This window comes from Anabrus simplex, chromosome 1 (genome assembly GCF_040414725.1).
Source record: "Anabrus simplex isolate iqAnaSimp1 chromosome 1, ASM4041472v1, whole genome shotgun sequence".
Lineage (NCBI taxonomy): Eukaryota > Metazoa > Arthropoda > Insecta > Orthoptera > Tettigoniidae > Anabrus > Anabrus simplex.
This window is the reverse complement of record NC_090265.1, coordinates 173798087-173870175: the sequence shown is the minus strand read 5'-3', so window position 1 is coordinate 173870175 and position 72089 is coordinate 173798087. Positions and strand designations below refer to the sequence as shown.

General features: G+C 40.9%; 1 protein-coding gene across 1 annotated transcript; it reads right to left on the bottom strand.

Annotated features, from left to right (window-relative positions):
- Positions 1–15639: 15639 nt before the first annotated feature.
- Positions 15640–50259, bottom strand: LOC136863520 (hemolymph lipopolysaccharide-binding protein-like). The gene is made up of 4 exons (XM_067139910.2): positions 50065–50259; positions 36733–36925; positions 27791–28051; positions 15640–16166 (listed from the first exon to the last, which is right to left on the bottom strand). The coding sequence occupies exons 1-4, from the start codon at positions 50257–50259 to the stop codon at positions 16009–16011; spliced, it is 807 nt and encodes a 268-aa protein (XP_066996011.2). The 3' UTR covers positions 15640–16008.
- Positions 50260–72089: the final 21830 nt, after the last annotated feature.

Here is a 72089-nt window from a genome sequence, read left to right as displayed (position 1 = left end):
ATCATGTCCTTTATTTCTTGTACCTTATCCCATTGACAACTTGCTTGTATTACTTCGCTCACTACCACCTTAAGTGCTGCCAAGTCCTCCATGCTGATTTTTCCGCGGGTATTTGGACCTGGGTTTAATTCCATTCCCCCAATAACCAGTAGCACAGCTATCACTGTCGCTACCAGCACCGCTTCACCCATTTTTACTTCTTTTCTTATCACCAGCTCATTCTTGGCCTCGTTCCTCTTCTTCACCTGCCATTTACCAATCGCGGCCCGGTATTTCTCAATACCGACCATGTTCACGGCACGCACTGCACCACGCGACTTCACTCCTCGGTTGCTCAAGCTAGACTGACATTGCTAATGCTGTGCGCCAACAGGTGACCCGATTCACACATGGTGCGTCAAATGCTGAGGCAGATGGTATTCAGCGCCTCCCACATCGTTGTCAGCGTGTGATGTCAGTAGCAAAGGACTACTTTGAGGGTCTTCAGGCCCAGGTTTGTCATGTCAACTTTATGTGTACTGTGTTGTCATTCTTTTACACCGGGAAGGCCATATTGCCCTGCATACTACCGTAATATATTAGTGTGTTACGATATTTCAGTGCTATTCATTGTCCACACATGTAGTTAACACCTTGTACTTTCGTCTGTATATGTCTCATTTTTAAACTGGACTGGTATCTTCAAGGAAAAAAAATACTTGCCATGACTTTTGCCCCAACCCTCGTATTTTGTAAGACAGGTTGTCGTTATTTCTTCTGATTGTGATGTCTACAAAGATAATTATTATTGTTAGTTTCTGGTTTCAATATGGATTTAATTGAACTGTGTAGGGAATTAAATGTGTTTAATAGGTTCTGTGCACTTGTAAGGTCATAGTCATATATGCATATTGCGTCATTTAGTATGCGCCCTAATGTAAAATCCCGTTAGATAGTTGGTTGGATAAGAAATTGTTTTCAGTATTTTTTAGGAATATGTTTGCTTTTATTCTTGATAATGATGATACCATGATTTATCATTCCTTTAGATTTAGTCGTTGAATGTGAAACTGTTTCGGTTTAAGGTTGTTCTCAGAAGTCTAATTACTTCGTGTGTTTCCTGAACTGAATTGTTAACTTACAGAAGTTTTTCTGCAATTTTAATTAATTCACCTGTTGGTGCGTAGGTGTACATGTTTGTGATATCAAAGGGTATAATTCTTGTGTTCTTTGTTAGTTTTAGTTAATTACGTTTTTTAATTAGTTCTAGCGTGTTTTATTGACCCGTATTCTGTGATATAGATTCTTTCACAATTTCGTTGAGTAGTTTTTAACGAATTCCTTCGTGAGCACGAATTGGTTCAAATAAATGTAACATCTTCTTAGCGGCCATCCCCCTGTAGTGCAGGTCTGTTTTCCTGCACTTTGCTCTCCAATTCGCACGATCGGCTGTATAATTTGAGGTAATATTTGCCGTCTTTGGGCTGAATTCATAGACATTACTTATACATAAGTGGAACTCTTAAGTAATAAGGGATCATTTCTAGTAAGTATTCACTCATAAGAGTCTACATTTCATTGACAACACACATTGATACAATAAGTATTCCCTTTAGATGTGACAATGCTGTATGTTATGTCCAAGCTTCCTGGATTGAATAGTTCTGGCTACCGAATAGAGGAATTATCTATTGTGTTTTATCTTTTGGGCTTATGCCGTGTCAAGAAAATAAGGTGAAATTCTTGACTTTTTTTTTACGTTTCGCAGTGAACTGTGCTTCTTATGAAACCTTTCTCGTGAACAGTCGAGATTTCGCTCTGATGAATCAGAGCACAGTTCTCTGTGAAACGTAAAAGAGACGTAAAGAAATTCACATTATTTTCTTGACACGGCATAAGCCCAAAAGCCTATACATTTTCATGTCCATAAGTACGGGCCGTGAAAGCATCAATGGCAAAACTACATGCATATAATTTAGAACAAGCAGACCGACGCATTTTTATAGCAAAAAATTGTTGTGGTAATACAAACTACGAAAATGTCCAGAGTCTAATTTTCTTCTTAATATAATATGTTTATAGTTATTCAAGTACCGGAACCTATACAAACACTCCTCCAAATGCCTTACAACGTGATGATTGGGAAAATATATCCACAACTGTAACATTGTAGTAATTACTTCCCCAATAAAATGGAAACAGTATGTTTTGATGTGTGATGCTATGGTTTTAGAAACGTCCGATATAATCCGACAAATTGTTGGTTGACTAATTTGATATAATCAGCACAAACTAACCGTTAAAAGTGGTGGTACTACAACACGCTCATCTTTCTGAGAAGTCAGTATTGTTCTTTACCATTCTATATCCCTACAGTCTTGAATCTTATCAACTTGTAACATGTTCCGATTACTTAAGCGAAATAATAATAATAATAATAATAATAATAATAATAATAATAATAATAATAATAATAATAATAATAATAATAATAATAATAATAATAATAATAATAATTAGAAATTCGAGAACCGCTGTGTGAACTTCCATACCGTTGGAAAATCTTTTTTCCACAGTTATATTTTCAGCTTGCCAATAAGATCAAGTCGCCAGGTACAAGGACTGGACTGTTTGGCGAATGCTTCCAAACCTTCCATCGAAAACGTTGAAGCAAAGCTTGTGTTGTTCGTGCCGTGTACGATGATGCATTTTCCTACTGGATAACAATGAAGTCGCTTAATATTCCACTCCTCTTGTTCTTTATGGCATTGCGCAGCGGCTTCAGTGTTGCACAGTAAGAATCGGCATTAATGGTTGTGCCCTTTGCCATAAACTCTGCGTGCACCACTCAGCAGTCGAAGAGGTGTGTCTCCATACCATAGACGCTCTCTTTGATTGAGTCGTGAAATCATTCACCCATGTGGCTTAGAAAATCATTACCTTCCACGGAGTATCACTGAAGGAAATAAAGAGACGCCATGAACCTTGCGTCTAGGTTTTCAGGAGTCAGTGATCGTAGAACCCAGCGTGAGCACAGTTTACGATACTGCAGACGATCTCGGACGATGGAATGAGCACTGCCTATTGAGGTGCGCGTCTGCTGAGCAATGCCCGGGATAGTCACTCTGCGATTGCTGCGAATCATTTTCTCGATTGTCTGGACATAGTCGTTTGTGGTCAATGTTGACGACCTTCATTTCCGATCAGCATCACCCACGTTTGTGTGGCCTTGATCTATTGATGGCACCATATTACTATGGCTGGACACGACATTGCATTTGGTTCATATACCGCCAGAATTTCATGGTGAATCTCTGTGCAATTTAGAAGTTTTCCCCACAAGAATCGTACTGTCCGGCTTACTTCAACTTTGGAGTACGTTTCCAGTGACGAGCCAATTCACTCCCACACTATGATGTACCTGTTAAGGGCACCGCAGCAGAACTGTGCCTGAAGAAAGCCCGGACCATATCTCTCTTCTGACAATGCGTCACGTTTGTTGCGCAATTGTCTTAGCGTGACGCATGTGTAACTTACCATTTGAAGTCCGTCCGTAATAGCGTTGTCCACTACGTACCTTCATTATTTTGTTTCCCTTTTCCCATAGCAAAATTTATTATACTTACCCGAACTGAAAAAAAGCACCAGAGACTTCACATCTCTCGTAGATTTTCACTCACGCCACAAATAAGTTACGTAGAGGTGTTGGATTCAAAATATCGTCCACACGTTATGGGTAACAAGTTCATGAACTCCTATTCTGTCATCATTTTGATTTAAGAAATTAATACAAGTTCGGCTTCAGGAAGGGGGAATCCAAGTCAGTATTGCGCTGTCTAGCCCAGTGGTCAAGATGGCAAGTAATACGGGAACGAACAAGAAGCTAGAAAATGAAAATAAGCAGCAGGGAGCCGAGAAAGAACCAGGAGCTCTCGCTGCGGTATATGATCCAACGAGGTATGAAACTCCGCCACCAGGGGCTTCATCAGACTTCATGAATACCAAGACGAAGTTGAACCAGCCAGCCAAAGAGGTCGCTTCAAGCGCAACGGATTCAGAAGGAACCATGAATAAATACAGACCAACTACTCCAGAGGTCGCCAAACGCACTCCAACCGGAGCGAGGAAGAAATACGGAAGAAGAACACCAGATGCCGCCACCCGTCACCGTGAAAGTTTCGATTCCACGACAAGAGATCGCTCTGTATCTCCAGCCTCATCCATGGAAGACGAAACTATTCGAATGCCGAGGAGGAAAATCGACAGGGACTCGCCAAGCCCAGAGGAAAGAAAACGCAGAGCTATTCAACGAGAGCCAAGTGTATCAACGGGGAGTACATACACCCTGTTCTCAAATGCTGAAAACCCATCACCAAGTGGCATGTCGCCGCTTCACATCAATACAACAGACATTACGGCTCCATTCCACCCACCAGCTGAAAACCGCTCACCAGGCTTTATGCCTCTATCTACTCTGAGCTACGCAAGATGTCTCAGGACACGACTTGATCACATACACAAAAGTGGACATACTCTCCGCCGTCGCAACTTCGAATTTTTGCTCGGCCGGGCGGCTTTCATCTCTACCTGCCACCTAGCCGACTCTAATCAGCATATAGGTTGACGCCTCGTTGGCTGCTGATCTCCTCACGACCATGGACTATTATATCATCCCCGGAGTGGATCCAAACATCTCCGAAGAAGATATCATCGATGACCTACACGCCGCTGGCTTCCCGGTACATAACGCCTACAGACTGACGGTTGGCCACACCTCTATACCCTCTACGCAGATTCTAGTGCATCTCAGCGGAGAGGACGCCCTCCGCCGCCTCTTCGCTTCCGGCGCGACGATCCATTGTAAGAACTATGCAGTGGTGCCAACCCCTCTGGACTTTCAAGCCCAACTCTTCGAATCACCAACACTTGTCCCAGTTGTTCACGAGCCCTCATCCTGGACGACGCTTCAGCCATCAACACCCTCCTTCCCAACAACCACCACCATTACCACCACCACCACCACCACGACGTCCGCTAGTATCCTTTGTTCTCTTCCTGTCACAACAGTTACCACTTGTCACCCATCACCTGTTATGTCGTCATCTCTCCCAATTTCTTCGTCCACTGCCCTTCAGCAACTCCCTGCTAGCACGCCGGACTCAACTATCGCCGCTTCTCCATCGATATCTTCGCCAGCCAACACCGCAGCAGCCGCCGTCCAGACATCATCAACCCAGTCATCTTCAAAGTCCCCTCCAACTATGTATAGCTGTGTACTACTTGGAATTCCACCTGAAATTTCCGACAGGGACGTTCTGCAAGAACTTCGTGCAGCGTGCATTCCGGTCCGACGTGCTATCCGGATTCGGAACGCCCATGGCCCAAAATTTCTGGTTCAGCTCAAACTGTCTACATCTGAGGCCGTCCTCCAGCTCATCACCACCGGTGCCAGTGTCCACGGCCAACATTATCGAGTGGAACCCTCTCATTCCCCACACTCACCCGGTCGCCAACCCCCTGATCAAACGTCTCGTCGCCTCCGGCCAGTTCCTCCTCCTGTTTACCTATCCCAACCAGTGTGTTCACCCCTTCCTCCAATTGGTTTCATCCCTCCACCCCTCCCATCATTTGAACTCCTTCGTCTTCTCATCGCTTCCCTCAATCATATGACAGCCACCCTCCATCTCCTCACCTTGCACCTTTACCCCGGCACTTCCTTCCAAACTCCATCTCTCTCCCTTGCACAACACCTTTTCCCTCACATCCTTCTGTAAATCATCTATGTGCTTATGAATTAAATGTACTTAAGAATTAAATAAAGCATTTATTCAATCCCAAGGCATAGACATAATTGCTATCCCATCTCCTACTTCTTCACATTCTTTACCCACCTCCTTCTTCCATCACATCTCCCCAACCTGTCCGCATCTCTTGGCCAGAGAGAGGGCGTTAACCTCTAGGTGGCCCGCCCCACCCCTTCAGGGTGGGGAATGAAAGCATTGTTAGTAGTAGAGCTACGCAGAAGCCGCCAGGAACCCGGCACTACCAAACCAAGTAAGGCTTCGAAGCGGAACTGCTACGGGTACAGGAGTACCAACTCAATTCTATATAATTAAATTAAAGCACTTGGACCCCGACAAAAACCAGCCAAAGGCCATCCACTCCATAATAACAAGATTTCTACCGAACGTGCAGAAGGAATATAATCTGGAAATACAAAGAAGTAAGGAATACTACTACATCAAGACTTCCAGGCCATTCTACTCCTTTCTGGTCAACTCTATTGGACTAGCACAATTCGGCAAGCACACCATAGCCCAAAATATGGCCGTGCAACCTAGGCGCAATGCATCATCTACGCGCCCAGCGCCCACATTATCAGTTGTGGCATACGGTGTTGAACGTAGCTACTCAGAGGACGAGGTTGCAGACCAACTACAACAACAAGGGCTGCAAATTTTTAAAATTATACGCATCAGGAACGACAGAGGACCAACCTCACTAATTCGAATCCTGTCACGTGACACCTCAACCCTGGACCAGCTGCTACGGAATGGCGCCCTCATCTACGCCAAACGCCACCGTGTGGAGCCGTCAAGGTCGTCCCCGCCACAACGTAGGCGCTGTGAACGCTGCCAAGGATACGACCATCCACCCAACCAGCCGTGTTTCCGAGACCAAGTGTGCGCCATCTGCAGTGGTAATCACTCATCAGCTAGCTGCACAAATAAGGCTTCACCGAAGTGTAGTACATGCCAGGAAAACCACCCAACTTTTTCCGCTAATTGTACGGGCAAACCTCAACCCATCCCATCCCAACCTGAAACCATCTTACCCATAACACCCATTGACCTACCCATCCCAACCTTTACCTCCACTCTCCCTCCCCCCTCCACGAAGAACATCCTCAGATTCATCACCCTAGTCCTACAGAATGTTCTACCTTTCCAACGTGCCCATGTACTCGATCAGGTTCAATTAGCGGCTCGGTTGGTATTCCAGACTCATCTGGATGCCACGTATTCAGGATCTAAAATGCTCTGCACATTCTTCCCACTAAACCCAACTCCACTACTTTAAAAAGTGAAAATCTACTATGGTAATATATGCTCATTAAGAACCAACCGACCGCTCATTGAACTACAGATCGACCAACACAACCCGGATGTCATAATCTTTAATGAAACGTTTCTAACTAAAAAACAAAAACCACAAATCAAAAATCACACACTCTACCGCTCCGATCGCTCTAACAGGGGCCGTGGAGGGGTAGCAGTCAGTGTACACAAATCAATTCTGTCAAAAATACACTACAATCAATTACAAGAATACCAAACAGAAAACCTAATAATTGAAGTAACTATCGGCAATCAGAATATCGCAATAGCTACCATATACACTCCTCCAGGGTCTCCCCCACCTAAAGAATTTGTAGAATATATTAACCAAAATTTTACAACCTATTTAATTATGGCAGACTTTAACGTCACATCATATGATAGCGCTCAAAAGAGAACTTATAAACACATTCTACATGACATCCGGGGAGTGGACATCCCTTTTCCTTCCCCCACACGACCTGTATCCAGTAACACCCCTGACGTCATAATCCTTTCACCAACACTAGCAAACAATAGTGATATACTCATGCTACCATCTATCGGAAGTGATCATATACCATGCATACTAACACTACCTAATCTACGAATCAACCCATTCCAACACAACCAACGACCCCCCCACCAGTACGACAATATAACAGCACTGATTGGTCAGCCTACAGACAAACTATCACAGACATGTTCCAAAATATTACTACACCGACAAACCAAGAAGAATTACACAATACAATAAAACAACTGGAAATAGCCTTAACCACTGCGGACGAACTACACATACCTCGCCATACTTCACACCCCTCAAAACCACCACTCCTACCTAGAGCCCTTCAACTACTACAATACTCACATGACCTATATAAAGCCTACCTTCGAACACAAGACCCCAACACTCTTCTGGAACACAGAACAACATTACGACACGCACGCTCATTTATTAAAGCCATAAAACGAAAAGCCTGGAATAACACTTGCACTGAACTATCCAATACAACCGACGCACGAAAATACTGGACTAAATTGAAACAACTCACACAAACTAAAAAATAATTTCCTCACTATCCAATAATACACAACAACTCCGCACCCAACAATCCAAAAACAAAAGCTGATTTCTTCGCAGATCACTACAGACAAGACTTTTCACCCTCTACCGACCGTAATTTCTACCATCCAGATCAAGAAACAATAACTGAATACACAGACATTACTAAAGCACCACTACACACCACGTTCGACCCCACTCCGCCTATAGAACAACACCCTCCAAACACACCAATCACAGTACAAAACATACACAAGCTTTTAAAATACAAAAAGAACACTGCTCCTGGCCTCGACCAAATTACGTATAGACATATTAAAGAAGCACCGCTCCGTTTTCTTCAAATAGTATGCAATATATACAACATTATAATACAAACAGGTTCCTTTCCACCCCACTGGGGACATGCGAAAATCCTACTATTCTTAAAGCCTAACAAACTACCTTCCCAGATAACTTCATACTGTCCAATAAGCTTGCTACCAGTACTAAGTAAAATATTAGAAATCATCCTAGCCCGTAGAATCTATTCCTTCTTAAATTCCCTCCAACTTATTCCACAATCACAAGCAGGTTTCCGCCCACAACATTCTACACAAGATCACCTCTTTCATATCTCAGCATCCCTTACAGCATATATTCCATCTAAGAAACGAGCCGCATTAATCAGTTTAGACGTAGAAAAAGGATTCGACAAAGTATAAATCTCAGGACTCATTTTTAAATTGCGACATCTACCACTACCTATCACAATCATACGTTTCCTAGCCATCTTCCTCAACCGACATAGTGCTCAAATAACCATCCTCAACACCCTATCATATAAATTTCCCTTATTAGCTGGAGTACCACAAGGCAGCCCAGTGAGCCCCCTATTATACGTCCTATATTGTATAGACATTCCCCAACCCTTACCCCCACTTAAACTGTATCAATTTGCAGATGACACGGCAATCCTCGCCCTTGGATCTAACAACCGCTCCCTTCAATCACGCTTACAACCTTACCTCCACCAACTCGAACAATGGCTAAATCTTTGGCAAATCAAAATTAACGTCAACAAAATTCAATTTATAGTTTTTCGAAACGGCAACCGTAGATACCGACCAACTAACAAAATTCACCTCACACTTAATAATCAACCGCTTACAGAAACCTCAACCCTGAAATACCTAGGTATCACGTTTCAAAACAATCTAAAATGGAATGTACACTTTAATAATATCTATAAAAAGGCATACAACAGGTTTAACCCCCTACGCTGGTTGAAAGGTCAAACCTGGGGACTAAAAGCCAACCAAATTATAAACACTTATAAAGTTTTTGTCCGACCTATCTTAACGTATGCCTCCCTAACCTGGATCGCAGCCCATCCCATACACTACCTAGACATACTAAAACTAGACCGACACGCCATTCGACTTGCGCACAGACTCGGACCTAAAACTCGAATAGAAGCAATAAACGATTTATACACATTCGCTACTATTCGCTCCTACCTCCATTCTCTCAGATTACAATACCTTAAAAATGCTAATTCCCGCAACCTCCCACAACCCACCGAAGCCATCAACCTATCCCCGCTAGCCCAATCCATCCTAAACCAACAGCCAACACCCGCTACTACCTACCTATTCCCAACCCCAGCCATCGCCCGAAATTAAACACCGATTAAAAACTACAACAAACCATTGTAGATGACGCAAATAAGGGCGAAGGCCTCACAAAAACCCTTCCATTGGTAACACATAGTACTGACTGGAAGGCGACACCATCGCCATCACTTAAATAACAAACACACCAATTAAAATAAACACCCAGCCACTCAATACACACAAATGAATAAATTATCTCCCTACACACAAACAACACACTATACCAATATAAAATGTAACATCAACACATACACAACCATAATAATTGTTAAATATCAAATGCAGCAAGAAAAAGAACTCAAAAAACTAAAAATGGAAATATATTATTACAGTGAATCTGATATATGTCACAAAAATACACAAACAACACACTACATGACTGCCAAATGTAACAACAACACATTACACAACTAGAAAATGTTAAATAGTAAAACATCAAATATCAAAACTCAAAAATGGAAAGTAAAGACAATATTACGATGAATTGATTGGAATATATGACACTACGATACAACACATTACACTCCTCAAAATGTCACAAATACACAAAATATAAATTGAAAAATGTAAATCAGCATCAAGCAAGAACTCACAGTGGAAGTGTAATAATATAAATAATGTGAAATTGAAATTAATATACTATTAATGATCAATTCACCAAGAGCAAAAACTCTAAAAGAAGATAACATAATACAACATATATGTAAATATTGTAAATATGTATCTCAAAAAGCTACAATAAACGGGGGATAGCAGGGAAAGAGCCGGCCGGGCGCGGTGCGGGACTCACACTGGGTGACGCCTTGTTGAGAAATCCACATGCCAGTAAACACCTCAACTAACAACATAAAGCACGTGTGCCATAGCACACTTTCAATAACAAATAAAACTCCCAAAACCAACCTACTCACCGGCCAAAGAGTCCCTAGTAGGACTGGTGGCCCGCTCCCAAACTGGGAGAGTGAAATAACGATCAGCAGCAGCAGTTCAGGAAGGGAGGGCGATATCTAGTTAATATATTGTATTTGTCTTTAGAATAATAATGGGTCAACACTTAAAGTCATTGCAAATTACAGCCGTAGGTCCACAGAAAGCTTTCGTTTTTGTAAGCAGACGGATGGTTGTCGCGAAACTGGGTGGAATAGAAGTGCTAGACAAAATGACTGATGCTAGAGAACAATTATATTCAGAGGTTAAATGTACGACTACCGAGCTCGATAGCTGCAGTCGCTTAAGTGCGGCCAGTATCCAGTATTCGGGAGATAGTAGGTTCGAACCCCACTGCCCGCAGCCCTGAAAATGGTTTTCCGTATTTTCCCATTTTTACACCAGGAAAATGCTGGGGCTGTACGTTAATTAAGGCCACAGCCGCTTCCTTCCCACTCCTAGGCCTTTCCTGTCCCATCGTCGCCGTAAGACCTATCTGTGTCGGTGCGACGTAAAACAACTAGAAAAAATGTACGACTGAAGTTAAGGAAGACGTAATCTTATCTATATATATAAAATAACTTGTCTGGCTGACTGACTGACTGACTGACTGACTGACTGACTGACGGATTCACCATCGCTGAGCTAAAACTACTGGACATAAAGAAATGAAATTTTGGGGATACATTCATACTAACATGTAGGTGATCGCTGGAGGATTTTTGGATATTTTGTCGCTAAGGGGGTGCAGAGGGGGAGGAGGGGGGTGAATTTTTAAAATGAGGATGTCTATATCTCAAAAACTTAAAAGTTTACAGACGTTACAGTTGGTATTTGGAATCTCCTTTAAAAATAAAGAAACACGCATGTTTTGGGTGGGTAGAAACCAACTTAACGGGTAGGGGTGGAGTGTAAAAGGAGTTGAATTCTTTTCATGAGGATACATATGTCTCAAAACTGAAGATGTTACAGATAATTGGCATTATACTGTAAATAAACATTTTTTTTTGGTTTTCGGAAAATTCACTTAAGGGGGAGGGAGAAAGGAAGTGAAAAATTGTAATTCTTTTTGTGGAGAAACTTATATCTCAAGAACGTAAGGTTACACACGTGAACATTTGTATTTGGGATCTCTTAGATAATAAACACGCACTTTTTGGAGGGGGAAATCAACTTAACGGGCTGGGGTGAAAAAGGAGTTGAATTCTTTTTGAGTATACTTATATCTCAAAAACTGAAGATGTTAGAGGCATGAACATTTGTATTTGGAATCGTCTTTCAAAGTAAAGGAACACGTGTTCTTTTGTCTTCGGAAAATCCACTTAAGGGGGGGGTGAATGAATTGAAAAATTAGTTGTATTCTTTGTGTTAGGATACTTATATATAAAAAATTAAAAATGTTTAAGATGCGAAAACTGGTATTTGGAATCTCCTTCAAAAATAAAGAAGCCCGTACGTTTGGGGAGGGGGGAATCAACCCAACGGGTAGGAAGGGGGGATGGTGAAAAAGGAGTTGAATTATTTTATGACTAAACTTATATCTCAAAAACTGAAGATGTTGCAGACGTGAAAAGTTAGTATTTGGAATCCCCTTTAAAAATGAAGAAACATTTTTTTTTCCGGAAAATCGACGTGAGGGGTGTGGGTTTGAAAGTAAGTAAATAAGGAGTTGAAATATGTTTATGAGGATACCTTAAGAACTGCAGCTGTTACAGACGAGAAAGTTGGTATTTTGAATTTCCTTTCAAAATAAAGAAACAGTTATTTTTTTGTTTTCGGAAAGTCCACTTAAGCCGGGAGATGGGTGGAAAGAAGTGAAGAAGTTGAATTATTCTTATGAGTATACATTTATCTCAAAGACTGACGGTGTTAGACGTACAGGCATGCAAATTGGCATTTGGAATCTCCTTTAAAAGTGATGAAGCACGTATTTTTTTGTTTTCGGAAAACCCAGTTAAGGGGTTGAAAAGAATTGGAAAAGCGGGTGAATTTTTAAAATGAGTACCGGTGTATCTACATTATACGTCAAAAACTTAACATGTTAGAGACAAGAAACTTGGTATTTGGAAAGTCTTTTAAAAATACAGGAACCTGTACCTGTTTGTTTTCGGAGAAGGCACTTAGATGGAGGTGAATTTGGGGGAAGGACTGATTAAGGGGTTGAATGCTTTTTATGGGGATATATATATCTCAAAAACTGAAGATGTTACAGTTATTTGGTATTTGGAATCTCCTTTAAAAATAAAGAAACCTGTATTTACTTTTTCGACTTGAGAGAAGACTTTGTCTCACATGTACAGTTCTATGTCGCATGGTCGTCTTAGCCCCAAGAGGTAATACGACAAACATGGTTTACAAAGAATTTCTGGGGAAATGAAACTCAATTTGTGGGTGAGGTTTTTTTTTTGCTAGGGGCTTTACGTCGCACAGACGCAGATAGGTCTTATGGCGACGAGGGTGAGTTTTTATACTTTAGGAATTTTCAGATAATGTCGTAGCACAATGCCGAGGAACGATTACTTTGATCAAATTACGAAATCCACGCGAGCGAAGCCGCGGGTAATTGCTATTAAGAGATATATTCACATATTGGGCTAAAGAAGGTGTGCAAACTATCACCCGTATTGACCAGAAATATGGCTTCGGATTGAGATAGCCAAATAAAATTCAGGAAACTCAATCTTCAAAAAATACCAGTGTTTCCCCCCAGTGCGTCATTGGCTCAGTTGGATACCGCACCTTCCCATGACACTGGCCGGCCAGCACAGTAGTAAACTCTGCACAAAAATTATGGAGAGCTAACAGAGAGAGAGAGAGAGAGAGAGAGAGAGAGAGAGAGCCTATTAGTGAAAAATTCTAAACATGCATAACCATGTCCATGTGCTCACTGCGTGTCAAAACAGCGTGGCCTCAGTTTGACACCTGCTCAGCCCCACTATCTTTTTCCACGCGTTGGACATAGTTGTCCTTGTAAGTTCAAGTTTCTAGTGTGTTCTGAACACAAGGGTTTGTTCTCTGACTGATGCAAAGAATACTGTAGGCCGCTATAAGCCTCTAGAGTTCAAATCTATAAGCTCTGAATTTAAAATCTAAAATTTAGTGTTCCAAACGCTGGCGTATTTAACTCCACAGTCGCTCGGATCCGAGACACTAAAGTACCTCCTATATATTCGCCATCTTGTCTAGTTAAGTTAAGCTTGGATAAAGTCTGTAAGGTTAACGCCCTTATACAGTTAAGCATGGGAAAGAGATCGAAACCAGGGCCAGTAAGGTTACACCTCACACGTTGGTTTATAACGTCATGCACCCTTAGACAGCAGTCCGCATTTCAAATCGCCGGCTCTGTGACGTCACAGCTCGATCAGGAGAAGGCCTGGGCCTTAGATTAGGACGCTATGTGAAGATAAGCATGCACTCTTAGCTAACAGTCTGCATTTTAAATCGCCCGCTCTTTGACGTCGCAGCTCCGTCACTCCTCCAGGAAGAGACGGCAAAGAGCCTGTGTGAGGTTAGGTTACCGTTCGAGGCCAAGGTTTTGGTTAAACACGTGTTAACCACAATTGCAAGTCACCTCACCAGTTCGGCTCCTCCAAGGAGAGCCCGTAAAGAACCTGCCTGAAGTTAGGTTAGCGTTCCTCGTAGCTAGGTTAGGTTAACACGTCATCATGGCGTCATAACTTCAACTGCAAGTCACCTAACCGATTGGACTCCTCCGAGGGGAGCCGAAAAGGAGCTTGTGTGAGGTTAGGATAGCGTTCGTGCACAAGGTTAGGTTAACACGTCATAATGACGTCTTAAATTCATATGCAGGCACCCAAACCGATTCGGCTCCTCCAAAGGGTTCCGTGATCTGTCTAACTCGGCTAATCCAAGGGGCCCATCCAATTTGGCTCCTATATAGTGGCCGTGAGGTTGGCATTGGCCCCATACCTAAAGGCATGACGTCATAACCTCACCTGTGGGTCAAAACACCCAAGGTGGACTGGTAGTATTGACCTCGTACGAATGGATATGTTTTCATAACCTCACCTAGGGGTCCAAAGCACCCCATATCATTCGCTGACCAACTGGGCCCCTCCAATGGAGGATTGGTCCCGTACCCAAGGTTATGATGTTACTCCGGGTCTTAACCTCATCGAGAGGTCATTGAACTCCGGTAAAAACCACGTGGGTACACTACTAAGTCATTATGTCAGAATCGATATTGCTGCACTACTCAAAAAGCGTGGGAAAATGGTGGCGCAGCACCTATTGTTTTAGAACATTCATTGCCCTTCTACTTAGGCTATATATAGTAATCTTCTCCGTCGTTTGAAGAGTAAGCGAAATTATATACATATCAGAAGTTGTTTAAAGCCAGGGACGTTTCAAACATAGTCCACGGATTTTAGAGAAAATTAACAGTACAAGAGAAAATAGAAGAAAAATCTTATTTTCCTATAAAACCCCAGTCTATTCAGTGATTTTTAAATCATATGCATATCTAAACCTTTTCCTGCATGAGTATACTCTACATACGAAGTTTGGTCGAGATCTATCCAGCCCTTTTGTCGTGATGTTGGAACGAACCGACAAAAAGGCAAACATTTATTTGCTTTACGTCGCACCGACACAGATAGCTTTTATGGCGTCGATAGGATAGGAAAGGGCTAGGACTGGGAAGGAAGTGGCCTTAGCCTTAATTAAGGTACAGCCCCAGCATTTTCCTGGTGTGGAAATGGGAAACCACGGAAACCATCTTCAGGGCTGCCGACAGTGGGGTTCGAACCCACTATCTACCGGATGCAAGCTCACAGCTGCGCGCTCCCAACCGAACAGGCAAACAGAGACGAAAACTAAAAACCACTGATATGGTATTGAGTTGACCTAAAACGGATGAATATCTGAAGAATTGGCAAAATAAAACGAAATTACAGACAGCGGACCCCCTGTAACTTTATTTATATAGATAAAATGTATCAAAACTCATAACAATATTCATTTCTTAAAGAATAAATACAAATTTGAAAATAATGCGTACATAGAATCCCTTCCTACATATTAAATCAGTTTTGAATAGATTTACAGACACTTTGGAATTCTTTTCTTATAATTGCTCACATTCAATCACATTACAAGGTGTCTACACAGCGTTGCACGTTGTAACCCACTGGTGTATGTAAATAAAGGCTCTAATTAACACCCTCGAAACACTATATTATTACTTCGTAGAGATGTTTGAAACATTCACAGCACAGATATAGGGGTCTTGAGTGACTGAATCCCCGATTCTTTATTATCTGGTTTAATTAACTCCACGTTCACATATAAAACCCAATTTCCACGAACATCCTAAATTCAACAATGTTCCGTCGGGGAACGCTGAGCCACACTCCCATCCTTGTGTAGTTGTAGGGTAACCGTAGTGCCAAATTAAGAATCCAGTGTTGTTAAGGGGTTCATCTGAAACAGAAAACAGAAAGTCATGTTGATTGTAAGGCTTTCACACTTTATGTTCATCATCGATAACTAAGAACCGTACACTAACGTATATTTTCCATACCAATATCGCAAGAGTCCTCAACGCACGGCCTAAGGAGCACAGGTAGAGCTCGTTCGCGTGACCCGTCGGCCATTTTCAGAAAATTAAAAACACAATATCAATGTCACCTACGGGTCAGATACATATATACTACTACCGTGTTTAGAATTGTAAGATGCTCTCCGAATTCACGCGGAAATTTATTCACTCAGTACGTTACATAAAATCATTTTAAAAGGAACTAACTGAGCATTAAGAGCATAAGTCCAGGAGTATTGCCGCCCCATGTGATAACTGTAATTACCGCCCTCCCATTTACACTTTCACATATAATCTGTTTTTGTTTGTTTTGTTTTTGGCAATGAAAATTCTCCATGACAACCAAATGAGTAGGCTACTTACTTACTCTCACAGTGTTTAATCAAGACGTAATTTTCTTATTTCGATTCAAATGCTTATGAATGAACTACCGTTAAGAGTTTTCTGCTACGACAAGAACAATGACAAGAAGAACATCAGCAGCAACAGGAGCAACAACAGTGACAACAACGATCATAAGTACGCTGAGGACGATTATTTTAATTTATTTCTGTTAATATACGTCGACCGAGCGAATTGGCTACCCGTATTGTGTCACATAGCAGTGTACTTGCTATCGAGAGATATTGGGTTAGAACTCCAATGTCGGCAGCCCAGAAAATGGTTTTGAGAGTTTTCCCATTTTTACACTCGACTGCTACTGTACTTTAATTATAGGTTGTGTCGTATTGATGGTCGTTATGAGACCTATCTGTGTCTGTGTGGGAAAAATAGAAAGAAAAATAACAGAACTCTGATACATGTACTTACTGTCGGACTTTTTATTATGGACACTCGAGTTTAGGCTTTAATTACAAACGAATCAATAGGCCTATGGAAATTCGAGTTATACCAATATATTCCTTGTTTAATTCTACATTAGCGTATATAAGACGCATTGTTTTCGACGTTCATTAAATATTTTTTATTTGTGGTTGTAATAAATATTGCCCGGGTTTTTGGCTTCTTCTCTACGAAGCGCTCACTTAGGAATATGTACAAGGAAAACGACTTGTCTGATTCTAATGAAATTTTTATATGTTATAACCACGTGTATTTTTAGTGTAATAAACAAGTTACAACTTTATTCAACCACTCCGAGAAAAGTTCTTATCATTTTTCTAAAGCAACTCTTTCTCAGCCCAGGATAAAGGTACAGCAGCAAACTTGGGCTTATTTTGAAGCACGCAGTCATGGTTATCAGAAACTACGACAACTGCAACCGTACAGTGTGGTACCGAATTTATGAAGAGTAATATTGAAGGGAGGTTTTGTCCACGCCGGACCGTGCGATTAACAGCAGGCCGGGTGGTGAAATTGGGCGCAGTGTTGCCGCGTTCAGTAGTAATCACGCGCGCAACGAACACAGTACACTCGTCCCGGGCAGTTGTGAAACGGAATGCCCGTGACCTTGGTTTGTCCGGAAGTTATTTTCAGTTTTCCTATGTTCTGCATGTTGACCACGTCACTTCAAGATGCCTCCGAGACCGCCGTTATCAGAGGGTGAACTTATAATGATTTTTTTAAATTGATATTTGCTTTACGTCGCACCGACATAGATAGGTCTTATGGCGACGATGGGAGAAGAAAAGCCGATGAATGGGAAGGAAGCGGCCGTGGCCTTAATTAAGGTACAGCCTCAGCATTTGCCTGGTGTGAAATGATAAAGTGACAAGTATCAGTGGGGTTCGAACCCACTATCTCCCGGATGCGAGCTCACAGCTGCGCGTTCGTAACCGCATGGCCAACTCACCCGGTTCGCAATGATTTTGAGTGCTATTTTTTCTTTCAATGTGAGGGGGAAAAAGTAGGGGACAAGAGGTTCCCTGTGTACCAGAAGGTGGCAGATTGTCTTGGATTATCGCTGTCGTCAGTGAAGAGAGTAGGATCCGCTTCAAAGGAGAATGATGGAAATACGTCATCCAGGTCATAATTTTTACACATCGGAAGTGAAGAACGCTTTCTTGACGGTGCAGAACTTTGTTTTATTGGCAAGAAAAGTAGTGGTGATTACCAGAATGAGATGAACTCGACTCATTATGAAGAATGGTTCATGAAAGTCCTGAGTTTATTGCCTCAAAGTTCGGCTGTCGTTATAGATCAAGCTCCATATCATACGAGGGCCGATCCTTCATCTTAAAACCCGAACATGTCATGGCTGAAACGTGAAATTATACATTGGAAAACGTCAAAGAATATTTCACTACCACCTGGAGTTGACGATTATAACAAATTAACTACATCAGAGCTGATTGTCCTTGCCAGGCCTTAGTTTCAAACGCCGGTAAAGAAGCTGGAAGCTTAATCCAATCGAGCTCATTTGGGCTTACGTAAAAGGGAAAATAGCAAAAACAAATATGGCTAACACATTAGAAAATGGTAGAGGTATGGAAGCAATTTACGCTTTATGCCGGGAAGCCTTACGTACCGTGACCCCTGAACTCTGGAAACAATGTATTAAACACGCTAAGAAAATTGAAGACCACTACTGGGAAAAAGATGCACTGACTGCAAATGTGCCTTATTTCGAGTCAGTCATAATCAACATGAATGACAGCAGCACCAGTTCTTCGGAACACAGTGATTTTTCAGACGAAGAAAATTGATAGAATTAAATACCGTAAATATATGTAAATAATAATATAAATAACTCTTGTAAAAATTGTACAGTGTGATATTTCTAAATTAGGAAGTTAACCATTTTTAAACCTGCCGTTGAAGGTCCAAAGCCCTTATGAGAAAAGATGATGGGAAGTGGAATTTATAAGAGGAAATAAAACTAAAGGTTGAAAGTAAACGAAAAGCTGTGTTCGTTGAGCGTGTGAATACTACTGAACGCGGCAACACTGCACCCGATTTCACCACCCGGCCTGCTGTTAATCGCACGGTCCGGCGTGCACAAAACCTCCCTTCAATATTACTCTTCATAAATTCGGTACCACACTGTACGGTTACAGTTGTTGTAGTTTCTGATAACCATGACTGAGTGCTTCAAAATAAGCCCAAGTTTGCTGCTGTACGTTTATCCTAGGCTGAGAAAGAGTTGCTTTAGAAAAATGATAAGAACTTTTTTCAAGGTCGTTGAAAAAAATTGTAACTTGATACATGTGGTTATAACATATAAAAAATTGATGAGAATCAGACAAGTCGTTTTCCTTGTACATATTCCTAAGTAAGCGGTTCCTAGAGAAGAAGCCGAAAACCCGGGCAATATTTATTACAACCACAAAGAAAAAATATTTAATGAACATCGAAAACAATGCGTCTTATATACGCTAACGTAGAATTAAACAAGTAAAATATTGGTATAACTCGAATTTCAATACGCCTATTGATTGGTTTGTAATTAAAGCCTAAACTCGAGTGTCCATAATAAAAAATCCGACAGTAAAGTACAGTATCGTATGAAGATAGGGAAGAAACGAAGGATAACAAAAATGAATGGAATGTGTAACATACTTTATCTATACTAATATATAAAGAGGTAAATTTTGTTTGTATGTAATGGCTAATCTCAGGAACTACTGGAGCGAATCTAAAAATTATTTCCTTAATAGAAAGATACATTACCCCTGAGTGCTATAGGCTATATTTTATTTTCGAAACAATTCAAGGGGGGAGGGGGCGACGTGGGGAGATATAAAAATACTAAGCTAATATACTGTAGGCGAAATATCGAATTTGTCGTACAAGTACGAGACAAAACTCATTTTTATCCCTTGACGCAAAGAACAAAACTCGGTAAGCCCTACGGGCCCAAAAGCCATGTTTTACGGCCCTAAAACCAACCGTTATTGAGATATTGGCACCACACTACCCCTGCTCTAGGAATCGGATAAAGAAAAGAACTGCCGTAACCATGGCAACATCAGCTCCAGTATGCTTACAACAGCGAGATTATCTACAAATATCACAAAAACCTAACATGTTATGGCGTCAAATCCACATGTGCGATACAGTTCGCACCCGCGACCCCACAGGTGTGGAAAAACCGGTAGAAGAGAAGAAGATACTCATTTTAAAATTTTGTATTTGGAATCTCCTTTAAAATAAAAGAACACATATTTTATTTTTCAGAAAATCCACTTAAGGGGTGAGGGTTGAAAAGATGTGAGGAAGGAGTTGAATTCTTTATATGAGGATACATATATCTCAGAAACTGAAGATGTTACAGACGTTAAAATTGGTAGGCCGTACTTGGAATCTCTTTTAAAAGTAAATGAACGCACTTTTCCTTTCAGCGTTCAGTCTGCAAGCCTCTGTGAATTTACTAAACGTCACCACAATCCTCGATTTGCAACTAGTGTTGTGGCCTCATTTAGTTCTATACCTCCTATCTTTAAATCGTTAGAAACCGAGTCTAACCATCGTCGTCTTGGTCTACCTCTACTCCTCTTACCCTCCATAGCAGAGTCCATTATTCTCCTAGGTAACCTATTCTCCTCCATTCGCCTCACATGACCCCACCACCGAAGGCGGTTTATGCGTACAGTTTCATCCATCGAGTTCATTCCTAAATTAGCCTTTATTTCCTCATTCCGAGTACCCTCCTGCCATTGTTCCCACCTGTTTGTACCAGCAATCATTCTTGCTACTTTCATGTCTGTTACTTCTAACTTATGAATAAGATATCCTGAGTCCACCCAGCTTTCGCTCCCGTAAAGCAAAGTTGGTCTGAAAACAGACCGATGTAAAGATAGTTTCGTCTGGGAGCTGACTTCCTTCTTACAGAATACAGTCGATCGCAGCTGCGAGCTCACTGCATTAGCTTTACGGCACCTTGATTCAATCTGACTTACTATATTACCATCCTGGGAGAACACACAACCTAAATACTTGAAATTATCGACCTGTTCTAGCTTTGTATCACCAATCTGACATTCAATTCTGTTGGATTTCTTACCTACTGACATCAATTTAGTCTTCGAGAGGCTAATTTTCATACCATACACATTGCACCTATTTTCTAGTTCCAAGATATTAGACTGTAGGCTTTCGGCACAATCTGCCATTAAGACCAAGTCGTCAGCATAGGCCAAACTGCTTACTACATTTCCACCTAATTGAATCCCTCCCTGCCATTTTATACCTTTCAGCAGATGATCCATGTAAACTACAAACAGCAAAGGTGAAAGATTACAGCCTTGTCTAACCCCTGTAAGTACCCTGAACCAAGAACTCATTCTGCCATCAATTCTCACTGAAGCCCAACTGTCAACATAAATGCCTTTGATTGCTTTTAATAATCTGCCTTTAATTCCATAGTCCCCCAGTATGGCGAACATCTTTTCCCTCGGTATCCTGTCATATGCTTTCTCTAGATCTACGAAACATAAACACAACTGCCTATTCCTCTCGTAGCATTTTTCAATTACCTGGCGCATACTGAAAATATGATCCTGACAGCCTCTCTGTGGTCTGAAACCACACTGGTTTTCATCCAACTTCCTTTCAACGACTGATCGCACCCTCCCTTCCAAGATGCCAGTGAATACTTTGCCTGGTATACTAATCAGTGAGATACCTCGATAGTTGTTGCAATCCTTCCTGTTCCCTTGCTTTTGCAAGTTGAAGAAAAACTAAGGGTGTCATATGGTGTGAAGTATAACTCTATATAATAAATAAGGTCAAGAATTCGGTCAGCTCATTGAACATTTTCAGACGACGTCTTTATAAATGGTTGTTGGAAATTCCATGGTACTCCATTGCATAGTGCATTGAAGAGGATGGAATGGTCTACACTAATTTCGAGTATTACTTCCTAGGTATCTATATATCTTCAGAAAGTGTAATGAATTCCATCGTATTTGCTTAAATAGAATGTATACCTTGTTATTTACATGTGCTATGTATAACTGTATTCATTGACGATATCTTTCAACAGTTTTTGGTTCTGATTTCATTTGAATGGCCACTTTGCATTGAACTGGATGAGAGTCCTTTGCTAGATGTTGCCAGGTTTCAAAGCGTGGATGGACTGACTGGGAGCGTGGATTGACAACAGGATCACCGCCCTCCCGATGGACATTTATGTTTTGAATAATATAATTATTTGTTTTGTTACCCTCATATCTATCAGTACAGTATAACTGTATAAGTTTCACGTTGCGTTAGAGAGTAAACATTAGAATGTAAAATGTAATTGGAAACTTGAAATGATGGCATGTAAGATATTTTATCATTGGAGCACGCTCGTTTAGTTTATATGGAGAATATTTATCTCTGTATATTTATATACACCGAGTTGCCAAAGCTCACGGGAAGGGGTCTCCCATTAGTAAATGTGCCGTATATGACCCCTGAGCGTTGCGGCTAGCCGCGGCGTAGCTGAGCAATGGCTTACAGACACGTCGTGAGTTAATAGACATTAAACGTTTGATGATCATCGGCGCTCGGCCCATGAGTCATAGCATTGCGGAGATTACACGCGAATTAGGGGTTCCGAGGTCAACAGTGTCGAGGGTGGACCTTCAATATCTCGGAAAGGATGTTACCACCCACTTCAACTGCCGTACGGAAAGACCAGAGGTGTTTAACGAACGTACATCACGTCGCCTCCGCAGAACCATACTGGGCGCTCGACGGACTACTGTGAGTCAGATCACCGCCCAGCTGAATGTTGGGAATCAAGAACCCATTTCTACTAGGAATGTAAGGAGGCAACTGCACCTCATAGGCTTCACCAGCCGACGACCAACTCGTGTCCTTTTCCTGACATTTCGACAGAGAGCTCAACAACATGCATAGGCCCATGAACATCGGCAATGGAACATTGAATAGTGGCAGTGTGTAGTATGGTCCGATGAATCGCGAATCTAGTTGTACCGAGCCGATGGACGCGTGAGAGAGTGGCGTATGCCCCATTAAGCTATGGATCCTGCGTGTGTATAAGGTTGTGTCCAGGCGGGAGGTGGCTCAGTTCTCGCCTGCGCGGCGCTCTCATGGTCGCAATTAGGTCCCATCCTTTCAGACTATCTGCATCCCTTTCTGTCCCTAGAGTACCCTGATGGAAATGCCATGTTTCAACAGGACAATGCGCCACGTCACCACTCTGTGGTGGTGGCACGTAGATGGTTGCAGAAGCACTCCAGTGAAATTACGACCATGGATTGGCCCTTCAGATCCCCCAATCGAGCATTTATGGGAAGCTGTTGATGATGGTGTACGCTCCATGAACCCCGCATCAACTACACAAGACCAGTAGTGGGTAGCAGTGCAAGATGCATGGGTCCAGATCCCCCTAAAATGAATTCAACACCTTGTAGAGTCGATGTCTCACCGTACTGCTGCCGTTTGAAGGGCTCGCGGAGGACAACTCGTTATTAACAACGCATTTAAAAAAGAAACACTTTGAAATTGAGAAATGATCGTCTTCCCATCTAACTTAGTAAACACGTCAACAGTACAGATAAAAACATTCCTCTCAAGGTGCATCTCCGTAATTATATTCACACTCAGTGCATATAAGAGTGGATATTGGTATATTTGAGATTATTAGACTCAAAAACTCCTGTTCTTATTTCGCTGAAAATTTCACAATTTCTTCTTATTATTCCGGGGAGGGTTCAGGAGGTGGTTTGAACGAAATCCTAAAGTAGTTTTTTATGATGCGTAATTTCTTTTAATTATCTAGTTAAAGACAGCCAACTTCGCTTGGTTTTTTGTACATCCGTGCGGTTTTTTCTATATAATACAGATGAAGTGCATTAAAAGACAACTCTTCTTGTATTCTTTTTTCGGAGTACATAAATATCTTACATTCTAAGTAATTTCATAAACTACATCCTTATACACTGCGTACGATGTGTTGTTGCCTGGCGCATGCACAAACCGATTTTCTGTTTGCCGACACGGGAGAAATCATCGTTGAGCTAACCATGTGTGGAAAAGGAATTCTTAACTCCGCAATTATGGAACGTTTGAATCTGACTCATATTGACAGTCTACTGTAAGCTAATCTTGCTGGAAATTGTAATCGTTTGAAACAAAATAACAAATCATTTGAGATCAATGGGATTTTCGGTATGAAAACCAATTTTCCTCCTTCTCCGCCGGTTAGGATTACTGCTGTTAATGATCTGTTTGAGTAAGTGTCTGCTTTATAGTCAAAAATTACAGAAAATACTCACAGATGTACTCAAGCAGAAAATTAATGGTTCTGAGATCGCCATATTCCTGCGAGGTGAATCAAAGATGGTATATAAAGTCAACGAGAACACATCACAGCCTTCTGGAGTATATTCTCACTCCAATCCTTCCAGTACACTCTCACACATTTTAATACATTCAGTGACGAAGTCAGCCAATTTGAAGCTCCTCATCTTCCACAGCACCACAGCTACCGACACGCAATCCCTATAGTCTACGATGGGAGTTTCCAGACTACTACCACACACAAACACCAGTGGTATGGAGTAGATAGTTTTGGTTGCAATGTGAAATATACATACACACACGTATATTTGTACATATTATAGTCGGTCAATTGAAATCCCCCATCTCCCACACCTCCTCAAATACCGACACGCAATTACTGTAGTGCACGATGGGAGACTTGAGGCTACTACCACACACAATCACCAGTGGTCTGCGATGGATAGTTGTGGCTGCAAAGTAAAATATACGGACACACACGTACATATTTATACATAGTCAGCCAATTTCAATACCCATATTTCCCACACCACCAAGGCTTCATACACACAACCAATATAGCGTACGATGAGAGACTTAAGGCTACTACCACACACAAACGCCAGCGGTCTGCGGTGGGTATTTGTGCCTCCAAAGTGAAATATACGGACACACACGTCTATTTTTATATAGTCGGTCAATTTCAACCCCCACATCTACCACATCACTATAGCCACCGACACACAACAACTATAGTGCACAATTTAATACTCGAAGCTACTACCGAACACAAACCCCAGTGATTTGCGCGGACAGTTTTGGCTGCAAGTTGAAATATACGAACACACGCGTCTATGTTTATATCTAGTTGGCCACCTTCAAACCCCATATCTACTACACCACATCTACCTACATGCAACCACCATAGTGCACAATGGGGAACTTGAGACTACTTCCACAACCAAACACCAATGGTATGGGTTGGTTTGGTTTTGCTGCAAGAAGAAATATACGGACACACACGTATACAGATTTAATTGCAAAGCCGCTCCAAGAATGGATCGACTTGATGGAAAAATTGTCGCTGAGCGACAGCAGCTTACGCTATATCATTATAGTCCGGTAAGAAATGCTGTATATAGGAGGATGGGAACACACCGCCATGTTTAATAAAGGGCCTTTCTTGGTGGAAGATTCATTCTTATGCCTGTTATATGGAAATAGCTTTCCAACATGCCGTGATCGAGATGTTCTTTCATGTCATATGACCATCTATGATAGGTCTGCCCAGTTTGGAGACTGTAGTTGTGTATTAGATGTGTAAATATTTAAGAAACTGTGAGAAATATAGAACATCAACAGTGGAAGAGCAACTGGGGGTTCCCAACGAGCAAAGGCGAGTCTATGTAATCAATCCTATCCATAGGTCTATATATAAATGTAATTGTATGTGAATATATATGTATTACATCTCCTCCTAAACCTCTGGAGAAAATTCAACCAAATTCGGTACACTGGTGACTTAATATAGGGAGACTAACCTCGTTGGGTAAGACACCACAATCACCCTTAAGAGCGCGGGAGAGGAGCAGGCTTAAGATATAAATATAAATGAAAATATTGTCGAATCCATCCTTTCGGGGTCGCTGAGATGAATAGTGACACTGATGAAAGGTAAGTTCCCCTCCCAGTGCAATTTAGATGTTGTCCACTCAATTCGAAATTAAAGTCATCCATCTGAACAACACGAATTCCGACAAATTGGCATTCTGTCATATCTGTCAAAAATTTGAGAGAAAACAATGCACAGACAAGTAGCAGCGTTCTTGAAATGAAAGAACCTTCTTGCTCAGTAAGGCCCTCGATTGTGTTTGCGTGGAGCCCGCGGGTAACTGCTTCATATTTTCTATTTTCTCTCACTTTTTTAATAGTTGAATCTATGTTTATATGTGACTTAACACGTATCATGTGGCAGTGAATTTTGATGATGACTTAATTTTACGTCGTATCGGCCCACCGGTTATTATCGGTTCGGGTCACCAGTGACCTGACGAATTTCACTTTGGTTGGTCCCTACTATGAAATCCAAAACAATGCTGGTGCACTTGTTTTGTGAGTTATTGTTGAGGAGACATTTCAATGTATTTACCTCTGTAAAATGTTTCCGATTCAACAAGTGCGTGACCCAGAAATGACCCCGGAATTAAAGGTTAGTTTCTCGTTCAATGATCTGTTTTTATGGAAATATGATAATTATTTTCATATTATGCACAGTACCAAAATAATATCACAAAAGACGAGGCTGTACGTAGGGTCATCAGCAGATAATGAAGGCAAATCACCGCCACTGTCATCATTTCGTTCCAAATAACAAAAATTCGCCCGAGATTCAGTGCCGTCCTAAACCTCTTTCATTTCCGTATCACCGATGTATCAGAATTTGAAGGCTACAATGCTAAAAAAAACAAACAAACAGTGAACTTGCTTGTTAATACTATCTATGGACGACGATAATATACATATCAATAACTAATCCAATAAATAAAAATCTGGAGACTTATAGTCGTTTATCTGAGAGCAATATAGAAAGGAATATGTTACACGAGGTGTCAGAAGGGTGGTTCTCCTCGTATTAAACGACAATTTGCCATCTAAAGGCACCGGGCGAGTTGGCCGTGCGCGTAGAGGCGCGCGGCTGTGAGCTTGCATCCGGGAGATCGTGGGTTCGAGCCCCAATCTCGGCAGCCCTGAAGATGGTTTTCCGCGGTTTCCCATTTTCACACCAGGCAAATGCTGGGGCTGTACCTTAATTAAGGCCACGGCCGCTTCCTTCCAACTCCTAGGCCTTTCTTATCCCATCGTCGCCATAAGACATATCTGTGTCGGTGTGACGTAAAGCAAATAGAAAAAAAACATCTAAACGCCGGAATATTGTAGGCTTCGTTCACCATAACCACGCGAGCGATTCCCGTGTAAAAATATAGGTTAGACAACAATCCGAAAACAGGGTGACACGAAACGATATGAATGGAAGGTGCAAAAAAATTCCTTCCAGTCACCGGTGGGCCGATCGAAACTAGCAGTATGCTTCTCTCCTTTACTTCAACAGGAGCACTATGTTGCCATTAGTTCTCGGAAATTTGTAACTAGGACGTAGTTATTTACTCCGCAATTTTGGAAAGCTCGCACCGTCGGTTAAGAGTAACATCCTTCGGGAAACATGGTGACCCGAACCACGATGAACGTGTTAATTGTGTACTTCAGCCTCTTTAGAACGGCAGTAATTTTGCTAGTAAATCTAAGAACTATAGCTTTAAAAGTTACTGATAATTACCTAATACGGTGACGAACTGGCCTCTTTTACGTTGCTCATCAAATCCTAGGAAGAAGTGGGTCTCGTAGTCTGTTCCTACAACTTTGCCCTTGTCCCGTGCCATGATTTTTCTGTAGACTTCTGCTTCTTTCTCTGAGTTGATGATCATAAGATGAGCTCCCTCCTGAGCACATTTGTCCCTCGCCGCCTCCCAAGTCAAAGGAGTGAGGTGCATCTTGTAGAATCCCAAACCGCTGAAAAGTTCGTAGCCTGCAACTGGAGCTGTAAAATTCGTTAAATACATTAAATTATATAAATGAAACCAAAATATCAGTTTGGGATTTTATCATGATTTACAAGTAAAACACATGAAGTCAAGGAGCTTAATCCTGACGAAAAACAGGTTTAAAAGTTTTTCTGCCTGTCAGTGTCAGTTCTTCTCTCAGAATAATAACATTTCTCTTTAAAACCATGCAGTGAATTTTTAAGGTGTCTAGAATAGCGCTGTATAGCTTAAGTTGTAATAATATATTTTACCTGAATGTATTTCCTACCATGAGAATGAGCAAGAAAAAATAAGTGACTGAAATGACCTCGTAGGGTACAACTAAATGGATTTATTCAGCGAATAAAACGCAAAAATCTCAACTAGCAGTGCAAAAATGTCGTTGTTGTTGTTGTTGTTTGAGTCATCAGTCCATAGACTGGTTTGATGCAGCTCTCCATGCCACCCTATCCTGTGCTAACCTTTTCATTTCTACGTAACTATTGCATCCTACATCTGCTCTAATCTGTTTGTCATATTCATACCTTGGTCTACCCCTACCATTCTTGCCACCTACACTTCCTTCAAAAACCAACTGAACAAGTCCTGGGTGTCTTAAGATGTGTCCTATCATTCTATCTCTTCTTCTCGTCAAATTTAGCCAAATCGATCTCCTCTCACCAATTTGATTCAGTATCTCTTCATTCGTGATTCGATCTATCCATCTCACCTTCAGCATTCTTCTGTAACACCACATTTCAAAAGCTTCTATTCTCTTTCTTTCTGAGCTAGTTATCGTCCATGTTTCACTTCCATACAATGCCACGCTCCACAGAAAAGTCTTCAAAAACATCTTTCTAATTCCGATATCAATGTTTGAAGTGAGTAAATTTCTTTTCTTAAGAAAGCTCTTCCTTGCTTGTGCTAGTCTGCATTGTATGTCCTCCTTACTTCTGCCATCGTTGGTTATTTTACTACCCAAGTAACAATATTCATCTACTTCCTTTAAGACTTCGTTTCCTAATCTAATATTTCCTACATCACATGCCTTCGTTCGACTGCACTCCATTACTTTTGTTTTGGACTTATTTATTTTCATCTTGTACTCCTTACCTAAGACTTCATCCATAATGTCACAAACTCAAAATCTGACTTGATGTGGTTTGCTTGAAAACCCACAAAATATAGTAACTAATGTATTTCACTTTAATGGTAGAATATTCAGAATAAATACAAGTCCCCTATTCTTCCTTACTCATTCATAAGTGGCGAAGTTTGTTGTCCTCCGCCCTCTGTTACACTTAATAAAATGTTTTAACATTTCTTTGCTCTATGTTCGTGTGAATATTTCGTGTGAAATTAATTCACGGGACTTCCGTACAGCATTTGATAATTTGTAATTTAAGTAGTAAAAATTCCGTCATATGAAATGAAGTCATCACTTCCGCAGTGAAATGTAACAATAATGTTTAGGACAAGAATATTACGGTTTATTTTTCTGCTTAGAAGGTAAGGGTACTTGGAATCTGCTAATAGGTTATGGAGGTCTGAGTTGATTTCAATGATGATTTTTCGAAAGCTTGCATGAATATCGCCACAATGATGTAATTATTAAAACATTCTCGGAGACTGTCAATATATAAAAAGTAGTGATGATTGAATAGTTTGAGGTTGATGAAGATTATCTATTTTACAGACCGTCAGGATGACATCTTACAGGATTTGACAGCAGGTGGAGAAGAAATTGCTGCATATAATGTAGATATGAAGAATAACGTTGTGATGGTGATCTCCAGTTTGTTATAAGGTGGAACATGCTAGTGTGGATCCAACTGTGACGGAAATCACCCGCTTAGGGTTTCGTCCTCTAGCTACTGCTGCAACCAGTCAGAGATGAGTTGGGCGTGCAAGGCCAGCCCCTCTGCCACCACTACTGTCGCCAGTCGGTAACTTCCGGTGGTGTGAGTAACGACTAGTTAGGTGAACCCAGAGCTTTATAATTCCAGAGAACTCTAGGGGTTTCTCCTCGTCTGAAGCATCTGGTCGGGCTAGCCTATCTAAATACGGCAGGCCAGGAGTGCTTCAGAGGTTCAGTTCCGCCAGTGATTGTGACGGCCCAGTTTGGGTTTAGGTCTGCCAACGACCGAGACAGTTGAGTTCAGTGAATGCCAGTGATGTGGAGTGATTGCTGCGTAGCACGGGAGTGTTTTTGTTAGTGAAGTGACGGTGAATGGGAACGCCAGTATTAGTGCCATTGTCATTATCATTCGTTCAGAATTAGTTAATCCATCCCTAGCTATAACACAGGAATTAGCTGATATCTTGGCGCCCTTGCTTTTCTGAGGGTACACACACTAAGCTTCAATTTTCCGCTTTCTTAGTGGTTACCTGGAAATGATTACTCCTATTTCTTATACATTCAGTTGCAGTTGAAATAAACAGTGATTCCTAACTGCAGAGGAATTACGAAAAAAGCATTTAAATGGGGATCTTCAAATGTTTGAAGTTTACCACTAACGTTGAGCTGTTGCACGCAGGACTGATTGCCCATTATGCTTGTATCTTTGTTACTAGCCCAAGTCAAGGCTTGGAAGAGGAGGCCTCACCCACACATGCTAGAGAGACGTCCATGGTTCCTCCACATGGGTGGTACGGTGGTTCAGGTAAAGTGGGGCTGGTGATTGAGTTGAAGGCTCACTGCGAGTTGCTGGAACCAACACATCACTTTGCTCTACGTAGACTGGACGAGCCGCGGGTTGGGAAAGGGGAGATCCAATCCTAGGGGGAAGTCATGGCTGTGAACTCGGTCATGATAATGCCAAGCGGAGACCATGTGAGTAGGCCTACTGAAGGGGGAACAAACCTGGCTAGGTTCGGGCCAGGGGCGGACCGCTGGATGGACGACTGAGGGGCGTGGTCTCTGCTACGGAGAGCCTGAGTTGCGGGAGTATAATATCTGGCTGTCTGACCCACCACGAATGGTGCGAACGACGCTCAGGACCCCGTAAGGGGCAAAAACTCTATGATTGATTGAAATATGGATGCTTATAAAGAACCAATTTCAAAAACCTCGACATCAAGGGAGGCCATGGAAGCTCCAGTAGAGCAAATCCGGGAGCAAGCCCAAAATGAAAAATGGAGACAGAAGCCCAAATTGGACAGGCTGTCGCTGACTCAAAACAAGAAATGGAAACATAAGCTCAAGTAGAGCAGACTGCTACCACAAGCAAACCAGGAACGTCCGTAGAGACAGAACTGAAGATTTATGCATCGAAAATCGACAGATTTCATATTAACAGACCACCTCGCAATAGTGATATTACAAGGAAAGGAAAAGAGCGAGGAAAGAAGCCAAAATAGCGGGTGGAACTTGGACGGAGAAGAAGCCAAGGAACAGGGATCGGCGAGAGGCTATCCCTCCGACAACACCTAAAAGGACAAGGTCGGGGGATAGTACGCCATCAAGTTCGGCTACAAAACTGCCACCCAAGAAACAGAAAGAAGAGACGGTCAAGTCTTTTTCGGAAAGACTAACTTCATTCAAGGTAGCAATAATACCTAAAACCTTTCCACACGGGAAACTGAAGGAGGAAGACGTGAAGGAACTTTCATCTGCTCTGATAGCGCAAATGGAACCTCTGTCGGACGGATGCCTTCCAGGCTTCCTCGAGTTTCCACGGATGGAAAGTGGAGCAATGGTACTGATCTGTGCAAACCCAGAAACTAAAAGCTGGCTGGAACAGATAGTGTCCAATTGCAACCCTTGGAAAGGGGAGAATTTGAAGACGGCAGAAGCCAAGAAGGTGCTGAATACTACAAAGGTCATCACCAAGTTTCCTCCTCAATTTGAAAAGATGAAGGTTGATGATGTACTTGTTAGGATACATCAGCATGTCACCAAACTTCCGACGAAAGAGTGGAGAGTGCTGAATGCAACAACTACTGAAGACACAGTAAGGACAGTTGTTTCGGCCCTTAATGAAAGAGATTTTGAAGAGCTCAAGAAGAGAGCCTTAAGGCCAAGCTTTGATCTGGGCAGATCAAATTCCAAGTAATTAAGGGAAAAACAAAACCTAGCGTTAGCAAGGATGGTACTAAATATTCTACAGGTCAACATACAACATAAAAAATCAGCCGTGGTAAAATTCGTCATGAAGTTCAAGTCCGAGGCTATCGATGTGGCTCTTATGCAAGAGCAATGGGTAGTTAAGGGTAGAGTAGAGGGACTGTCGGAATCTGGAGGTAAGCTTATGTACGATACTACACCGAATATACCTAGAACTTGTTTACTTGTGAGCAGAGAACTAAAATGCCTTCTGTTGCAGGAACATCGTTCAAAGGACTTAGTGGCGGAAATTTGGGTAGGTCCCAGAGAAATAACCATAGGATCTGCATGCCTCCCATATTACTCAAGTAATCTTCCCCCATCAGAAGAAGTTGAGAACCTAATTTGTAACGCAAAGAGGAATAGCGAACACCTAGTCCTTGGAGCAGATGCAAATTCACACCACACGGCATGGGGCAGCGCGAACTGCAATGCAAGAGGTGAGTCTTTACTAGAGTTATTATTGGAATTGAGTTGACGATACTAAACATAGGAAACACGCCTACATTAATAAGAAAAATCGTAGGGAGGTAATAGACAATGCACTAAGCACTACGCATATTCAATATTAAAGACTGGAATGTGCTGGAGGAACCATCACTGGCAGACCACCAGTACATCCAATTTGTAATAGCTGCGAGTCTGTATGGGACTGAGATGTACAGAGTCCCAAAAAGAACTAATTGGGGTAGATACAGAGAAGTTCTAGGGAAGGCTGTACAAAAAATTCCACGTAACGTGAGAGGACAGTAAGAATTGAATGAGGCAGTGGAACTATTAGAAGAGGCCATTATAGACTCATTTCATGACAGCTGTCCTCTCAAAGAAAAGACACCAAAAAAGTAAGGTGGTGGAACAAAAACTAGCCAAAATGAAAAAAAGAGTTTAGGATGTTGTCTAGAATATCATCTAGAAATGGTATGTGGGACGTATATCATAGGAAACTCACTGAGTATAACCTAGAGATACGAAAAGCAAAAAGAAAATCTTGGAGACTGTTCTGTGAGAAAGTGGAATCAAACACTGAAACAGCAAGGCTCCAGAAGATTCTTAAAGCAACCCATATAAATCAGGTGGGGACACTGGAGAAACCAGATGGGTCATTTACTCAGGCGACGAAGGACACGCTGGAGATGCTAATGGCGTGTCACTTTCCTGAGTCTGAGGAGATGACAGAAGAAGTAAGGTTGGATCAGAGACCGGACCTCGAAGAGCAGACTGGAACTGTGCAAACAGAATAATAAAACACAACGTTGTAAAATGGGCAATCGACACGTTTCACCCTATAAAGGCTCCGATACGTCCGATATTCCGCCAGGAAGGACGGGAGATACTCGTCATTGCCCTGACGGACCGTTTCAGAGATAGTCTAGCTTTAGGGTACGTGCCGAAATCGTGGGCGAAGCAAAAGCGTATTCCTACCTAAACCTGGAAGGGCAAACTATGCCCGAGCCAAAGCATACAAACCATTATGTTTAACCTCCTTCATGCTGAAAGCAATGGAGAAAAGTCTGTATAAATATATCAGAAGAACGGGGCAACCGAACTCAACGTTTCATGAAAATCAGTTTGCATATAGACCTGGCGGATCCACTGAAGTAGCACTCCACCAGTTGGCTTGTAAACTATAGGAAAGCCTAGAATATAAAGAAATTGCACTGGCGCATTTCTAGGTATAGAAGCAGCCTTCAGCAATACAACCTATAATTCTATGATTAAAGAATTGGAAAAGAGCAAGGTGAGTAAAACAGTTGTCAAATGGATTAAATCCATGTTCGACGGAAGAAAGATAAAAGCAACCGTGCTTGAAGAAACGCTGACGCTTAGAGCTACCCGAGGTTGTGCTCAGGGAGGAGTTCTTTCGCCTCTGCTGTGGAGCCTCGTGGTGAACACAATCATAGCTATGCTCAACGAACAGGGTTCCTATACACAAGGATACGCAGATGACCTAGTGATTGTGATACGAGGTAAGGTGATGAATGCTATCCAGGACCTCATGTAAAGATTATTCAACCTTGTGGAGAACTGGTGTCCGGAAGGACAACTGTCAGTCAACCTGAACAAGATAACTCTGGACCCCTTTTTCAAAAAGGAGAAATTTAGAGGGAAAGAGATCACTGAACTCTTTGGGCAAGATATATATATGGAATAACAGGCACTGCACCTAGGTGTAGTGTTAGATAAAAATCTAACCTGGAATCCACATAAAGAAAGGAACATAGCCAGGGCCAAGAACTTGCTGTATGCATGTAAAAGAGCCGTTGGAAAGACATGGGGCCTAAGATCATCAATGATAATGTGGATATACACAATTATCATTAGACCGTTGATGGCCTATGCTGCAATCATCTGGTGACAGAAAGTAAGTCAAGGAAAAGTCGGCAGTAGATTGGATAACTAACAGAGAATGGCATGCATAGCCATAACTGGGGCAATGAAAACTACACCGACAGGAGTCTTGAATACTTTACTGGACCTCCCATCACTATGGAATTTCATAAAAGAACAGGCTAGAATGGGGATGTATAGATTGGACAATCAGAGTGCTGGAATGCACCATGACCCGATCTAGGGCACTGTACAATTAACAGAGTAATAACAGAGGAAGTTCTACACATGTCTTCTGATCATATGATACCAAAGTACAACTTTGAAAAACCGTTTGAGACCCAGACAATGAAAAAAAAAAGACTGGGATATCAGAAAATGGATACTGAAAAACAGATATAGAGTGGTGGGCTGATGGCTCAAAGACTGTGGATCGCACAGGAGGAGGGATTAAAGGGGGAAGACCTGAGAGATCAATTGAGATTAGCCTGTGCAAACACACTACAGTATTTCAAACTGAAATGATATCGATCGCAACGTGTCGTGAAGAAAATCTGAAAATGAACTATAGGAATAAGAACATTTTCATTTTTACAGACAGACAAGAGGCTATTAAGGCACTAGAGGCAGTCCGGATAATATCCAGAATTGTCTGGTATTGCCACTCACTTCTCCTGAAGCTCACAATGTACAACATTGTCAAAATAATATGGGTACCAGGGCATACAGGTATAGAGGGAAATGAAAAGGCAGGTAAACTGGCCAGGAAAGGGACAGAAACACATTCTGTAGGCCAGAACCTGTATGCGGGATTTCTTATGAACAAGTGGACAAGCCCGATACTACATAGGAAAATGGGTTTAAAGAAACAAATGGAAAACTGGAAAAGTACTCCAGGATGCAGGCTTGCAAAGGAACTGATAAAATGAAAAAACAAGAAGCATACTAAAGAACTGTTGAAACTCAGCAGAGAAAATATAAGATGGGTAGTAGGACTGTTGACAGGACACTGCCATCTGCAAAAACACCTACATAGAATTGGTGTAATAAGAGACAACATATGTAGAAAATGCAATGAAGCAGAGGAATCAGCTGAACACATACTTTTCGAATGTGAGGCGCTGGGTAGAATCAGACTCTCCACTCAAAGACTACCAGGTGAAGAGAGAGAAAAAATCCAAGAAGACCTAATAAGAACAATCTGCAGCTTGGTGAAGGGAGCAGGTATATCTAGGTGGGAGTGAAGGAGAAACATGGTAGCAAAAGATCTTAGAGGTCGACACCAATTAGGAACCAATATTTAGAGGTCCCATGAAGTAGAAGAGGAAGAAGAAGAAGAAAGCTTGTACATGGAATATGAGACGGAAGCAGGTGATTGTTATTTGCCAATAATCACAAGATTGCCTGCCATGCAGTATTGGCAGATCTGCAGTGACAGAGTAAAATTGAAACCAATACATTTCCAGGCAGCATTTACTCCAAGGAATTAATCTGGTATTCTTTCTTTGGTGTAGGCTGAGTGAACCTCAGAGCCACGATTCTCTAAAGAATTGGACATATTTTTTCTTAACATTTTCAACTTCCTGACGATGATTCGGACCCACGTTCCTTCGGATGAATCAGTTATGACAAAAATCATACCAAATGTTACACAAAATGCAACTTGCCACGATACACATACTGGTGTCCTCCAGTTTCTTACAAGATGGAGCATCCTAGCCTGAATCCAACCGTGACCGACATCACCGAGTTAGGGCTTCGGACGAGGACAAACTCCTGGAGTTCTCTGGAACTGGAAAGCTCTGGGTTCACATATCTAGTTGTTACACCGCTGCATGTTACCGTCTGGCGACAGTAGTGGTGGCCTTGCACACCCAACTCGTCTCTGACTTGTTGCAGCAGTAGCTAGAGGACGGGGCGCTAATTCGGTGACGTCGGTCATGCTTGGGGCCAGGCTTTGAAGATATTCCAAAATAATTTATTACACGGAAAATTGGCACTGCTTCAGCTGCCGAGAAACTGCGTGAGAGACACATGCAGTGGTATGGCCACATCATCGTGGTTTAGCCAACATTATAGTCAGTGCTAATTATCTTCATCAATTTAGGGGAAATCGACCAAGAGGCAGACCAAAGTAACGATGGCAACATCAACACTGACAAGATGTCCCTATTTCTGCAAAATGAAAAAAAACATTGACTTGGTGACATGGTGAGCCTGTGGGACAAAAGCTCCGAAGAAGGAGAAGAAGAAGAAGATTCTTACCAATTGTTTTCATTGTTGTTTCTTCCGCTCTAGGACTTTGCCCAGAATTTTCATCAGATGATATAAATATAGCTACTGACGAAAGCCGAATAACTTCTGTATCATCATCCGATCCTGTGTTATGATTAACAAGAACAGATACATTCCTTGGAGATTTGATTGAGAGTTTTTCATCTCGCCTTGCTGCATCTACCTGCGAGAAAATAAATGATGTAAATGACATTTCTGTATTCAATATAATTTTCATTTACAAATTATACATTTCGGAGACCTGCGGTTCACCACCATCTAGGGCGTCTCATACGTAATGAACATGAAAACTTAGTTCCAAGGATCACTGAGTTGAAGCACCCATGGTATGTTGAATCAGAATTACTTTCTTCATCTTAGGTGGAGAGTGATTACATAGGCAGCTATTATGTTTAAGTGTTATACGTCGTACACATATTTATGCACTAATTTCATTGATTACATATCAACAGGTCTCGTATATTATACATGACTATGCATTTTCCTCTAATACTATTCTTGCCATGCTCGATACTTTAGAAAAACTAAATTCGGGGGTTACGTTTTAGATTTGTATTATCGTGCATCAGTTATACTATTTCAGTATAAAATGAAATGTTTACATGCATTATTTAAATATTTACTACACAATGGGAGTGGGCGTGTCGAACATATTCTGAATCTTGGCCCCCCCTGTGCTCAAGCGGCTAGGACTATACAATCCACCAGAGGTCAATAACCCGACTTCCAGCTATTTCTTGTGGGGTGGAAATTTTTACGAACAGACGGACGGAGTGGCTATGGGAAGTCCACTTTCGCCCGTAGTGGCTAATTTCTTTATGGATCATTTTGAGGAGGAGGCTGTTACTTCGGCGCCCGTCAAAGCTATGATATGGTGGAGGTATGTTGATGATGCATTTGTGGTCTGGACAGAAGGCCGTGAGACATTTCATCTGTTTCTAAACCACCTAAATCAGCAAAATCCTTCAATTAATTTCACAATGAGGATGGAGTCGGACGGATGCCTTCTTTTCTTGGATGTTCTAGTAAGAAAAAAACCGGACGGCTCCTTAAGACAAACCGTCTATCGTAAGCCTACCCACGCAAAACGCTATCTTCATGCAGATGCTCACCACCATCTCGCACAAACAAAAGGCATTTTCACGACACTCGCCAAGAGGGCGAGACGAATTTGTGAGCCATCAAATATCCAGGTGGAGATGGACACGCTCGAAGTCGCGTTCGAGGGTAATGGTTACAGCGATTTACAGATTCATAGAGCCCTGCATCCCAGAGAAACGACCAAGCAAAACTCACAGAATGAAGAACTGAAGGGAACTGCCTACTTGCCTTACATTTACAACAGCACAGATCGAATCGCCAAGGTCCTTCACAAACACAATATAAAAACCGTGTTTGGCACCGCCCCTAAAATTGCTCACAATCTGAGTAACACTAAGGACAAATTATCCACAATTTTACATCCTAGGGTATACAAAATTCCCTGTACTTGCGGTAAGGTACACATCGGACAAACATGCTGGTCCATTGGTACCCGTATCAAAGAACATGAACTTAATTTTCGTCTCAACCAACCAGACAAATCGGCAAGCACGGTCTATCTTCGGGTCATGACCTCATGTTCCAAGATGCTCGAGCTCTTACCCGCACTAGACACTATTGACGTCAGAAAAGTTGGATGGCGCAGCCACGCGGTAGAATGTTGAAGCTGCAACATAGTGACTGGTGAGGTATATTTACATGGCGAAGCATTGACGTCGTGATGGAAACAGAAAGAAAATCGTCAAATTTGAGGAGGTACTGCTCTGTATAAGGTTGCAAATCGTATAAAACGGATGCGAAATCTGGTCACTACTTTCCTGTACAAAAAGTTCAGAGAGAAAGATGGGTTTCCGCGCTGTCAATTGGAAAACGCGTTGCGCGATACATGACAGTGCGCAGTCTGCATTCTCGTGAAGACGACTTCTTTCCACAGCGTAGGTACCGGTACTGTTTATTGTACTCATTGATAGTTATTATCTCTAATTTGTATTCACAAAGATTTAGCTACATCAAAAATACTGATAAACTTGTAGCCTAATACTTCTGTGCCGCACATAGAATGTTATCCGCTCTTTGTAAACTTCTTCATATGTGTAACAGCAGACAGTAAATTAACTATCTACATGTGAGTAATATCTTTAACTGATAGTAATTAAGCACTGAATTTAAATTGCCTATATAATACTTCTATCAATGAAAGAAAATATGTAGTATTTTGCCGTCATAAATTAGCTTTTTTTGCTATTTGTTTTACGTTACACCGACACAGAGAGGTCTTATGGCGACGATGTGACGGGAAAGGTCTAGGAATGGGAAGGAAGCGGCCGTGGCTTTAATTAAGGTACAGCCCCAGCATTTGCCTGGTGAGAAAATGGGATACCACGGAAAACCATCTTCAGGGCTGCCGACAGTCGGGTTCGAACCCACTATCTCCCGGATGCGAGCTCACAGCTGCACGCTCCTAACCGCACGGCCAACTCGCCCGGTCATCATAAATTAGAAGCCATAACCTAATTATTTGGTAGAATTGGACAAAGCAAGTATTCTTCAACCCCAAACAGCTGTGACTGTAGAGGTTATAGTACTCTTAAATTATAATTTTCCAACTTTGCTCTGCATATTCTGTAGGTACTTATAATTTTTTTATACTTATTATTGTCGGTTCTAAGTTCTAACTTTTGTGCTGATGGTAAAAATGGAAGAACATTTAAGTTTATGTGGGCTGTTCCAACACAAGCCTGTATAAAGCCTAGATTTATTTGCTTTACAACATTTACTTAGTAGAATTATTATTTTCTTTCTTCCCCAAGATTACAGTTTACAAAACAGGTAACTCCCCCGTCACCTGGCTAAGAAATTACTCCATAACCTCTAATAGTGGAAAATTACAGTAGCTTAACTGTTAAGGTGAATTAGCGTGTCAGCGGTAACATTTCTCTGACAAACCCGCTTTACATATACAGTTGCACTTCACATTTTCACCCCCTTGTTCAAGACAACATTAACTTTGTGCTGTTTTGAATCGATGTGGGATGATTGTAAACACAACCAGTTTCATCTTCTGTTTCAAACTTTTTACCTACACATATCAAGTAATTACGCTTGAATATTTCTTCCCCTTCCACTAATGGACGCATGAAATCTCCGACAACTCTCAACAGTTGCGCATACGACACCAAAGACATTTTGAACACTTAATAAATCCTACAGACGCACACCCGATCACTGTCGTGTTTACATCCCGTCACTATCTCGCCGCCATATTGGAAACAGCTGACGGTAAGCTCCTCCCCCGTTTCGGACGTCAATAGGTCCAGGATTATACAGGAAGCTGTGGAAATATGCAGAAATCCTAACAATGTCAACAGGGACACCGACTATCAATTAAGTAATACCTGGTTGCCAGCCATTAAGAATTTACGTAGTTCCCTTCCCTGTCCCTTCACTATTGTTATTTCGTTTCGGTGTTTTCCAAATTCGTACGTTCCTCATGCCAGATGTTTCATTCCAGGCTTGTGTCAATGTCATACACCTGTCAATGTCATATGTTACGTACATATGTTATATGAATCTCTTAGACTGATTCTGATGGTTCGGTCAGCTTCCGCTTCGGACGCTAGCTCTGTGCCACGTCCTGGGAGCCATCTGGTGACGAATGAACGTACCATTTCCACTTATGTTATAACGTCTAAATTTAACGAGCCATTGTTTAAGAAGCCTTTCTCGTGCACAGTCGAGATTTCTTCTGAGAACTGTTCTCTGCGAAACGTAAAGGATTTCACCTTATTTTCTTGACACGGCATGAGCCCAAAAGCCTGTACAGTATCATGTCGATAAGTAGGGGGCCGTGATGGCATCAATGACAAGAAGTTGCATATTGTTCTGGTTTTGTGTATGTACATTTATACATTGTAGGCAACATACTTAGTGACTGCATAACCTCTATTCTGTTCTACAGGAGGTTAATCTCGAGTATTCCAATGATTACGGAGATTTAAAAAGGTTAACTTGTATACAATGACGAACTTTGTTTATGATGGACCAGGAGCGGGTAGTTTGATTTTCATAACTACTACAAGAAAAGGAATCAGGTTCCAAGAAACACAAAGTACAACGGTTTAGGAAAATCAGAAAAATTTCGTTCTCGTTGAATAGGCCCTTCTCGAATACTCTCATTGCCAACTCCAGTTAATGTTTTACTTCAGCAAATTTCTAATCCATCAGAAATTAAAAGTGTCCATGTGTCACAAATAAAGAAACGTTGTTGTTTTTCCAAGTAAGTAATTTTGCTCTAGTGTCTCCTATAGCTCATTGCATATCTCACCCTCCACCCACACCGAGTTCAGGTGGGCTCTCCCGTACAGTAGTATATTCTCACGCTCATGGGATATACATATGTAAATCCTAGAGCACATATAATCACTTTTAAATAATATTGTAACTTTTATTGTAAAACTGATTTGTAAATATTTATTGTATGGCACTATATCGCATTCCAGCTTTCCCTATATTTGGATGGTCGATTTTTCCTTTATACCTCCCCTTCTGCTCTTCCTATCCCATTTTTATTACATCTGATATCTATTTCCTTCGATACTGTTTCTTGGCTAGTTTATTTCTTGTTCTATTCTTCCATCACTAATTCTAGAAGCAGTTGTTGGATGATTATCACCTCCTTCCAGAAAGCGCCTCTTGTCGTTTGCTGACTACATCATCCTCATCATTCATCGTCTGCACTCTGTCTTTTCAGTTTTATTCAGCTTCTCATTGTAAATCTTTTGGATTTTTGCTGGCCCTGGGGAATATATAACGACTGAGAACCTTACCTCACGAACTATCATCGCTACATCAGGAGCAATGACGTCGCTCCCTGGTTCTGCCAGCATTCACTAAGTCCAAGCACACACTGAATGGCTCTCCGGTTGCTACGTCACCTCTTAGGTCACTCGCTTCTTCGACCTTCGAGAAAAACCAGCTGTATTCCAGTAACATCCGTGCACATTAATATATAAACCCAACCAACCACCCACCAAATCAGTCCACCTTCGTCTTCGGTGTGGTTGAAGGGCATAGACCACAGTTTCTTACCTCCAGTCTTTTTCCAAACATCTAGGAACTCAACTACGGACTTGTGTATGATGAGCTAAGACAGTTACTTATAATTTGTCCACAGAACTTTGTTTTTCGTTGGTGTGATGCGTACATCACTTTGATTTCTCTAATAAGGCTTTCATTTCCCACCATGATGGGATGAGGTGGGCTATCTAAAGGGCAACATCCTCTCTCTGTCCAAGTTCACGTTGAGTTTGTATTGGAATAAATACATGCATGGTTCAGGTCCCTTTTCATTTACAAGTGCTTGGCACTCTTGTTTCGGTGGAATTTCTGTGGAGGGACATTTCTGTATGATATTTGAGAATGCACGACTTGCGTCCATATTTTATTCACGTGTTATGTTAAAATAGTGCCAGTTTTGATTGCCATTCACCGTTATATTGCAGTAATACTTGTTTCTAAGGACGATCCCATCTCTTGTGCTTCCATCGTTTCCTCCGATTCTTCCCTGTTTCCCTAAAAATGATCTTTTTTTAATTGTCAATACCTAGTCGTCAACTAGTTGACATTGGTGTAGTCGTACGCCTTGTTAAGGTGCTCGTTAAATTGATTACTGAACTCCGGTTGGTTTTGGTGGCCTAGGAATATTGCTTCTGTTGCCCAAATTCTTAACAGATGTATGGTAAATCACTTTGTGAGTTATCTTTCGCCGTCCAGCGGACTATTAAGCCGCAAGCAGGCACGAAGGTTTATATCCTTTGGAAAAAGTGTACTGTCAGGTGGACTGAAGCTATTCTGTACAAGGTCTCACCACAGGACGCGCTCATAGGTCTTCGGAGTTTCTCCAGCCAACATCTCAGCTTATCAACATGTATCCTTACACACCATACAACCCAATTACCACCACTACTACAACTAACACCATTTCCCGTGCCATATCCATTGGACACTCAGCGGCTGAGGTGGCAGCCGTTACCTATCACACCGCTATTATGTCTACATATCTCAATCAGCCCAGTTCCAATCGCCATGTCCCCCGTACTACCATAACCGCAAAACCACCCAAGACATCTGCAATACAAATGCTCAGCAACTCATACTCAATTTGATGAGGAGCCCACACAGCTGCGCCTAGCTATGGACTCGCCCACACCACCAGTGCACACTTCGATCCCAGAAGAAGAGGGAGAATAAAAAGAATAAGAAATATCACAAATTTAACAGAGTCCAATGAGCCAACCCATACCCTCCGCTACAGAATATCCACCTCAATCCCCAATACATCGTCCTAACACACCTGTACGATTCCTCCAATCCAGGCCTCAAGGTAAAAATTATTTTCTCTTAGTTAAACCCTCCCCACCTTTCCTTTCTTCACAGCACGTCCTGTCCACCCTCCTCCGATTCAACCTCACTAAAGAAAAAATCGCCTATAAACGACCTGCAGGCAAAGGTGTGAAAATCAAAGTTGATGGAGAGTAGACTGCCAACAAATTAAGAAGATGTACAATATTATAGGGAATGATCCACCTTTCAATACTCCGTAGTAAGTTGAACTAAAAAGTAGTTACAACTTGTTTATTGGGACCGGTTTCAACACATTTCAAGTGTCATCATCAGCCAATTAGCGAAGATTTTAAAACAACTAGTACATTGAACACAGGCAAAAAATTAACATTGTATCATATCGTAGCAATTCAGTTAATGTTCAAAACACAATAATCACAGTCAAGAGAGTAAACAGAACATCACTATCTTGCGCCGAAAACAAATATAGTTGAAGTTCATAAGCAGGTCAAGTATGCACTTATGTAAAGTCGTTGCTAGGCAGGTCTTGTAGGCATTTGTTTCTCCGGCCGAAGAGTAAAAGGTGACGTGAATGAAGTCTTAGGAAAACAGTGTAGGATTTAATTTCGTCAAATTCAAAGTGGATATATAGGTTTTAAAATAATTTAAAACGTTAAAAAAGAATAAAGCCAAATAAAAATATATTAAAAAATAGGAAGAAATAATGAAAGAAATACGAGGTTCAACTCGAAACAACTTGCCGTAGTAATTGATAAAGAAATGATAAATAGAGAAAGGGGGTGGGGAACGTTTATTAGAGGGTGGTGATGGTGGTGGTGGTGGTGGTTATTGTTATTAGAGGAAATACAATTGGGCAACAATCCTTTATATAACACTAATTCGAGGAAAAAAGAGGAAGAGAACCGACACTTCGAAAAATGAAGATATCGGTTAAAGGAAGACAAGGGCCACGAAGGGCGTGAAAATGAAAGACTTCCTAGCCCTCGCAAACCTAATAGCGTCGGGGAGTCTTTCATTTTCACGCCCTTCGTGGCCCTTGTCTTCCTTTAACCGATATCTTCATTTTTCGAAGTGTCGGTTCTCTTCCTCTTTTTTCCTCGAATTAGTGTTATATAAAGGATTGTTGCCCAATTGTATTTCCTCTAATAACAATAACCACCACCACCACCACCACCATCACCACCCTCTAATAAACGTTCCCCACCCCCTTTCTCTATTTATCATTTCTTTATCAATTACTACGGCAAGTTGTTTCGAGTTGAACCTCGTATTTCTTTCATTATTTCTTCCTATTTTTTAATATATTTTTATTTGGCTTTATTCTTTTTTAACGTTTTAAATTATTTTAAAATCTATATATCCACTTTGAATTTGACGAAATTAAATCCTACACTGTTTTCCTAAGACTTCATTCACGTCACCTTTTACTCTTCGGCCGGAGAAACAAATGCCTACAAGACCTGCCTAGCAACGACTTTACATAAGTGCATACTTGACCTGCTTATGAACTTCAACTATATTTGTTTTCGGCGCAAGATAGTGATGTTCTGTTTACTCTCTTGACTGTGATTATTGTGTTTTGAACATTAACTGAATTGCTACGATATGATACAATGTTAATTTTTTGCCTGTGTTCAATGTACTAGTTGTTTTAAGATCTTCGCTAATTGGCTGATGATGACACTTGAAATGTGTTGAAACCGGTCCCAATAAACAAGTTGTAACTACTTTTTAGTTCAACTTACTACGGAGTATTGAAAGGTGGATCATTCCCTATAATATTGTACATCTTCTTATTTCTCTATTCAATACGGAACAATCATGAAGTTTTTAACTTTAAATGCCAACAAATTGACAAAAATTATTGGATCAGTGCAACTTGGTTCGATAACATCATTTAATCTTCTGTCTCACCCTACCATAAAAACTCCACAATCGTCACCCAGACGCCTTTTCTTCAGCTGTGTAATCCGAGAAGTTGTATAGTTGTACAATTGTCTTTTGGTAAATTTTCGTGTAAATTGAACTCCGAACGTCTCAAGTAACGGGAGATTCGTTAAGTCCACTACGGCTTTCGCAAGCCGACTATTACGGTCAGGTGTTAGTACGATGCCCCTTGCAGGTCCTAGGCACGTTTAACCGCTTATGGACCTCTCCTAGCAATTAGTTTTCTTCTTCTTATTGTAAGTGTTTATCCTACTTGTGTAGGGTCCACTTGATGGATCAAGGAACGCCACTTCCCGCAATCGAAAACATCATTACGCTTATGTGGAGTGCTCTTAAGTCGGCGTTAATGGCATCCTGCCATCCTTGTTTTGGCCTTCCAATTGGTCGAGTTCCTCTGGCTTTAAGGCGGAAAGCAGTGTTGGTGACTGTGTGAGGTGCTGCACGCATGATGTGACCATACCATTGGAGACGTCTCTGGCGCATTTTCTCATTTATTGGAGCTATCCCAATCTTCCTCCGAATAGCGACGTTTTTAATGTGGTCAAGGCGAGAGATTCCCTTCGACCAATACTCATCTTAATAACGTGAAACTGGTGCTCTACTCGTCTCCCCCTGTGGACATCCACGGAATCTCCTGCCTGTCGTAAGAGGTGACTAAAAGCGGCGCCAGGGGCTCTCAACTTGGGAGCGTTGGTTGTCGGCCATGAGGCATTTAGCTGAGTCGTGGCATTGCTTTCACTTACTTGTGCGAGGCTCCTCACATTCATCTATCTTATCCGACCTCCCTTGGTCGAATCTTGTTCCTTTGGACCCCGACAGTATTAGGTTCGAATCCTAGGTAGTCTTTCATATCCACGCCCTTTGTGGAATTTGTCTTCCTTTGGCCGATATCTTCATTTTTCGAAGTGTCGGTTCCCTTCCATATTTTCTCTCTGATTAGTGTTAAATAGAGGATGGTTGCCTAGTTGTACTTCCTCTTAAAGCAATAATTACCACCACCACCAGCACCGCTCTACTCGTCTCGTAACTGGCCAGCACTCACTTTCATAGATAGCGACTGGACGAACAACTGTACGGCATATTTTCAACCTCAGGCGTATCGGCATTTTCTCGTCACAGTACACTGCCGTTACCTCTTCCCTTCGCATCCATCCAGCATTTATCCTTGCTTGCACTTCAGCATTAGTTTCGGTGTTACTACATTAATGATATCCTAAGTAACGGAAAATATCCTCTTCGTTACCCTCCTGGCAAGAACTGCGTACATAATGTGTGCTTATCTGAGGCCTGTTCTTCTTACCTGCACGAAGAGCGAATTCAACACCGTTGTATGCTGTTTGTGCATGCATCATCTGTGTAACCTAAGTCGTTTAGTCATTTACTAACTTTTGTGGTTGAAATGAAATGTCGTATGGCTTTTAGTGCCAAGATATCCCAGGACGGGTTCGGCTCACCAGGTGCAGGTCTTTCTATTTGACTCCCGCGCGTCGTGATGAGGATGAAATGATGATGAAGACAACACATACACCCAGCCCCCCGTGCCATTGGAATCAACCAATTAAGGTTAAAATCCCCGACCCGGCCGGAAATCGAACCCGGGACCTCCTGAACCGAAGGCCAGTACACTGACCGTTCAGCCAACGAGTCGGACACTTTTGTGGTTAATGCAAGTTCTTCACATTGCGTCAAAAGTGTTATGTTATGTAAATGGATTAATTTGAGATAGTAGGTTCGAATCCCACTATCGGCAGCCCTGAAAATGGTTTTCCGTGGTTTCCCATTTTTACACCAGGCAAATACTGGGGCTGCACCTTAATTAAGGCCACGGCCGCTTCCTTCCAACTTCTAGGCCTTTCCTATCCCATCGTCGCCATAAGACCTTTCTGTGTCGGTGCGACGTAAAGCCCATAGCAAAAAAAAAAATATTTGAGATAAATAGTCCGGAAACGTTCGAGTCCAAGCTGTTTAACGTCCGTCCGTCAACGGATGTGCTTCCAACGTTGAGGGCAGTCTAGATCTCTGAGCTCCGCTCGTTCACTGACCTCACCCCACTTGATTTCTTCTTGTGGGGCCACGTGAAAAGCCTTGTGTATCAAACCCCTTTCAACAATGAAGACGATATCTTGGCAAGAATTCCTGCTGCCTGGACGCTGTTCAAATGACACTGGGGATATTCGAACGGGTACGACAGAACTTGGTGCGGCGATGCCCCGCCTCCATTCCCACAGGGAGACGCCATTTCGAACATTTGTTGTAAATTGAGCAGATTGTGAAACTTGCGCAGGTAAACGGACTTAAATGTGTAGAATTTAGCTTGACTTTTGACTCGATAGTTTTCGGAATATGGTTCTTTATCTAAAATTGATCTATTTGCCGTCCTCCGTCATCCCGGAAAATTTGTAACATAATCATGGATACACTCTGTACATTTACAGTTAAATTAACAATGACGAAATGACTAAGTTCGTACATTTAGGTCTTCTCTACAAGCATAAACATAATTTTAGCGAATAATGTTTAGAAAATGTCATTGTAACTAGCATTATTATTATTATTATTATTATTATTATTATTATTATTATTATTATTATTATTATTATATATTTCACAATTTTATAATTGGGTTTATGACCTTCTTCGGTACAATGTACATGGAAGAAGTACTATTTAGTACATACGTACGTATGCTTCATACATATCAGTATATACAGTACTTACATTGTTGACATATAAACTTGACAGATATTTATGAGATATTTACTATACATAAATGGTCAAAATTATTAGTGGACGATTTTCATTAGTCCCCTGTATATGGTAGATGGTTCATGCCAATAAACTTCCTTATTGTATGGCAAGTGGCCAGGATTGCTGCTTTTGGTAATTCTCTGTAAGAGAGAGGGTGGAGATTAAGGGCTTCAATGCTCCTGTGTAGTGTCTTTACATCCAATCACTACTGGAATTATGATAACATTGTTGAGTTTCCATATGGTTTTTATCTGTGTGGGCCAGATCTATGTATTTGGAAATCTTCTCTGTATGTGTTTATTGGAGGTTGTGAGTATTAGGGCATGCTATGTCAATTTTGAAGCAGATTTTCTTGTTTTTATCTACAAAAGTTATATCTGGTCTATTGCAGGTAACAGTTTTATCATTAATGATACTTCTATCCCAGTAAATTTTGTAATTTTCACTTTCCAAGACTAATACTTCCAATATGCTGTGCTACAATGGATTAGGTTATTTTTTCGGGCTAGTTTCTAGTGAATGATTTTTGCAATTTGGTCATGTCTGTACTTGTAGTCTATGTTTACCATTAATTGACAACTTGAGGTTATGTGCTGGATGGTTTCTGGAAATGTATTACATCGTCGGCACAGATCTGAATAGACAGACGTATCGTGCATTATATGCTTTCTGTAGTTCCTTGTGGCAATGACTAGATCTTGTATGGCGAACACGAATCCCTCTGTTTCTGGGTATATATCCGAGTGTGTCAGCCACTCATGCGACGCTTGTTTGTCGATATATGGCTGATTTAACTCATTTGGATACCGTCCATGAAGAGGTTTCATTTTCCACAGAACGATCTCTATTCATTTGTGGAGAATGACATTGCAAGTGAAGTCGTGGTGTTCAGATTGGTGTGTGTGTGTGTGTGTGTGTGTGTGTGTGTGTGTGTGTGTGTGTGTGTGTGTAAAACCGTTATCTGCTACAACCATTGCACTATGTAGGGCAGAGGTTTCTGATTTATGCTTGAAGTAGCACTTTAGTCATATAATTTGTTCATTGTGTAATTTCTCAAGGTCTATTAATACACGATCACCATCAGAACGAGGCAGAGTGAGTCTTTCTAAGGCTGATTTTGGATGATGTATGTTGTGTTTTGTCAGTAACACATTCACTTTCGTTTGAAGATCCTTCAACTCAGTTGTAGTCCACTTTATGACTCCAAATGAGTATGTGAGAACAGGTATTGCAAACGTGTTGATGGCCTTAACGACGCTTTTACCTGTGAGCTTAGAACGCACGATTCGTCTTACTCGTTCAATATATGTCAGTCATAATGCCTGTTTTGTGTCCTGGTGTTGAATTCTTGCTGATTGGATGTGTCCAAGATATCGATAGGTTTCATTTGTTGTGAGTGGTGAGATATCTGTTGCTTCAGAGTGGATGCCCTGTGTCGAGAAAGAGCCCCTCCTAATTGTCTGAGCAGCACCTTTATCGAGTCCAAATTCCATGCAAACGTCTGTGGAGAAATTGTGGGCAATTGAAGCAAGGTGTTCAAGTTGAATTTGTGATGCAGCATACAGTTTCAAATTATTCATATACAGTAGATATGAAATTTTGTAGACTGTTCTTTGCTTATTTTTCATAGTGAATCCATATGTTGTTGAACTCAGTAAGTCTGATAGTGGGTTCAGAGCAATGCAAAGCCATAGGGGACTGAGGGAATAGCCTTGGAAAATGCCTCTTCTAATTGGTATGAGGTCAGTTATCACACATTCTTCTCCATTGTGGAGGTTAATAGTAGTTTTCCAAGTCTGCATGGTAGTTGCTAGGAATGTCACTATTTTTGGATCAACTTTATATACTCTAAGGACGTCAAAAAGCCAGGAATTTGGCACTTAGTCAAATGCCTTTCTGTAATCTATGAAACAAGTGTGCAAATTTCGGTTGTTATGGTATGCTTGATCCATGATTATATTATCAATAATAATAATAATAATAATAATAATAATAATAATAATAATAATAATAATAATAATAATAATAATAATAAATTTATTTATTTATTCATTCATTCATTTCTTCTTCTTCTTCTTCTTCTTCTTATTATTATTATTATTATTATTATTATTATTATTATTATTATTTTCTTTCCTTACTCTTATATAACTTATACACGCTAAACGAAATACTTGAAAGTCACACAATGCCATGATTTACCGAGATTATCCAGTTTCCTGTGCTGTTGCGGTGACTGTAGAGGGACAGGCTGAAGTTGCTAGGGGTTGCCTGTGGTGCCCCGTTCACAGCTAGTACCAAAAGTACTGTCCATAATAGCGTCTGCAACTGAAGCAGAGAATAGTAGTAGAGATTAAGCCGTGTTGAAGTTGTCACATATTTCTGAAATGTTCTCATCTCCCGCAAGGATAGGAAGACAGATCGTCAGCAACGTAAGTCACAAGGACAAAAGGCAAGGAGTCAGGTTCCAAAGGACACAAACTACAACCTGTTTAAAGAATCCTAACTTGCAAACAACCCTATCCAGTAGTGAAATGAGGTACACAATGTTATACGTTTAGAAACACTTAGAATATTTTATTTTTTGCTATTTGTTTTACGTCGCACCGACACAGATAGGTCTCATGGCGACGATGGAAGAGGAAAGGCCTAGGAATGGGAAGGAAGTGGCCGTGGCTTTAATTAAGGTACAGCCCCAACATTTGCCTGGTGTGAAAATGGGAAATCACGGAAAACCATCTTCAGGACTGCCGACAGTGGGGCTCGAACCTACTATCTCCCAGATGCGAGCTCACAGCTGCGCGTTCCTAACCGCACGGCCAACTCACCCGGTACACTCAGAATACTCAGTTATTTCATGTAATTACTAAGTGATATCTTATTGTTCCAGAGAGCAGGTTCTTAAATGAATTTTGAATATGGGTGTTAGTAAAAAACCCTTTAATCACAAAAGTATCAGAAAGTCGTAATACTGTGCAGGTGGTAGTAGTGATTATTGTTTTAAGATGATGTACAAAGAATGGGCAACCATCAACTTTTACTTATTTATTTAGCGTATGGCTTTACAGATACAATACATGATTTTGGAAAACAAACGGTATCATTACGTCTAGGTTTTCTGTGTAACTAATTGTCTCTAGAAACACATGAGCAAAATCACTGATGTCGCCACTGTAGCCTATTTTTTTCTCGGTCACTCGTTGATAATATGATGGATGGTCTGCTTAGAAACACCACAACCACAGTCAGAATTAGAAATTCTTTTCCATTTGCAGTGCAAATCCTCGCAGTTACCATGGCCCACGTGGGGGCCGTGAGCGTTAAGAGGAATGACTTGTTGACTTTATCATTCGCAGCAAGCCCTTTTCATAGTGATTGTTTTGTAACCTCGTATTTATTGCTGCTATAGATGTGTTCTAACGGAATGTCTCAGCAATTTTCTGATGAATGCTTAAGCACTTCTGAATGTCACTAGACGGCGGACTAGGTTTGTTTGTACCGGGCGAGTTGGCCGTGTGGTTAAGGGCGCGCAGCTATGAGCTTGCATCCGGGAGATAGTGGGTTCGAACCCCACTGTCGGCAGCCCTGAAAATGGTTTCCCGAGGTTTCCCATTTTCACACCAGACAAATGCTGGGACTATACCTTAATTAAGGCCACGGCTTCATCCTTCCCATTCCTAGGCCTTTCCTGTCCCATCGTCGCCATAAGACCTATCTGTGTTGGTGCGACGTAAAGCAAATAAAAAAAGTTTATTTGTACGTACAAATATAAGATCAGCTGCTCCTTTGCGCTGACGGGACAGGTATTTGTAGAGTGTTATTTATGAAGTGACTGGTAACATATTTGGCTCATCATATTAAATAATTTCCGAAGTTTGCTCCCGGAAAATGTGGAACAATTTTGAAAGATTTTAACAAGGATCTTATGGATAATGGGTGAAAAGAAGGAATAGAACACATTCTTCGAGCTGTTCTTTGGGAAAGAAGTACTAAGCATAGCCAAAGAAAGACATCTCCATGCAAGCAGAAAAGTCCTTGGAGCAACGGAATGTCTAGGCTTCCTATATCCGTGACTCGGCACTAAGTGGGTCAGAGTGGTTAGCTCTATTGCTTACCACCTTTGCCCCCGAGGAATTAACCTGCTGGTGTTATAGTGTGAGTGAACCTTATGGCCACTTCTGTAGAAATGGAAATCTCATTTTTAAGTTTTCCCAACTTCCTGCTGGGGAAATCTAACACATATCCTTCATGATGAATCGAACTCGCTTTTGCGATCTCGGCTAGGGGGCCCCTTTGAAGAAGGGATATTTTAATCCGGATCATCTGAGTGCAAAATGATGCATGATTAAAATTTTGACCTGTGAATAACACCTCATTTTATTCAATCTCACTATCTTCCTAAATGTACATTATTCTTATTCGACTTCTCCTCTTTCTTCTTACAAAATATTTATATAATGAAATTACAGACGTTTACTACTTACAACCAACTTATCAGTAGTGAACAGTCTGACCTTTCTGTTAACTCACACGATCTGGCGCTGAGTTTCAGGCGCTCTTCCTTAACACCTCTTTCCACAGCTGGGTGACATGAACTTCAACCTGATTCATTGGTTTCAACTTCATCAATCTTGTAGTCATGACATTCCATAGATTTTCTACTGTGTTTAACTCTGTGTACGCCACGGCATAGTTTTGAGTCGTTCAAGTCAGCTTTTAGTGTCTTTTTATTTATGTGCCGCCACATTATCTTAGCGAAATTTAAAATTTTCGCAAATGAGTTTAGTGACGTGTGGCAGTATCACTCCCTCCCCATGCACAATTCTCAACTACCCAGCAGCATCAGACGTAACGTAGCCCGATATCATAATCGCCTCTCCACCCTGTTGGATGACGGGAGCCACGCATGCATGTAGAAACTTTTATATTTTTGGGCATCAAACGTTTTCCTGTTTTGAAAAGGTGAGAGATTCGTCTGAGTCAACAACTCGTCCCCATGTTGCTTTCAGTACAACCCTTCCTGTGCAGCCGTGACCGAAGAGGAATTTGAAGTACTGAAGAAGCCTTAATGCCTTTTAAACGAAGCTTTGACGAAATGTGTTAAAATTTTGAAATTATGAATGTTCTTTAAATCAGTAGACCAGTAACTTGGATAGTTTAGTATTTATTTGAACACACACATGGCATGGGAGGCATGATTTAAAAAACGTGATGTTGTTATTCATAATTTCCTTTCCTTTATTCTTCATAACAGCGCCTCTCAAACGCCCAAAATCTCACGCGTGCAGATAGAGGCGCAAGAGCTCCGTGCACTGTGCATCGCTGCCGCTCGGCATGGCTCGGATCAACGCTTCGTCTCTGGGCTACTCGGCTAAGCTCGGCTCAACTCGCCTATACTCGGCTCAAGTCAGCCCGAATTAGGAGCGCTACGGCGCAAGTGGGGCAGAGGGAGACAGGCGGAGCGAGCGAGACAGGTGTGAGGAAAGAGAGAGTAAGCGCTATTGCCCCAAATCGAGGAGTGGGGGGTCTGCACTCTGGTCAACCAAGCCAAGTCGTCTTTTGCACCGTGCACAGTGCATGCACCACGCGCATGCACCCTGAGAGGCCCTGCTTCATAATATGGAAGAATCACACCATAATCACACCGACACACCGTTTTTCATGCTGTGGCCGAAGCATCTACAACCTAGGAAGATCTGTACACGAAATTTCATTTACATAACATAAACAGATCAAAAGTTATGACTACTTTTCCTTTAAAATATCTATTATTTTTTTCAGGCTAGTTACAAATTCCCACTAATAATGAATGAATAAACAGACCGACTTCTAGCTTCGACTAAAAGACTCGACTTTCAAAGAACTCTTGCCTGAATATTATATGAATCAAAATCCACAGCCTGTTTCCAGTCATTCGACCGGGTCAGGAATGGAATGGATGAAGCCCCATCTAGCGGCGAGGATAGGAAATGTGTCGGCTGCCGAAGCCTGTCGTACTCCTCTGGGGCAATGATTAATGAATGACAGATGAAATGAAATGATATTAAAGAGTGTTGCTGGAATGAAAGATGACAGGGAAAACCGGAATACCCGGAGAAAAACCTGTCTCGCCTCCGTTTGTCCAGCACAAATCTCACATGGAGCGACTGGGATTTGAACCACGGTATCCAGCGGTGAGAGGCCGATGCGCTGCCACCTGAGCCACGGAGGCTCATCTGAATATTATAGGTACTTAATATTAAGACTTGATTGAAGTATAGGGACAATAGCTGCCATACTACTTTGTAGCGGTGTCCCTAAAGTCACTGTAAGTACATATACGTTCTTTTAAGGGACTGCTAATTATCATGGACATCAGCTGTGTTCAATGCAGCTGGTAAGCTGTCGACTGATGAGCACCCAAATAATTTTCAGGTTTACCTTCCAGTCCTTCCGTTGTCACCTCACACTTAGTTTCCCAACGGTTTTTCGTAGGACGATACAGCACACGAGGTAATTTAGTCTATGTTTCTACATATGAGTTGTACGCTAAGTACTCAACACGAAGGCTGGTTTGATCCTCAAAAACACCATTAGGTGTTACAGATAGCCTAGGCACCACTAAAGAGCCGTGCGAGGGAAATGTGGACAGAGGTGGTTTCCCGATTCTTTCGTTACAGAGCCAGAAGTTATTACTGTACTGTCTTCCAAGTCCACTGAAACTCACGCACGAATTGTGACTATGAGCTACGTTTTCACAGCATTCATCAGAGAGACTGGCTGCATACGGAATGGTGTTACTAGCATTGCTCATATCTCAGTATCTTTCACAGTGTCAAAGCCAAGGATGAGACTGAGATAGGGCAATGAAAGTAAGAAACAAGCTCTAGCATATACCAGTACACTTTGAACACTACGTCTTGCCAGCAAAGGCAGGCTCCATATGTTGGGATTCAAATATTCTGTATACCTATATACTGTATGTATATAACTACATTTATGGTTTACAGACATGCAGTGCCGGAAATTTGCACCACAGGAACTCTCTTACGTGATGGAAACTCTTTCTCATGTTTTGGAATTTTGCCCTCATAGAGTGATGCTGCGGAACGCCAGACATAACCAGATTCGGTTGTTTATAGCAAATTCCCTCAGGAAAAAAAGAATATATAGAGTAGAGTCGTATAATATGGAATACCATTTACTTTTGGCGTCGTGATGAGGATGATATGATGATGATGACGACACATACACCCAGCCCCCGTGCCAGCGAAATTAACCAATAATGGTTAAAATTCCCGACCTTGCCGGGAATCCAACCCGGGACCCCTGTGACCAAAGGCCAGCACGCTAATCATCTAGCCATGGAACCGGACTTCAGGTGCGTACTCTGCTGCATATTGGATTGCAGCACCCGGCAGGCGTATATTCCACAGTATGCTGGCTTACCCTACTTGGCAAGCACATTCGCATGGAAAGGAAAGTCGCAACGTCTGAATACTGTTGCACAACAAATGCGCAAATATCCCCCTAACTGTTCAGCACACATTGCTACCATTAACTCATTCTCCTTTAAATATACAATTAGAACGCCAAAGAAGGTAAACTTACCTTGAGGATGAAAAATCCTCATTAGAGAAAAGGCTAATCCTGTACACTATTGGGTCACAAACAAAACAGAACACAAATTTCATTTGAGTGAATTTAGATGACGGCCCCATTAGAAACCAAAGGCAAGGTCATTCAATGGAAAATTACAGCAAATAGTGAACCCAAATAACCTATTGGAGCGTAAATGCCCAATTTCACGTGAGGTAGTACGGTATTATCTACTTACAGGAAAGTCGAAAGGAATTCACACAAAACTTAAATCAATGGTATTTCAGGTGTAAAATACGGATAATCCAAACTTTGATCCGCAACACAGCAAATACTAAGATGGTATACTTACCCAATATCACAAGGCCCAGTCTCATCTTACATGCGATCGAACGAAAGGAAATCGGATTACTGAGCGGGAAATAATGTATAGAAATGATCGCTGTGAAATAGTAAGGTATTCCTAGAGAAGGCCTAGTCAATCCCACAAGTTACACAAGAAGTGACATTCTACAGTGGTGCAAATGCTTAAAGCTGCAGAGGCTAATCCGAAAATCGGATAACATTATAAAAAAGGATTTCGAGGGGAATACTCTCAAAGCATCCCCATGACAAATACATTTATGCATCTATGGTCAGAAATCCTACTACAACGGTTGCATCTGGTAATTCAAATGACTGCTATCTCAGGTAAAAAAGAAAATATAATATTACATGATGATTCAGGCTAAATAACGAACACATAAATAAATAAATCTATATAAATAAAATTGTTTCTGTTTGTCTGTTTGTCTGTCTGTTTGTCTGTTCCACCATCACGTCGAAACGGCTGGATAGATCTCAACCAAACTTCATATTTAGAGTATACTGACCCCGGGGAAGGTTTCGATATGCATATCATTTTAAAATCTTTGAAAAGACGGGGGTTTTATAGGAAAAACGGTTTTCCTCCATTTTCTCTTATACTATTATAGGCAAAATATCGAATTTGTCGTATAAGGACGAGACAAAGCTCAATTTAATCCTCTTGACGCAAAGAACAAAACTCGGTAAGCCCTACGGGCCCGAAAACCATGTTTTAAGGCCCTAAAACCAACCGTTACGGAGATATTGGCACCACACTACCCCTGCTCTAGGAATCGGATAAAGAAATGAACTGCCGTAACCATGGCAACGTCAGCTCCAGGATTCTAGAGCAGTGAGATTATGCATGTACGTTTGGGCATAGCTGTCAACCAAAATAGGTACAAATAAGACTTAATATCTGGGAAAAAAATATACTGTTGTGTAAGGCACTCATAGGACTCCTTTGGGCGGGGATGGAAAGGGGGTGAAGAACGAGTGTAAAAATCTTACTATATATAGAAATGGAAGTGTGTGTGTAAATGACACATCTCCAACTAAACCACTGGAGCAATTTCAACCAAACTTGGTACACGAATCACTTACTATCGGGAGACGATCACTGTGGGGGGTAAGCCATCCCTAGCGCCCTTAAGGGAGAGGGTCAGGGGGGTGGTAGTTACAATAATAATCGAGAATAGTGTCGAATTCATAGTTTTCGGGGTCGCTGAGTTGAAAAGTGATACTCTAGAATTTTTTTAAAATCCAGCCCCCTTTTAGGTTGGGAGCAAAGGGTGGGGGGGGTGGGGTGAGATATAGAAATAATTAAAAACAGTTTCGAATCCATAGATTTCAGGGTCTCTGAGATGAATAGTATTACTCCGGATTTTTTGCAAATCCAAGTGGGGAGCGAAGGGGGTGAGATATAAAATTAATCGAAAAACTACATATAAAAATATTATCTTCTTCTTCTTACTATATATAAAAATTGATGTATGTGTGTGCGTGGGTGTGTGGGTGTGGGTGTGTATATGACACATCTCCTCCTAAACCACTGGAGCAATTTCACCAAACGTGGTACACTTATCAATTAGTATCAGGAGACAAACCGCGTGAGGGTAAGACACCCCTAGCACCCTTTTGGCAGGGGGCGAGGGGAGTGGTATAAAAATAATCTTATAAATAAAGTTGTTCGTTTCTGTTTGTCTGTCTGTTTGTCTGTTTGTCTGTTCCACCATCACGTCGAAACGGCTGGATAGATCTCAACCAAACTTCATATTTAGAGTATACTCATCCCGGGGAAGGTTTAGATACGCATATCATTTTAAAATCTTTGAATACACGGGGGGTTTATAAGAAAACCAGAATGGTTTTTCCACCATCACGTCGAAACGGCTGGATAGATCTCAAGCAAACTTCATATTTAGAGTATACTCCTCCCGGGGAAGGTTTCGATATGCATATCATTTTAAAATATTTGAATACACGGGGGGTTTATAGGAAAACCAGAATGGTTTTTCCACCATCACGTCGAAACGGCTGGATAGATCTCAACCAAACTTCATACTTAGAGTATACTCCTCCCGGGGAAGGATTAGATATGCATATCATTTTAAAATCTTTGAATACACGGGGGGGGGGTTATAGGAAAACCAGAATGGTTTTTCCACCATCACGTCGAAACGGCTGGATAGATCTCAACCAAATTTCATATTTAGAGTATACTCATCCCGGGGAAGGTTTCGATATGCATATCATTTTAAAATCATTGAATACACGGGGGTTTATAGGAAAATCAGAATGGTTTTTCCACCATCACGTCGAAACGACTGGATAGATCTCAACCAAACTCCATATTCAGAGTATACTCATCCCGGGGAAGGTTTCGATATGCATATTATTTTAAAATCTTTGAATACACGGGGGGTTTATAGGAAAACCAGAATGGTTTTTCCACCATCACGTCGAAGCGGCTGGGTAGATCTCAACCAAACGTCATATTTAGAGTATACTCCTCCCGGGGAAGGTTTCGATACGCATATCATTTTAAAATCATTGAATACACGGGGGGTTTATAGGAAAACCAGAATGGTTTTTCCACCATCACGTCGAAACGGCTGGATAGATCTCAACAAAATTTCATATTTAGAGTATACTCATCCCGGGGAAGGTTTCGATATGCATATCATTTTAAAATCTTTGATTACACGGGGGTTGATAAGAAAACCAGAATGGTTTTTCCACCATCACGTCGAAACAGCTGGATAGATCTCAACCAAACTTCATATTTAGAGTATACTCCTCCCGGGGAAGGTTTCGATATGCATATCATTTTAAAATCTTTGAATACACGGGGGTTTATAGGAAAACCAGAATAGTTTATCCACCATCACGTCGAAACGGCTGGATAGATCTCAACCAAACTTCATATGTAGAGTATACTCCTCCCGGGGAAGGTTTTGATATGCATATCATTTTAAAATCTTTGAATACACGGGGGGTTTATAAGAAAACCAGAATGGTTTTTCCACCATCACGTCGAAACGGCTGGATGGATCTCAACAAAATTTTATTTAGAGTATACTCATCCCGGGGAAGGTTTCGATATGCATATCATTTTAAAATCTTTGATTACACGGAGGTTTATAAGAAAACCAGTATGGTTTTTCTACCATCACGTCGAAACAGCTGGATAGATCTCAACCAAACTTAATATTTAGAGCATACTCCTCCCGGGGAAGATTTCGATATGCATATCATTTTAAAATCCTTGAATACACGGGGGTTTATAGGAAAACCAGAATGGTTTTTCCACCATCACGTCGAAACGGCTGGATGGATCTCAACCAAATTTCATATTTAGAGTATACTCATCCCGGGGAAGGTTTCGATATGCATATTATTTAAAAAAATTTGAATACACGGGGTGTTTATAGGAAAACCAGAATGGTTTTTCCACCATCACGTCGAAACGGCTAGATATATCTCAACCAATCTTCATATTTAGAGTATACTCCTCCCGGGGAAGGTTTCGATATGCATATCATTTTAAAATCTTTGAATACACGGGGGGTTTATAGGAAAACCAGAATGGTTTTTCCACCATCACGTCGAAACGGCTGGATAGATCTCAACCAAATTTCATATTTAGAGTATACTCATCCCGGGGAAGGTTTCGATATGCATATCATTTTAAAACCTTTGAGTACACGGGGGGTTTATAAGAAAACCAGAATGGTTTTTCCACCATCACGTCGAAACGGCTGGATAGATCTCAACCAAATTTCATATTTAGAGTATACTCATCCCGGGGAAGGTTTCGATATGCATATCATTTTATAATCTTTGAATACACGGGGGTTTATAGGAAAACCAGAGTAGTTTATCCACCATCACGTCGAAACGGCTGGATAGATCTCAACCAAATTTCATATTTAGAGTATACTCCTCCCGGGGAAGGTTTCGATATGCATATTATGTTAAAATCTTTGAATACACGGGGCGTTTATAGGAAAACCAGAATGGTTTTTCCACCATCACGTCGAAACGGCTGGATATATCTCAACCAAACTTCATATTTAGAGTATACTCATCCCGGGGAAGGTTTCGATATGCATATCATTTTAAAATCCTTGAATACACGGGGGGTTTATAGGAAAACCAGAATGGTTTTTCCACCATCACGTCGAAACGGCTGGATAGATCTCAACCAAATTTCATATTTAGAGTATACTCATCCCGGGGAAGGTTTCGATATGCATATCATTTTAAAATCTTTAATACACGGGGGGGTTTGTAGGAAAACCAACTATCACGTCGAAACGGCTGGATAGATCTCAACCAAACTTCACATTTAGAGCATACTCCTCCCGGGGAAGGTTTCGATATGCATATCATTTTAAAATCTTTGAATAGACGGGGTGTTTATTGGAAAACCAGAATGGTTTTCCTCCATTTTCTCTTATACTATTGATTTTCTGTAAACTTCGTTTACCGTACGTGAAACGTCTCTTCATTATAAACAACTTTCGTTATGTTTATAATTTACCTTACTCTTTACATGACGGAGAAATTTACAATTTTCTGCTGGTACCATGCTCTGCATTGAGTGACCGACAGACCGACAACGAACCTACAGGTTACCATGGCAACGTCTCTGACTGCATGCCAGCAGGGAAGTAACGTATTGCCATTTTCCTCATTATGCTTTTAAATTCTTGGTTGTTCCTTGGGTAGAATGCAAGAAAGGCGTCAATCGGCCTATCTGCGGGATATTGGCGGAATATCGTTGGATGTTATAACCGCCTTCGAATGGATTAAATAATAACACCATTAGTCATCTTCTTATTATTTGTTTACCTAGGAATCAATGGACCTAAATTGCTCCTCTGTTACCGTTTTATTAAATCCATAACTCACACTAGCATAATTTATGGAGGGGCATTTGTTTTTCCAATACATTAACTTGGCATTTACATATTTGTCGTTTTCCGGCTGTCCTCAGTTATAATCCATTTTCTATTACTTTCAACTATCTTAACTGTATTATTTTCTTCCTTAATTACGCCGTATGTACGCGAGTGCTACAAACTACTGGATGTATTTCCACCAATACTCATATTTAGAATACACCTGTCCTTGATAGATTTTAGGGCAAATATTGTTTCTAAATCCCTGAACTGACTGGGGGTTTATACGAAACCGAAACAGTGATTTTGCACTTCCACAAAATATACACAACCAACGTTAATTTAAATCTACCTGCCTTGGTAGAAATTAATTTCTAAACCTTTTTTCTCATGTGCATCATTTCGATACGAGGATTAATAAGGGAGATATCATTAACGGACCGTTTTTTTGTACAAGTCCCATCGGACTTAACTCACGAGCGGGTGCGTGTAAAGCGTATTCCTTACAACTTGAAAACTACTGAAGACATTCGAACCAAAATTCATATTTAGCATCCACCTGTCCAAAGGTAGGTTTTAAACGTAAATAACATTTCATATTCCGGAATGGACTGGCGGTTTATAGGGAACCGAAATGGTGATTTTACTCTTGCACAATATATAGAGAACAAGACCAACCTGACTGGAAATCGACCAAACGTGATGGAATTCCACCTCTAAACCTTTTTTTCATGTGCATTTTTTCGTCAGGAGGATTAATAAGGGAGATATCATGAATGGTCAGTTTTGCAGGTTAAGTCCAGCGGCCATAACCTAAAAGGTGTTTTACATGGAGCAGATTCCTTATCTATATAAATCAAATCGTAACGACTGTGTGCCTCTACACTGACTATTTTGGCGAAATTTTCGTACAGCTTTCCGTTTAAGGGGTAATAATGACCATCTGCATAATTTTTGGTTTAGTTTCTGAAAGTCCTAATTTTTACCCGCCTCGCCGAAAATCCAGATTGCGGCATAATCTGCCAGAAGAAAAAGAAGATAATTGAAATTTGACAAAATTATACGTTTTAGCCTGTAACGAACGGAAAACATCCAAGATCATTAAATTCTTCACTTTTTATCCCCGAAGAATATCGAAATATGCAGGCAATTTTAATAATGGTGCAGACCTTCTGAAATTCCTATCGCATAACAGATTGCACAATCTCCGTTCAATTTGGAATGATCTACAACCTTGGTCTTATTACTCTTTGCCGTATCTGTATCAATTTTACGTTTGATTTTTCTCTATTAATGGATGTTAAGTCAATTTGGAATTTTCACATGCATAATTTACACCTTCGATTACTTATATGAAATACAGAATCATCAAACTCTTCACGAAAATTGGCCCACCCAGTAGCCATATATGAGCCAAATGCTATGTATATAGCTGTCACATAATTATCCGAAAAGTAATGTAATGTGAGATAATCTTACAAGAACGTTACCCTGTTCCACGTTTCTAACTCAATCTGACCCAAGAATAGATTACATATCATAGGACCAGCCATTTAGGCCACTAAATCCGGCGTGTCTTATGGTATAATCCTTTGTCGATATGACGTACGTTTAGTAGCAGTTAATCTGTAAATGAAGGTCTTCAGTATTGTAAACACGCATATAGTTTCGTATGTCGATCTATATATATTCACTGATGTCGATTTGTAGCGATCGAGAAAGGGTGGGTCTGCTATTGTAATCAGTACTCCCCACACCGACTTTGACTGGCAGTATGAAAGGGTTCCTTCTCCAACTCCTGTGTAACTGTCATTAGTAAGGAAGGTCTACAATTGTAATGAATAGTTCACTTCTCGATTTGACTTGCAGAAGGCAAGTGAGCATGCAGTTTTGTTTAAAACTCCCCTACCCGATTGTGTTTGGCAGTAGGCAAGGGTGCCCGCCATTATAAAGAAATGTCCTCATCTAAAATGTGACTGGCATTAGGCATAGTGGCCTGCTATTTTGATGGAAACTCACCAACTTGGTGTGACTGGCAGTAAGCTGGCTGAAAGTAGGAAAATGGGCCTGACATTATAATGATAACTGCACAACTTAATTTCGAGTGGTAGTAGGGTAATTGCATGCCATTATAATAAAAACTCTAATCTGTCTGGAAGTAGGAAAGGGGGGCTGCCATTTTAACGAAAACTCCCCAAATCGATTCTGTCCGCATAGTAGGCAATGGGGCCTGCAATTATAACGTAAACTTCCCAACTCGATTGTGAATGGCAGTAGGCAGTGAGCCTGCCGTTATATCACAAATCCATAACAAACACTTTACATTGGAAACAACGTACGGGGACCTCCCCATGCTCTTTCTCGGATACCGCTAAGAGACATGCAATTTTAAAACAATCTTATTTACTGCATGCACACTATTTACTTCGATATTCGAATACAATGTAGAATACCGTAGCGAAGCACGGGTACATTCGCTAGTAAATAAATAAATAAATAAATATAAAGTCCTAAGAGTTACATAGTAAAATTTAAATTAATATCTCCCTCACAGCGACGGTTGAGTTAAGAGAGCCTAACTTAAGTGGTCATATTTTTCCATTCTACCTTGCATTGCCCACCATCGCCCGAAGTCACACGCTCGTCTAACTCGGTCACACAAAGTCAAGTCACGCACAACTTTTTCTCCTGGCTAGAAGACAGCAAGTATGCCACTATATCGGTAGGTATTAACCTGAAGTTTTCCTCTATTGTCATCTTAGAGCACACTAATATCGTTCAAGAGTAAGTTCTCTTGCCTCTTTGAAAGGTACATGTGGATCTTACGTGGTGTCTTGCACTCCGTTAACATTTCCAGGTGATCACGTAGCTGTGAGCTTGTATTCGGAAGTGGTGGATTCGATCCCCACTGTCGGCAGCCCCGAGGATGGTTTTCTGTGGTTTACAGTTACATCGGGAAAATGTCGGAGGTGCATCTTAAAACCACGATACCTTCCTTCCAATTCCTAACCTTGTTCTATCCCATCTTCACCTTAAGACTTGTCGATGAGACGTAAAAAAAAAAACATTGCTGGTTGCTGTTGCTGTACGAAGTTAACGCAAACGCAATGTTACCTAAATTTAATCGCTCATATAGACTTATAAAAAGTCCATGAGTGTTAAGTCGGGTGGTACTGGAGACGTAACCTAATAAATCAAAGCAACACGACGTACGTGGATTTACAGCATTTAAGTAACGACGCACAATTGATGTCAGGGTGTGCGCTACTAATTGTTTTGTGATCCACTCGCAGAAAGACTCACGACGGGCATGGCCATCCGGTTGCAGGTGCTGAGTTGGCATTTAAATGGGCGTTAATGTAGGTTATGTTTAATTATTCTATTTGACGACATTCTCCAAACATTAGCAACGTATCTGAAATTCCTATAACGTGATCATTCGACTGCTACACATTTTGCTAGAGGGAATATTTACCCGCTAGCGCTGTTTCTAGCCTGAGAAATAGTTTATACAGAGTCAACGCGCGACGTTTCAGCAAATTGAGTTCACGGTAAGTATATTTCTGGAACACCCGGTGTATAAAATTATGTTACTTTTACTATTGCCCAAGGACACAGAACACTTAAAACTACACAAATAACGATGTCCTATTCATATAACACTTCGTATAGTAACCACTATGTATATTAGGCTATGTTAAGCCAGTTAATCATCATCATCATCATCATCATCATCATCTGTTTACCCTCCAGGTTCGGCCTTTCCCTCGGACTCAGCAAGGGATCCCACCTCTACCGCCTCAAGGGCAGTGTCCTGGAGCTTCAGACTCTTGGTCAGGGATACAACTGGGGAGAATGACCAGTACCTCGCCCAGGCGGCCTCATCTGCTATGCTGAACAGGGGCCTTGTGGAGGGATGGGAAGATTGGAAGGGATAGGCAAGGAAGAGGGAAGGAAGCGGCCGTGGCCTTAAGTTAGGTACCATCCCGGCATTTGCCTGGAGGAGAAGTGGGAAACCACGGAAAACCACTTCCAGGTTGGCTGAGGTGGGAATCGAACCCACCTCTACTCAGTTGACCTCCCGAGGCTGAGTGGACCCCGTTCCAGCCCTCGTACCACTTTTCAAATTTCGTGGCAGAGCCGGGAATCGAACCCGGACCTCCGGGGGTGGCAGCTACTCACACTAACCACTACACCACGGAGGCGGACCCAGTTAATAATAATATTTTTTAATTCAGTGAAATGCCGTTCTTCAGTCTGGTATCTGTGCGCTGGGGGTTTAAAATATTGTGCGTTTTTTAGGTGTTAGCCTTTTAGTCCCAGTTACTTTGAAATTTTTTAGTAGGCCCGTATAATAACATACCATCATGACAAAAATTATCCACCCGGGAATATATTTACCTATCCTTGTGAAATTTAAAGAAAGGAATTTAAGCCACCGTCAGCCTATAGGATGCACTATAAATTATAACCAAATATATTAGGGAACAGTTTTCTGAGGTTGAACTCTTATCTTTTTCAATAAATCAATATTATTTTCACTACTTATACCCATCAATGTGAACAAATATCAGAAATTGTTTTGCATAATCAGAGAAATAATGGCTCGTTCTTCCAGAAAATGAATTGGAAAAACAGGTTTGAAAATATTGTTTTCTGTATCTTTCCTTTAGGAAAAAATAACCGTTGTGAAAACATGTGGAAAACAACGCACAGGATCCCCTTTCTAATCTCTCCTAAACTGGGGACATTGTAGTAATTTGAAGCTTAATTTTACTTTATTCCCTAGACTCAGCATGAAAAATGTACACTTTATGTACTGTATACATAGAGCCGAACTGAGAAGCTCAGATGGTAGAGTGTTGGGCCTTCTGATCTCTGAAGTTGACGGATTGGATCTCAACTCAGTCCGGAGGTATTTGAAGGTACTGAAATAAGTTAGTCTCGTGTTGTGTCACTGGCACGTAAAATAACTAGGGCGGAGCAACATTCCGGCATCTCGGCGTCTCCGAAAAGCGTAAAAATAGTTATAGGGACGCAAAACCCGTAACGTTGTTATTGTGTACACAAAGATTGGAAACTATATGCCTCACAATAGTTGAGGAGAACAAAAATGTTACAACGAGAAGCATATACAAGAAGAAGAGGAAGAAGAACAACAAGCAGATGAGTAGCGACAAAGTCAAAGTGAATGAGTTGAGAAAGTCGCTTCATATTTAAATATCAGTAGAAAGAGGGCAAAATGAAAGAACCCGAACTTCGGTGGGCAGGCTGTTTAGAGAGAACGCAAGGGGAGGAATTAAGTTCAATATAGGAAGAACAAGAAGCTGCAGGAAGAAGTCTAGTGGCCGTGGAGTCCAGCATGACAAGTCAATGCACCTGGAGAAGAACAGGTACGAGCGGAGAAGGGCCATACACGAATGTGATGATCAAGGAACGGATTTATATGTACTAATAATAATTGAAATATGTACATATATATTTAGTTATTTTTACTGAAATATGGAATTATATATGTACTTAAAAATGCACATATAACATTAATTTCTATTTAATATCAAAATTCAAAGAAGCTAAATAAAGTAGATCTACATGCAACATAATGTTGCACTTCTCATTTTAATATATTTGAAGAACAAACAATCTTCTATTCTCTGTTACCAAAACAATAGATTACAAAATGTTCTCTTAAGTGCTGGAAAGTGAATCTTCTCCTATTATCTCTAAGGACAGACTTATATTGACTGAAACTGCGTTCAACATTGGAAGAGGAAATGGGGGCATAATTCACCTTCACAATATCTGCTGGGGTTAAATCCAATGTTAATTTTACACTTAAATCTCCACACAGCATTTCAGCAACCTATGTAATTTCTTCATATCCAGGATTCTTTGAAAGTACAGTGGCCATCTTCATGTTTGCTACATCTGCAACTTCACCTGTACCACGATTTAGTTGTTCCACAGTTTTATTCACAATTTCACAACTTTCAGAAAGTGACAGATGCAAGTTTTGGAGCATTGTCAGTGTTTTTGTGATGCATGAAAAATTATGCTGAATGTAACGTAAGTCATTTCTCACACTTGTATCGCAGACAACTGTTTTCGCGGCTTCAATTGAGGCTGCATCATCAGAGTCCATGCAGAACGTTCTTAATACAGTCTATATATTCAACATAATACCAACCGCTTGCAGCCACGTATCACACCTAGATAGAATCGGCTTAGGCGGCAATGGAATCTCTGGGTACATTTCTTTCAAAAGATGAACACTTCTGTGGGCTTTGAGAAAAACTTTTTTCACTGAGGAAATCAATAAATCTACTTAGGGGTAACTGCCTCTTACCACTTCTGCCACACGATGAAAGGCATGTGCTACACATGTTAAATGAGTCAGCTTAGGATATACAACACATAATGCTTCAACGGCTTTTATGATATAAGATGCGGCATCGTTAATAAAAAGTAACACTTTATTATACTTAACGCCCTGTGGCCAGAGGATACCCATAGCCTCATTGAACAGTTTTGCTATAGTTTTGTTATCGCACTTTTCTAGAACATCACAGTGTAAGAGATTCCGTTTACAATAATCTTCGCTTAATAAACCAATGATTACGTTGCCAATTAGCCTGCCTTATTTGTCTGTTGTCTCAACAATGGAAACCCAAATTGGACCATATTTAATCTCTTGCTTTATCTTCCGAACAGTTTCATCGTATATGGCTGAACAGTACGTTTTTCTGTACGTTGACTCATCCGCGATGAATCGTTTAGTATATTTCTCGAGGAATTCCCTGAAGCACTGATTATTCAGTTTGAAGAGGGGTATGTCAGCAGAGATAAGAGCACGGCAGAACTCGGACGTTACACTGGAAGTTGCTGGTTGTGTCAGAAACAACTGCCTCTGCTTGGAATCACGTTGTTTGTTAGCCTGGTGTTTACTGGTTGAAACGTGCTGTTGCACAAGGAACCTTTGAGTAGATGTCACAGTACAATGACACAAATTACAAAATATCATCTTACCGTCAGTTGATAAACCATCTTCTTTAAATTCTGATACGTAACTTTTCAATTTTAAACTGGTTGACTGAGCTACTTTAGGCATACCCGAATGCCCGAATTACGAACTAATCCGGAAACCACTAGCACATCCTCGATGAATGAGATTTCCCTAGTTACGAAATTATGGCACAGACACAGTCAATGTTAAGTAATGCAGCTTATCAGTGCTGTAAGTGTGATTCAGGTAGTCACGGTACTGGCCGGCTGATCACCACTTCCGGGCTCAACCCCTCTCTTTCTTCTCTCCGTTTATCAGCTTATTTTATCAGCCCAGACGTAAACAGGCGTGATAATGACCTGCACACCAGTTAAAGTGTTAATTTTTCGAATATGGATTTTTAATTTATTTCTCCATTGTTGAGAGGATTGCTAACTTAACATAATTTAATACTTTTTAGTCGAAATATAGACTATATGGATTTTAATGACGAAGAATATGGAACATATGTGCTAAACTGCAAAATATGGAAAAATATGGAAAATGAATACTCCATATTTCAACTCCATACGTCACGATTCGTAAAGATAACGCAAAATATAATTAATTTTAGCTTCCTAAAGAGATATTTATTTACATATAAATCCGTTCCCTGGTGATGATGATTTCATTCATCACAACTGGTCAGGAAGAAGACGACGTTATAATGTTGTCTGTGATTACCTTCTTAAGAGCATAAACATTTCAATAACTTATTTCATTCAATGTTAGAATGGTCCTTTACCTTTCTTCACGACGTACTTCCCAATTATAGACGATGAACGTTTAATACAATAAGAAACAAATCGAGTTTTTAACACTCTTAGTGGTCAGTAGTGCGGAAATTCTGCACACTTTTCCAGGCAAAAAATGCCTGGTGTGCTAAATATTGGATCCTTTGCGTACGTCTTACTCCACAAACAATTTATTAACTATCACCTATGGAATGCAATTTACTTTCTTTGATACCATATTTAGTAAGGTAATGAGTCATATTAATCTTATGTTCAGTTTTGACATCAAATACAACATGTTTTCTAGTTTAATAAGTCAAGATCTAACTGGACTCATGTAATAATTTTTAATTTACTTTCTTTTTGTTTATCGAATGACAGACTTGCACTTTGCAGATCTAATGAACTTTATTAATAATAATGTTATTTGTTTTACGTCCCACTAACTACTTTTTAAGGTCTTCGGAGTCGCCAAGGTGCCGGAATTTAGTCCAGCAGGAGTTCTTTTACGTGCCAGTAAATCTACCGACATGGGGCTGTCGTATTTTAGCACCTTCAAATACCACCGGACTGAGCCAGGATCGAACCTGCCAAGTTGGGGTTAGAAGGCCAGCGCCTTAACCGTCTGAGCCACTCAGCGCGGCATGAACTTTATTAAAGTAAGTATTTATGTTTAGAAATGCAAATACAAATACGAAAAACGTTGCAAAACAAAATTGAAACACTCGGTAAAGGAAAGTGTATAATTTAAATTTGTTATTTAATAATATTTATTATTTTTTTCTGTGAGATTCTTCTGTAAAATCTCGGAATTGAACTTACCAAAAGAAATGCCATTTGTCTTATGGAGAAATATTCAATGTTAAAACTGAGGTCTAAAGGACGCGGGGACAAGTTATATACAAAGAAGTTTATGCTGCGGGAAATCAGTGGATGTTGCTAAAGTCTACACTATTGGCTGACAGAAGATATCAGAGTGACCTTCACTCGGAGATACTGATAAAGAATGGCTACTTGACATCATCATTTGGGATACAAAACTAAGCATGAAACCGGATTCATCATGAAAGACAAGCCCATTGGTAAATGCCATAAAATAAATTGTGAGTCTGGTGTTTACTCATGCATTCTGATGCTTGAGGTAATTTACCTATAAGCCCTTAGCATCTAGGAATAGGACCTATACACCTTCAATCTTCAATCAGAGGCGAGACGCTCTCATTGTACAACGGACTTATCAATCAATCAATCAATCAATCAATCAATCAATCAATCAATCAATCAATCAATCAATCAATCAATCAATCAATCAATCAATCAATCAATCAATCAATCAATCAATCAATCAATCAATCAATCAATCAATCAATCAATCAATCAATCAATCAATCAATCAATCAATCAACGAGTAGGATATAGGCTACCTTATTTTAAGATAACGCCAACCTGTTACAAAAATCGTATAAATGGGAGATTCCCAGAGGTTCTCAACTTCGGAGAATAGATTAATGACCGCAGGGCCCCTAGCTGAGTCTGTCATTGCTTCTACTATAATTTCGTGTGGCTATTGATAGCCTGGTGGAACCCTTGTAAGGGAGACCTCCCGACAAGTGTGGGCGGCATCTGCTGGGTATAAGTAACTGCGTGTTGTTTTGGTGGAGGATAGTGTTGTGTTTTGTGAGTTACAAAGAAGTTGGGGACAGCAAGAAACCCAGTTCCTGAGCAAAGGGAATTGCACATTTAGGACTAAAATCTCCGACCAGCTGGGAATCTAACCTGGTACCTTCTGAACCGAAGGCCAGTTTGCTGACCATTAAGCTAGGGATCCGGCCTGCTTCCACTTACTTGTGCTAGCCTCTTCTTTTACCTTTCCAATCCGACTTCCCCTGGTCAACACACGTCCTCTTTCGACCCTGGTCTATTAGTTTTATAAGGTATATGGAATATTTAATTTTCAAGGCTTTTAGGTGGCTCTTTTCTTTCTTTCATTGGTATCCTCGTGCCTTCCAAGGATTTTTTTTTTTTTACAAATTGTTTTACGTCACACCGACACAGATAGGTGTTATGGTGACGATGGAATGGGAAAGGCCTAGGAGTGGAAAGGAAGCGACCGTGGCCTTAATTAAGGTACAGCCACAGAATTTGCCTGGTGCGAAAATGGGGAACCATATAAAACCATCCTTTGTTGAGATTTTGATTCAATGTATAATAAAATTTTCACCATTACATCAGTGTTTTTATTTGTTTGCATAAATGTAATATTTGAGCTTCCACTGAGGATGGACTTTAGAAAGGCTGTAACATGTATAGATATCGTCCCATCTAATATAGATGATTGTTTTGTACTGAAAAGGAGGATTATATACAAAAAAATATTTGTAAAAAAACTTGCTTTCAGTGTCAGGAAGAATGTCCCACAGGACGTGTTCTGAACAGGATGGATTGCATATCCATCTTTTGGACACTCAGATGTTAAAGATTATAGCAGCAGATATCAATTAGACATCGAAAATTACATCTAAAGTTTGTAGATTTACAGTTATATTCAAGGTTTACATTGTTTTTACATTGTTGGTATTTTTCATATACTTTAGGGGAAGGGTGCGGTGTCGGGATTTTCTGCCCACTCTGTAGGTGTTAATATAAGGAAAGATCTTCACTGAGGTAATCACATTAACCAGGTTGTAAATAATAATTACAGATCTCTGCACATGGTTATAAGGATATTTGGGGTTGTAGTAAGGATGTAAAGGAGAGGGCATGAATGTCACTGGTAAGGCCTCATTAGAGTATGGTTTCAGGAGACCCCTCATCAAGACTACTTGATTCGAGAACTGGAGAAAATCCAAATAAAAGCAGTTCGATTTGTTCTGGGTGGTTTGCGAAAAACGAGTAGCGTTAAGAAAATATTGCAAAGTTTGAACTGGGAACACTTAGCAGAAAAGAGAAGAGCAGCTTGACAAGCAGTATGTTCCAATCTATCAGTTGTGAGATGACGTGGAATGCCATTAGTAAACGAATAAGTTTGAATGGTGTTTTTAAAAAGGAGGAAAGATCACAATATGAAGGTAAAGTTGGAATTCAAGAGGACAAATAGTGACAAATATTGGTTTACTGTAAAAGGACCGAGGTACTGGAATAATATTTATCAAGGGAGATGTTCGATAAATTTCCAAATTGTTTGAAAATATTTAAGATGAAAGTAGGTAAACAGCTATAGGTAATCTGCTACCTGGGGGTACGCCCTAAATACAGATCAGTGCTGATTGACTGATTGATTTATTGATAGACTGATTGAATCATTCATTGATATTGAATCAGGAAACGAGTTGTCCGACTCGTTGGCTGAATGGTCAGCATACTGGCCTTCGGTTCAGAGGGTCCCGGGTTGAATTCCCGGCCGGGTGGGGATTTTAACCTTCATTGGTTAATTCCAATGGCCCGGGGCTGGGTGTTTGTGCTGTCCCAAACATTCCTGCAAATCACACACCACACATAACACTATCCTCGACCACAATAACACGCAGTTACCTACATATGGTAGATGCCGCCCACCCTCATCGGAGGGTCTGCCTTACAAGGGCTGCACTCGGCTAGAAATAGCCACACGAAATTAAACAA

Bases quoted from the DNA above. Each gene is read 5' to 3' on its own strand.
- LOC136863520 (XM_067139910.2), bottom strand. From the start codon at position 50,259: ATGAGAACATTTCAGAAATATGTGACAACTTCAACACGGCTTAATCTC. The intron at 36,926-50,064 runs GTAAATCATGGC...ATTTTCTCGCAG, and splicing joins CAGGAAACTGGATAATCTCG to GTAGATGCAGCAAGGCGAGA. The intron at 28,052-36,732 runs GTAAGAATCTTC...CGAATTTTACAG, and splicing joins AACAACAATGAAAACAATTG to CTCCAGTTGCAGGCTACGAA.